The sequence below is a fragment of the Leptidea sinapis genome, chromosome 35 (assembly GCF_905404315.1).
Source record: "Leptidea sinapis chromosome 35, ilLepSina1.1, whole genome shotgun sequence".
Classification (NCBI taxonomy): Eukaryota; Metazoa; Arthropoda; class Insecta; order Lepidoptera; family Pieridae; genus Leptidea; species Leptidea sinapis.
Window position 1 is genome coordinate 10,706,246 of NC_066299.1, and position 72,089 is coordinate 10,778,334.

Sequence of the window (72,089 nt, forward strand, 5' to 3'; positions counted from 1 at the left end):
CGGCTATGCTAAATTTTAGGCAGTAATTTGTGTAAAAGTATGCCAACATTAATATTTATGTGTGTTTAACAGAATCTAAAATCAGTTATCTGCAACAGATTCCGGTGAAAGTTTGCAGGCTGTTCCGGTGATAACGTATTTTGATGAAACTCGATTGTAAGAATAACTTGGATCTACATCTAACAATGTCTCTTCATAGAGGAACACTTTGTCGGTTAAAAGAAAAAATATGAGATTTTTTGATGATAATGTCCTAATTTGTTGTGTATCGTGCGAAGGTGGAACAGGAATAATCCTACCGCCAAATTTCATGACTTGATAAAATAATAACGCTAGGCCGCTATTTCATACCGGTTATCAATGAGAGTCTGGCCCGTTCATGCTGTCATCATAGAACGGCAGCATAACTCTCCCACATCAAAAAGTCCTTAGCAGCCTCTTGCATGACACCCTAGGGTCTGGGACTCTCCTATTCTTTCTGCGACCCGGTGAAGCAAAGGGCAAATATGAAAGATAAGAGGAAAGTGATATTATATAAGCATATAGTAGTTAGTTCTGGCGTCTAAGTTCTCTTACTACACCAGAGTACAAACTTCACAAACATAATTAATGATTAGATATTGATAGTAACCGAAGGTTAAATATTTCAATAACACGACAAAATAACATTCCACTCAATAACGATTTCTGTTACGTGCTCTTTTGAAATCATTATAGTAGCAACCTTTTTGAATATAATAAAGTCATGAACTTTTAAATCTAACACCTATATGACGAAAGAGAGTGTTGACGAATTGCATGTTCTTTGTATGAACCGTTTAGTATGTAATTATAATAAGATCATATTCAAAGGTTACTTTTGTGGAGACAAAATTTTGCAATTCATCTTGCAATAAAAGTTTACCGTCTTATTTTGTTTACTGCCTCTGAACGCAAACGAAGCAAACTTCTGTGAAACTTCTTCAAGAGGTACGTTAAGTCTCTGCAGTTTCTTTCAGTCTCTGAATTTTTTTACTCTAAATATAAAAATCAAATTGTCCTGCTGGTTTTGTAAACAATCATGTGTACTTAGATATAATATAATATAAAACAGTTTATTTGAAATTGACTTATTGAAATTTAATTGTACAATTATGTTTATTTGTATCAGTTTCGCATCTGAATAACGAATCGAATTTTCATAAAATAATTTTTAAAGTATTAAAACGCTTGTATTTGTAACTGGGTTTTATACGTAAATATTACATTTTCTGAGGGACACTAAAAAGGTCGCGAAACGTCGGATTAAATAAAATTATAATAAAAATGTAACTTTTACGCAGTAGCCTAATAATGTAAAAACACTGTTACAATTACACGCGTTTTAATCCTATACATAGAAAATATATGATTGAAATGTGTAGAAATGTGCTAGAAAATACTGTGGGTATCTTATTGTTAAGACTCCTCTATCCATCAGTCCATCCATCCAATTTTTATCAACAATTTTCTACATGGCCACGAGCCGACATTGAAAATGAAGCGGCTGTGGTTTGTGCATTGCACATTGCAGCCGTAATTTGCGAATCTCCTTATACAATTTAATAAACGAGAGTTATCACTTACAATCAGTTGAACTCCAATCATACAATATATTAAAGATGAAGTTAATCATGTCATAAAAAAAGTGTGTGCAAATCTTAACGCGCGATTGAAGTAATACTTAATAATAATTAACTTTAGATATAATTAACAGACTCTTTAATATATTACATTAAATAAAGCCGTGTTTCCAACTAAGCACTCACGTATTACTGAAGAGCTAATAGCTATGTTAGATTTCTTGCTATTCTTTTCTCGGAAAATTTTTAAAACCATTTAATTATAACGGCTTAAAAAATTATTTCAACTGACTTTTGTACTGAGCTTTACTTCTGTCACAAAAAAAAATTGAGTTACCCCCAAGTCGCGCCTAAAGAAGTTTTACTTCAAAAACATCGTGCTATTGTAAAATATTTTGCAACAAGAATTAACTTTAAAATAATGCATAAAAAGTGCAAGGTGCAATAACTCCGGCACTTAGCGCAATTTGGCGATGTTCTCCAAAATGTTTTTTAAATGGAGGTAATTTCTTAACAAATAAGTGTTATAATGTGAATCACGAAAATGGACTTAATATTATATCAGTTACGTAAAAATTCTTTACACGCGGATTCCTTAAACTTTGTGCGAGTTTCCATTGGGCCCTGTTTATATAAAATTAAAATTACCTGGTTTTATTACAATGTCGTTTTAATATTTCAATTTGAAATCTATAATTGTTCATAATAGCAACAAAACAAATCAAACCAGTGACTTATGTAAGAATGCTTTTTTTGAAAACTTTGAAAATGATATAAATATCAGATGTATTTTACCAGCTCACGTGCACAGGATGCCGGCTAGATTATGGGTACTTCAACGGTGCGTTTTTGCCTGCCGTGACGAAGTAATATATAGGCATTATCGTGTTACGGTCTGAAGGGCGCCGTAGCAAGTGAAATTACTGGGCAAATGAGAATATTTGGATTTTTTTGCACACGATGTTTAACCTTAAAAACCTCCAATGCCGGAGAGTGGCCTCATCCAAAGATCACCATGACGATCGGTCCTGCGCTGCCCACATCCAACGTATTCCGGCGATTTTGACAAGATCGTCGGTCCATCTTGTGGGGGGCCTACCAACACTGCGTCTTCCTGGACGTGGTCACCATTCGAGGACTTTACTGCCCCACCGGCCATCTGTCCGTCGAGCTATGTGCCCTGCGCAGTGCTACTTTAGTTTCGTAATCATCTCTCAAGGTTAAAAAAATAATATACTTACATAAGATACGAGGTGTGTTCAAAAAGTAACGAGAATTTTTAAATTTCGCGGGTTTGGAAAGTCTGTCTGTATAAAAAAACCGCTAACGTTAGACGTGTTTTTCGAGCTCGGCGATTTTCGTTTGTGAAAAAAAATGGATCAAAGAATTTGTATTCAATTTTGCGTAAAAAATTAAATAAAGTGTAGTGAAGTATATAAAATGTTAACATAGGCATATGGTGAGTCTGCTATGAGTAAAGCAAGGATTTACGAGTGGTATAATCGTTTCCAAGATGGCCGCGAAAACGTTGAAGGTGACGAACGACCTGGACGCCCGAGCACATCAACAACCGATGAAAGCGTGAAAAAAGTGAAAGAAATGGTTATGAACGATCGCCGAATCACAATCAGAGAAGTCGCTGATGATGTTGGCATATCAGTTGGCTCATGCCATGAATTTTTTTTTGATGTTTTGGGTATGAAATGTGTGGCAGCAAAATTCGTTCCAAAATTGTTAAATTTCGAACAAAAACAGCGGCGAATGGAAGTTGCTCAGGAGTCGCTAAATGAAGTTAATAACGATGCAAAACTACTAAAACGTGTTATAACAGGTGACGAAACATGGGTTTACGGATATTAATTTATTATTGCATTAAAAGGCCGTCGTTTTACAAGCATAGATGACATTAAAAGCGAATCGCTGAAAGAGCTAAAAGCTATTACAAATATCGAGATTCAAAAGTGTTTCGAGGATTGGAAAAAGCGTTGGCACAAGTGTATTATATCCGAGAGGGATTACTTTGAAGGGGACAAAAGAGATATTGATGAATAAATAAAGAAATATTTTTTTCATAAAACAAAAATTCTCGTTATTTTTTGAACACACCTCGTATTTGAAAGAAATTCCATAGCCTGGACACATGGAAATCTTCCTTCAACAAAGATAGCGAGGCATCTGTTTGAACAGCCTGGGGCCATACGACCGGGCCTGTAATCAGACAACATTTTGTTGTACATAATTGGCGGGCTAATGAGTGCGCCGTAGGCAAGACCCAGTTTACGTAATGTCGCTTACTTAATTCTCATGCCATAGTGTTACGCATGACAACGCTTTTGCTGTCAAAATTTAAATGCACAGCACCTAATAATAGCCTTTTTGCACAAAGGTATTCAGGTACTTTAAACCTACTATAAATAATATTTAACAATACTTACATCAATATCTTATCAAATAAGAAATTAAAAATAAAATAAATTTTTCTCTTTATTCCACTAGCATTGCAATTCTTTCATGCAAGCTATACTCTTGGTAGATAATTTAAACTTGGCTTTTATGGATCTGCGATCAAAATGCATGCTGTAGCTGAGATTTTCCAACATGTCCATCCAAAAATTCCCTCTCTCCATCACCAAATTACCTTATTGTAGAGTAAATCATATAGTCAGATAGAAAACCGTGAACGATAAATCTTTCACCTTTAGATTTTGGTAGCTCGATTATGATGCGATGGCATAGTATTAATGGCTATGTGAATTATATTATAATCCTGTATATGTGTAATATATATGTGAATTATATTATAATCCTGTATTCGTATGAAAGCGGAAATTTTAATAAAAATAACGCTTTATATTATATATATGCAATAACTGTGCGCCGCAGTTTTCACAAGCGTCATGGATTATGTGGAAATAAAGGTATATTTTTTATATAAAAGGGACATACGGGCTGGAGGTTCACATGATGGGTAGTGGTCAAGCAACCGCCCATGAATATCCGCAACACCAGATGCGTTGCTGGCCTTTAAGTATGCGCTATATTTGAATGTCCATAAGACATATTTTGGGAACTCTTCTCAGTCGTTTCCCTCACTGCTGAGGATCGTGACTCCTTCTGATCTTGTCCACTAGCTGTCACCATTGGTTGCGTGCCGTTTCCTGATGTATATTAAGTATATAGTACATTCATTGGCTCCTCCAGCTCTTTAGAAATTTGGTCAGACCACCGTATGAGATACCGGCCTCTTGGTCTCTTTCCTTTCAACTTCCCTGTCACTATAAGACGCTCCAAATTATTGCCATTTTATTTTTGGGAACAGCAGCCATTTTTCAACAAAGCCTGTGTGAGACAATTATATATTTTTTGAGAAACGCGTGCTTATAGAATGCCAGACACCAACTTGATGCGGTTGTAATTTACCATACTCCTCTCAGTACCCGAGATAAATGCTATAGAAGTTGCAGAGAGAACTCACACCTCTACGCAAAGCCACAGAATCATGCCGATCGGAGATGACTTGATCGTCGATGAATATGGTAAATATAATATATTATTGTAATAATATGGCATTTGATATACTAATTATCATTGGTTAGGATCAGACCAAGGTAACATAACCAGCGCACGTATATTAGACAGTTATACTTCCAACTAATTTCACAAAAATGTACATGCAAGGCTAGTTGTACATCTTTATAATAATAATAATAATAACTCACTGCAAATAACTTAAATTACTAAATGTACAATATTTATTATATAATACTAATTATTTACACCTCTTTTTTGTTAATTGTAACAATAATAACATTGAAAACGGTTTTGCAGTGATATCAAAAGGGGTTAAATATTGACACACTTTTTACACAAATTATCTTGCCCCAAATTAGGCAGATATAGCCTGTGTTATTTGTTTGTTTTGTTTATTTAATACAATATACTTACTTAAACATATATAAATACATATAAACATACACATAAACATTCATAAATACATATCAATATCCATGACTCGGAAACAAACATCCATATTCATAATATAAATGCTTGCACCTACCGGGATTCGAAACCGGGACCTCTAGCTTAGTAGGTAGGATCGCTAACCACTCGGCTATACAGGTCAAAACTGTATCTTTGGGGTCAGTGATTCCTCGCCAAATGACAATGAGAAACGAAAGAAATCATAATAAATAAAAGTTAAACAAGTGTGTGTGTGTGTGTTAAATTCTTAGTGAGCAGGCTACACAGTAGATTATGCCTTTACTATTTCCAATCAAATTTATGAAAATACTATCGCTCAAGATTCATACAACGGTGTAAGTTTTCTCACAAAGATAATTACCAAAGCAAACTGTTTAAAGATTTACACAATAAAGTAGCGTGGCCATTTACAGAACTAACACCGGTAAAGGTGTTAAATAAACTATCATCTATCAATACTTTACACAGTCAATATTGGTTGTTCGTTGTTTAGGCAGCGGCCGTTGTATTTTGGTAAGCACGTGAACGAACGCATCAGTTATGTATAGATTAACATTTATATAGTGAAAATTTCTTTAAGCACATTGAGCAGTTCTGGGATTTAGACACGTACCACATTATAATATATATATATTATAATATGTCGGAATGCACCTATCTATAGGATTTGTTCCACATAATATAACTCCATAATTTTAAATTTTTAGATCTCTTCAACGACAATTTAGCGGAACTCAAACGAAAATTACTTGTAATTGCTTAATATTGTCATAAGATTTTCTTGTATATATTCATAAATTCTTAATTTCAATCATATTATGTAATTAGTTTAATTTAATTTATAGGTATTTTGTTTTAATTTTTAAGTCTTGTTTTTGCCTATTGTAAATATCTATATCTATTATGAAATGGTGTGAATGCCTTTAAGCAATAGATATACTAGACTATATAGAATCTTAATATTGTTAAAGCAAATGTCATGTATACCTATTGTTGGTGTTCCAATAAATAAATATATATCTGTTTATATACCTCTGTATAATTCAATCTCGGGTGATATTCTACAATATAAAAACTACTAGCTAACTTATAAATATAATATACTTATAATGTATATATATATATAACCATTGGGTTACCCGCATACTGCCTTACTGAAGGCAACACATGGTTACAAATTATTAATTTTATCTACTAAGCAATATTTGTTACATAATGCTGTTCGATAGATTTACTTCGAACACTTATCTTAGAAATTGAAATAAGGTTTTGTCACAAAAAAATAAAATATAGTTTCATATAAATAAAATTACCTTTTCAAGACCTTGACTCAATTGTATCATAAAAACAAGACACAGTGACCTTCGATGTCGGTTGCACCTCCAACTATTTATATGCTAAGTACTTCTAATGTCAATCTGTAATCCAATCCTACTTACATAACATCTTGTACCAACGCATGACTTCGAATGATTTATGTCACAATATCACTATGATACCATTTGTTTCAATTAAATATCACTTTTCTTGATATTTTATTTATGAATAAATCAAAAAAATTAATATTTCTTACTTTTGAACCGACTTCAAAAAAGGAGGAGGATCTCAATTCGTCGGTATTTTTTTTATGTTTGTTACCTCAGAACTTTCGACTGGGTGAACCGATTTTGCTAATTCTTTTTTTATTTGAAAGCTGGTGCTTCCCGTGTGGTCCCATTGTAATTGGTGTAGATCTGACAATGGCATCCATGAGAAAACCATAAAAGTCTTAAATTTGCTATACGTATGTGGATGATAAATTTACGAATGACTCGCGGCAACCGATTTAGATGATTGTGCATATTATATCTATTGTTCTGGAATAGTGTTTTTGAAGTCGGTTGTTTTTTTGTTAAAATTTTTCAAAAATTATTTTGAAGCTCGGGCAGTTAGATGTATCTGCCCGAGCTTCAAAATAATTTTTAACCATCCATTCATATTTTTTATAAAGTTACTTAATGAGAATTGCAAAAATCTGATCTGGATCATTAAGGATTTTTGAATCCCCGTGGATTCCGGATATTTTTTTTTCGTTGAATTTTTCTTAAAAGACGAGACAAGTTGGACGCTCAGCTGATGGGTCTTGATAAGCCCTGCCCATTACAATGCAGTGCTGCTTAGGATTCTTCAAACACCTAAAAATTCTGAGGAGCACCACAATTGCGCTCGTCACCTTGAGACAAAAGTCTCGTCTGCTTAGTAATTTTACTAGCTATAGCACCCTTCAGACAAAAACACAATAATGCTTACACATTACTGCTTCATGGCAGAAAAAGGCACCGTTGTGGTACCTATAATCTAGCCGGCATCCTGTGAAAATAAGGCCTCTCTTCACACCCTTGGGCCTGGGACTTCCCTATTCTTTATTGCCGCGGCGAAGCACAGGGCACAATTGAATTGTTGCGCGAGTACTTCGAGGCCCAGGGCGAGTGGTCTGTTCACCACCACCAAATACCACCACCAAATACCACCACCAAATACCACCACCAAATACCACCACCAAATACCACCACCAAATACCACCACCAAATACCACCACCAAATACCACCACCAAATACCACCACCAAATACCACCACCAAATACCACCACCAAATACCACCACAAGGTCCAAGTTAATAATTATATATTTAAATCTAGTTTAGTTAGCTTTCATTACTAGTATTGGTAACAAGGTAGGGGCATACTAGAAAAACTAATTTCGTTTGAATTCAATTAAAACATATTAATAAGATTTATTTTGGAGTATAAATAAAGAAGACTTTTACTTTTCCATATTTTTGTTGTATATCACAAATAGAGAAATTATTACAAAGTTGAATAAATATTACCTTTTCATAACTTCATTCGGTTCCGCTATCATTAATTAATTATTGGTTTTAATTAATCGTACAATATAATTCTTGCGTGGAAAGGCGGTAATGAATGAGGTTTACATTTGAACATTGCTTTCAATTTCGTAATGCCTCTGTATGTTATCAAGCTTAACTTAAATATTCATTGAACTGTGAATCACAATTTGGGCCAATTTTAATAAAAGGATATTCAATTACACTTTAACTCCAATTAATAATTCCGTAGATGAAATAAATATATGCAGTCAATTGGAAAAATTACATAGCTTTGATTTAGATTGGTTAGTGTGCTACAGTGTTCCACACTTGAAAATGGTCGATTGAGTCTAAAAATGTATTAGGCATGTAGGCTTGTAACTACATACGTCATAGTTATAGGTGAGATGTGCTTGAGTCGCACGCGCTATGTGAGGAGGAGAGCGGGGCCGCGGCGGGAGGACACCGACTCCAAAAATAACAGTAATCGTTACTAGAATTAGATTAATTCATTAGATTCTATAAACATACGCAATTTCTTTTATACTTTTAAGCGCATAATATTATATCTATTGTTTTGGAATAGTGTTTTCAAAGTCGGTGATTTTTTTTAATTTATATACTTTATCATAGCGGATTATGGCAAATTTAAATGTTATATGCAATTTCTATACTATTAAAAACCTAGATAGTATCTACCTCGTAGATATAACACCAATAAATATAAAAATTCATTGAATATAAATAACAATTCGAACGAAACTTTAAAATCGATGTCGTACAGAAATGTTACGTTAAGTCGAACGCATCAGATATTTTGAACAACTATTACAAGACCAGGATTTATGTTATTACTAAGCTGAGTTCTTGAAGAGATATCGTATGAACCTTGCGACGTTTCGTATTGTTGAGTAAGGATTTATGTGCCCGCTTACATACTTGTACATTAGCGACAATTATTTATGTCGTGTCCAAGTTGTTAGGAAAAATCTTTTATCTATGCTTTGTAGTTTTACATATTCGTAATAGCTAAGAATATTAAATGTTGAGGCTTCTAATATTCTTTGGCTCATGTTTAAATGCCAGCAGACATAGCTATGTGTATGTACATAAATGTTTTAAATAGTTGCTAATATAATGCGCCTTACAATGTTTCACCCTCTCTCTCCCTATTTTTGTCAAAGTCAAAGTCAAATAAACTTTATTCAATTAGGCTTAATTATGCGCTTTTGAATCGTTACTACAAATATTTCTTCTAAATTACTGAATTTACCACATTATGTTTGTAAATAGTTGAGCTCGTGAGAAGAACATATAAGAAACTCAGTGGTCACTCTTTTCAATCAAATAGAGTATTTTACAATGGCTGTAAAATACATAACAAATTAGTTTGTAAGGTGCTGAACCAATATATGAGTCGTGTTTGAATAATATAAACTATTTCATAAAATTTACTTGTATAAATATAAATTATCGTATTTTGGATGCGTGGGGCTTGAAATCATTGCTTGCGTAAGGATGCTTCGTGAACATGATTAGTAATTGCATCCAACAAATACAATTATTTATTAACTTTAACAGGTCAAGCTGGCACCAAAAGCAGCACCCGTTCATGAGTTGACGCATGGACCAGATTAGAGGTATAAGAGGTCATTCGAGTACACTCATACACGGGAGCACCCACAGCAGATTTGATCTGTTTGATCCATCGCATAGCTGACCTTCCGCGCGGTCTAATGCTTTTCCACTTTACCCTGGCCGGCAAGGAGTTCGATGGACTAGCTGCCTCGCCTCGTTACATGTGGTAGGCTCATTTGCACAGGATGCCGGCTAGATTATGGCAACGGCGCCTATATCTGCCGTGAATCAGTAATGTGTAAGTGTTACCGTGTTCGGTCTGCAGGGCGCTGTAGCTAGTGAAATTACTGGGCAAATGATACTCAACATCTTATGTCTCAAGGTGACGAGCGCGGCTGTAGTGCCACTCAGAATTTTTAGGAATTTTCAAGAATCCTGAAAAGCACTGCATTGTAATTCACTTTGGCAGATAAAAGCCCTTCGATATTTAGTTTCTGGGGTATCAAAAATTTTGTGCCAAATTCGGTCCATGATACAAGAAACATCCGTCTTGTTGGAAGTATAAACGAAACGGTTACTGTCAACTATCAGAATAAACTGTTATCTTCTTATTGTCTTGTATCATTGTTAATGCTTCTAATCTAATCGTAGGGTTTTGCCCTCTCTGTTCTGACTGCTAGCTATAAGGAAAGGTGCTGTACATGATTTTCTTCTGTATCCTCTATAAGAATAAGTTGATATTAATCTGATAAAGTTTCTTATCTGCCCTCATCTAATACTTCTCCGGCACCATATTTCCATAGTGTATTTTTTATACAAAATCCATACAAGAATATGGGTAAGATTAGGATAGAGTATGGTGTATCTATGTGGCTGTTTTGATGTTTCTGTTACTCCATATTTTGCTCATTTTGTAGTCAAGAAGAATAAGAATGAGAATAAATTTATTTAAAATAGATAATTTTACACATAAATAGTCATTAGATTACAATAGCATTTATTTGGCTAATTTTGAATAGTTTGGTTCGACGGTCTTTGTGTACAATGTCCTTTTGAAAACTATATTTGTACAATTTTTGTTATTTATCGAAATATATAATAAATATGAACAAGTTAAACACATTTAAGGTATTTTGTTTGGATAATATATATATAGAGTCTCTTGCTGTTAGATATCCGATAAAAACAGGCCAGGAAGTTTAGTGTGCGTGACAAACTACGTCTTACACTCGCTATTTGTATGACACTTTTGTATGGCTCAAAATAGAGGTTAGTTCTAAACTCAATTATTTTCGAAGTTTTCACAGCTGTCATAGTCTAACTAGACGTAGAAATGATATAAGGTATTAAGCCTTTTCATCGTTATAAATATCAATGCGATAAAAGCATGTCGTATAGTTTACTATAGCACGATTTGCCAAATTAAAAGTTGTATTCATTAAGAATCGATTAAAATTATTATTGTCAATAAACCATTTAATAAAGTATAATAATTTTGGTACAATGCTGTCAACTAAACTAAAAGGCGTGACTTTATTATCGTCTCGTCTCTTATTTTCATAAAAAAAATCTATTTCCCAAAATTATTTTAACGATATTTCGGCTTATTTTGTAATATTTTGAATTATATATTCATGCATGACATATTATGACAACTAAAGGAGAAAATAATAAAGTATTTCTATTAGTGTTGTTAATAGCTTTACGGGCCTTCACGGGCTTTTGAGCAATAAAATATTAAAACATCCATAACAGTGTACCCCTAGTTTCACTTATTTTGTAAAAAGCTTTTTTCATTTCTTATTTTGCATCATCAATAGAATACAGTAATGTATATTAGCAACAGTAGCTTAATGAATTGTTAATGAACTTCTTGTAAATGTTTAACAATAAATATCTCGTACGTATAAATACCGAATGCTTAAAAAACACCAATCACCATTAACTACCCATTGTGTAACCTCAAGTAAGTTTGATGCCTTAGGCTTAGGGCTGGCACTACTAAGTTTTAAGCTTAAATATTTATATGTAACGGCCTTAGAAATAAACTTGGCTTAAGGATAACCTCTGATATAAACCTGAATATAAACCAAGAATAACAAGAGTATAACGGTAGGAAACCTAAGTAATATTTTATGTAACAGTGACATTTATGACTTAATATTGTAGCGCGTGAGCCCTTCCTCACACTCAGGATCGTTCTAGAATAAAAGATTCTTTTTCTTTTAAATATATATTTTCTTTTACTATATTAAGTTATTCATAACAAACATTATTTCATTTTCTATTAAATATAAGGTCGAAAGCCGCCGATCTTTTCTTACTTCATGATCTTTTCCCTACTATTCGATTCTATTCTTCTTCAGGACACTTCAATCTTTTTAAATCATATTTTTAATCTTTACGGTTAACTGCATATCATTGAGTTCTTACGTGCAGATAAGAACTCCTTGTTAAATTTTTTATAATTGTTAAACATAAACTTCCAGAACCATCAGATAACATTTTAATCGAATCAAGCATCAGATCTTCTACAAGACAACGATATTGTTATCAATAAAATTTAATTTTATTCTATTCTATTCTTTCTATATATTTAATACAATTTACTTACATAAAACACATATTTACATCCATGCCTTAAAACATAAATGTTTGCACCTACCGGGATTGGAACCCGGGACCTCGAGCTCAGTAGGCAGGGCTCTAACCACTGGTCTATATGGGTCTTCAATACTCACTTGTACCGATGTAACAGGCACTGGCACGTACAAAATCGTTTTTGAACAATCAATTGTACCGTATATTTATTAATAATAAAAATAATTAGTAATAAAAAAAATGTAATTGGACCGTGTTCGAAATGATTTGTACAATGAATATTTTATTTATTTCCATTTGTTTTGCTTTTGTTTTCAACATTGATTAGTACTGATCAGTACTAATAAGTTAAATAACTAATGGTAATTTGTTATGTTTTTAAAGTTATCATGCCCTGAATTCTAGGATTTACACACAAATAAAGTTTCAAATATCAAAATTTTATGGACATCTCAAGTCAATTTCCTAATATGCAAATATTGGGGTTGAGAAGGATATCAACAACCCCAGAGGTCATGGGTTCGAGTCCCGCATCGTTCATAAAATTTTGTGTATAACTAAATTTATTAAAGATGGGAACAAATTATACAACTATTATAATTGTGTCAGCAGTTTAGTGCACTGCAAATATATCACTACAAAGTAAACATTAATAATATTCCGCTGAAACCTACTTACCAATTAAAAGTCTAGATAGACTGTGATAGCTGTGAAAACGTCGAAAAAACAGCGGTGCACAGTTAACCTCTACTTTGAGCAATGTACGCACACTAACACAAAGTGACATACAAATCGCAAGTGTAAGATGTAGCTTGTCACGCAAACTAAAGTATTAAGCCTGGCATGTTTTCATCGGTTGTCCATCAGCAGGAGACTCTTATTATATTTTATCTTATTATATTTTAAACTATTAATTATCTAAGATAAAAAGTTTTATTTAACAGTGGGAGGCTCGGCTAGATTATGCGTACCACAACGGCGCCTATTTCTGCCGTGAAGCAGTAATGTGTAAACATTACTGTGTTTTGGTCTGAACGGCGCCGTAGCTAGTAAAATTCCTGGGCAAATGAGACTTAATATCTTATGTCTCAAGATGACGAGCGCAATTATAGGGAGAATGTTTGGTAATTTCGAGAATCCTGAGCAGCACTGCATTATAATGGGCTGGGCGTATCAATTACCATCAGCAGAACGTCCTGCTTGTCTCGTCCCTTATTTTCATAAAAAAAAATCTCGCATTTATTATAAGGAATAATATAAAAAATATATGAATAATATTTTATTAGGCAACCCTATGAAGGTACATATCGTGTTGTTTCCGACATTTAATTGTTTTCATTCTCTTCGCACAGTGGGCTAACACGAAGATCTATAATTACATGCCCACGTTATTACTTCATCAGATCGTCGAAGCTAAACTTGGGTGAAACTCATTATGTCAGGAATCTTGTCATTATTCGAGTCAAAGGTTAGAATTTAATTCTAGCATTTCAAAATATTTGTCAGTTTGACAGCTAACATGTGTCTTATAAGTTTTATAGTTATTAATCATTAATGTTTTGTTTTCAAGAATGTTTCAAAAACGTTGTTTAGGCTAGCCGTTTCCTTCCCATTCATTTTCTTTATTTAATTTTATAAAATTATATTAATACATATAGTTCTTAATGTCTATCGTGTATTTGTTTACTGTCAATAAACAATTTTTTTAGTTTTCTTCATATTATACAAATCAAATCTATCACCAAAATTTATGAACGATGCGGGACTCGAACCCACGCCTTAAGGGTTCCGTCCGAGTGATGTTACCAACTGAGCCAACCGTTCGAGTGACGCATGGATCGTAAATCTTGGTAAATGTCGTTCAAGAAATGGCCTAAATTTGGAAAGCAAAGCCAAATAGGCTTCGAAAAAGCTGGATGTCATAAATAGAGCACTGTCATCTCTGGTCTGGCGCATCCCAGTATCAGCTCAATCCATTTGATTGCCTGCAACGCAGAGCAGCTCTTATTGTCTGGGACACAGTGCTCTAAGAGCGACAGGATCGCTTGGCGTTGCGTAGAGACGTCGCTTCATTGTGTGGCTTCTCATTTATCGCGAGGAGTGCTTCAAAGAGTTGTTTCACCTGATTTGGCCACCAAATTCCACCTTCGCACGACACGCCACAAATTAGGATATCATTTCCACCATCTGGATATGTGGCGGTCCTCCACAGTGCAGTTTTCAAGTAGCTTTCTTCCACGTACTACAAAGCTGTAGAATGAGCTTTCTTATGCGGTCTTTCCGGGACGATATGACATGGGTACCATCAAAAAAAACGCGTACACCTTCCTTAACGGCCAAAGGCAATCCTGTTATTCTTCTGATCACTTAACACCAGGTGACCCGTACGATCGTTTGTCCCCCTTCTCCATAAAAATAATGTTAATCTTGGGAGGCACTGCATTGTAATGGGCAGTGAATGTCGTTACTTATTCTCATAAAAAAAAGTTTTTTATTCAGTCCATTGCACAATAACACCATCAGAACATTCCTAAATGTAGTCCTAACTTAGGAATTGGTAGCTAAAATAAAGCAGTATGCATAATGGATAGAAAACAAGTGCAAAAAAGTATGTCTTTGTTGTCTACTATGGCATAACTTCAATTGACTCATGTTTTTTTTTCTGAACGGTCGGTGTTGCAAACTTGTGTGTTACGTTACCTTCGTTGTAATCAGATACTGCAGCGTATCTTTCAAATCATTCGAATGACAAGTTGAAACAAAAGCCGAGCGGTGATCTCATATTGGGCAATATACAATTTCATGTATTCAGACGCTTAGATGAAACATTAATTAAATTTTGTTGAGAAACTTCTTTAGGCGCACAGAACACAGCATGTTTTGAATATTGAATGTCACTGAGCTGTCACACGCGGTTTGTAGCGCTTGTTCGGTAAAGTCGGCTCGATTTGACTAAAGGAGTGCTTTTAATCTGAGTAATATATGCATAATTAAAATAATATTGTATTATTAGTTTTATTACTTTGATAATAATAAAACATAGTCTTATTTGGTATTACTAAACGTATAAGCTGTTGCTAGATGTATTTTAGGAGTCTTTAGTGATGTAAGGTAGATGCATATCGCCGTGTCAGCCGTGAACTCATGTCTCTTTCTTGGAGTATCTAGGGTTTTCTACATCTATTTTTTGATACGTTAAGCAACAATTTAAATTGCCTGCTTAGGAATGTTAATGGGCACTGAGTATTTGAAAGCTTACTTAGAGAAGAAGTACAAAACGCTTAATGAAATTACATTGTTAATTGTATTACAAATTAGTAATGAATATAATTAAATAATTCAATCGATTTTTATTTTTAACGAATATCAAATGGCAAAACTTAGTATTAAACGACTTAATTTTAAATTGCTATTTAGAACAATTAGACTTTATTAATTGTTTATCTTAAGAATTTATTAGGAACAAATAACCTTACAAATCATTACTTACAAAAATTGCTTGATATAATATGATGCACAATTTTGATATCCAGAGAATTAGACGTAATATCCAAATACGAATGACCTTAGGAATGGAGCTAATGCAAGACCTGGGGCCGGTGCTTTATAATTTTATAACACAATAAATTGTATATCTAATAAATACGTATAAATATCTATCCAAGTTGTTTGGCTTACTTAACGTTCTTTCCAAACTGCGATCATGATAATCAGAAACAAATAGACTAAAAGATACGATAAATAAAAGATAATATCTGTCACCCGTTGTATTGTAATTAGGGGTTCTTATCGTTAATCAAATTTAGCCCTGGCTTTATTAGCTCATTAATATTATGTAGAGCAACTGTTAGAAAGCAAGGTCGCTAAATACTAGAGTTGCATGTGAATTGTGGAGTCGGAGCCGGTGTAAGGCACAGAATCTAGTAGCTTTGTATTATGATCGTATTGATTGTAATCTTGATGCCGTATCATTCCCAAGGTAAATAGCTTGGAACGTGCAATACAATTAAGTAGAACATCTTCCATTCTATCGTTGATTTACACAGGCTTAGGGATGTTAACATCGTATCTCCGAAAACAGCTTCAATCAATATTTTTTTTTCTATCTTCATAAACAAGAAATCTATGAGATACGCGTAAATTTATATTACTGATTTGAACTTGGACACCTTACTTACGAACAGAAAATAATTACATTTGAAACTAATTTCACAATTGATTTAGTCAATTGAAAATATTTGTATCATTATGACGAAGAAGTGCTAGACAAGAGTGCTCAGCTGGTACTCACATCACCAATACGCGTCCTCCGCCTATACATTGCTTATAATATGTTCTACTGATAGATATTCCATTCTGAAGTTTGATTCTGTGGAATACAGTAATGTGTGGAATACAGTGATGCTATGGCACACAATATATCTTTCTCATATAATGTGAATAAAGTTGTGGTAAATTTTGGAAGAGTATAAGTTACTTGACCGCAATGAATAAAGTGATTTTGACGCATCAAAATAAGATAATTTCACTTTGAATATCTTTTAACTTAAGTGCAAGAAATATCCGTTTGAATTTAGTATCCTCGAATACGCGACGACTTCGGAAAATTGATTTAAAAATCGCTGCATGCTACACCTTGTGGTGAATTCCTGCGGCAGCTTTGTGCAAGTCAGATAGATGCACAAAGTGATCCGGCGTCAAAGCTTGAGAACTGGAGCGGTAAACGGTACAAGACCCCGACACTCCCTTGTCTAAGCTGGAATCAAATAACATCCAAGATGTAAGCTGTTTTACCTAAGGCTTTCATTCAATAGTGTATGATATTAACTAAAAAGGCATAAAAGGGATTTATTTTCTTAAAATTGATTCCTTTAGATTTATTTTTGATGTCATTTCAAATATACTAGATACTACTACCGCTTCGGAAACAAATGGCGCTCAGGAGAGAAGAAGTGGTGCAAGAAACTCTCCCAGCATTTTTTGTGCTCTTTTTAATCAAATATTCAATATTGTCATTGCTATTGCTATAAAATAATCATAATCTAGTCCCAGTCTGTCGGATCACTTAGATGTTGAGCTGTGTAGTAGTAGGATTAACGACAGAGCCATTTAAAAGAAAAACATTTGAATTTATTTATAGATAATGCCTGAACATGGCTGGGACTTTATTATAAAAGTGTATTCATTTACCCTTAAAGCTATAATGTATCTGTTGAAGCCAACTAGAATTAGTTACAGTCAATCCCTTATTTCTAGTGTTATAATCATGAATATCACTACTAAGAGCAAAAATGTGATGATTTTTGTGAACGTATATTACATTTTCATAAATGTACTGACAATGAACAGTCATAATATTTAACTTAAATAGCTAACCTGACAAATACTGTTGACATAAAAAAAATGATGTAAGTATTCGAGAATGTAGTCTTAAGGCATGATATATGTAGGTATCTAATCAAAGTTAATGAGTTAAAATTAAGCTTAAACGTATTTCTGAATGATTTTATATTATATAGTAAATATATGAAAAGGATTAATATCGCATTTGTGCAAACAGTTTTTACAATACCGCTTTATAATTGCCAAATATTTAAAGTAGTAAATTATCTATTATTATAGTAGGTAATTTCTAAGAGACATATGCCATCGCTGATTTTTCTATAGACCTTTATAAGATACACAATTCCACAATACATTATTTTGTTGTATCTCAAAGTGTTAAGACAGCGTTTTCGTTGAAAGTTCCCAAATGCCTTATTTTTTTCCCACATCTCCAGCAAACATGGTAAATATTTACAAAAGTGTATACAAAAACTTAAAAAGAATATACACCTTCCTCGAGAATCATGCTATCATAAATTGGTAAAAACAGTATAAAAATGTGTGCAGTATTTTTTGTGTTTATTGCGAACAGACAGACAGACAGTCGCGGAAGAGGACTTTGTCTTATAAAAAATATTATATCGTTATAGTTTATATATATCGTTTAAGTTTTTTTTATTATGTCAAGATATATTAATGATGCAAATAAAAAAGTGCATTTTTATGTACGCACGTAATAATTTATACTTATTTGGCATAGTAAACAAATATTATTATGAATTAATCGTCCAGATGTATCGCGAAAACGCAAGTCTAGGACTTTTCGAGACAATTTGTGCATCAAATTCAATTTAAAATATTACTCTGCAAAATAGGATTTTAAATTACTTATTTAATGTCAAACTGCAGATTCGTAAGTTAAAATTACTATTTTAATAAAATTCTCTGTAGGAATGTAGGAAGGAGACATTTTATGAACTAACAGCACGGTGTTACGAATAACAACATTCTGTGCGCTCGCATCGTAAAAGTTCACCTTTACACCATAAGAACGAGACATAAGGAAGCGTGGACTAAGTTAGTTGCCAAGTAAAAGTTCACTTTTACACCCGAAGAACGAGACATAAGGAAGCGTGGACTGAGTTAGTAGTCAAGTAAAAGTTCACTTTTACACCATAAGAACGAGACATAAGGAAGCGTGGACTGAGTTAGTAGTCAAGTAAAAGTTCACTTTTACACCATAAGAACGAGACATAAGGAAGCGTGGACTGAGTTAGTAGTCAAGTAAAAGTTCACTTTTACACCATAAGAACGAGACATAAGGAAGCGTGGACTAAGTTAGTTGCCAAGTAAAAGTTCACTTTTACACCCGAAGAACGAGACATAAGGAAGCGTGGACTGAGTTAGTAGTCAAGTAAAAGTTCACTTTTACACCATAAGAACGAGACACAAGGAAGCGTGGACTAAGTTAGTTGCCAAGTAAAAGTTCACTTTTACACCATAAGAACGAGACACAAGGAAGCGTGGACTAAGTTAGTTGCCAAGTAAAAGTTCACTTTTACACCATAAGAACGAGACACAAGGAAGTGTGGACTAAGTTAGTAGTCAAGTATAAAGTCTTTACTTGTGTTACCTCTTTGTCTAAACTATTTATTATCGATGACTAAAATAATATGTATTTAAAACTTAAATATATTAAATAAACATTTTTTATTTTGTATGTTAGCACTCAAATAATTTAAACCTGAATTCTTAATGAAATAAATCCTGTAACTCAAGAAAGTTCTGCTCCATTTCGCAACTTTAAGCAAAACCAAATATTGCTTGCAGATTCAAATAACACTAAGTTAACAAACGCTGCAATATACTGCAATTAAAACTTCCAACAATTTGTTTACGAACGTACCATATGCCAAAAATTTGCCAAGTTTGACAGACTTTTGACTTGCAAACATTTGCCCAACTTTATATGTGCACTGTACAGTAACAATAACCAACTTTATATGATAGCTGTACGTTATTATGAGAGTAGCAAGTTTGACGCCTGGGGATATTATACGTATTTCATCCAATATTAAGTTTGACTAATATCTTAAATTTCGGTTCGTTGGATCATAGATCAGGCACGTGATTTGAATGATACCCTTATTCTTCATATGACATTGTGACATAGACCAAAATAGTATGTAGATGGAGTACCGAAACTAAACATTGTTTTAAACATTTTAATAAAGTATTAAATATATTGGAATAGATAAGGGTATAATTTTCATGCATTAATCTTCTGGGATTATACATGAAAATTTATATGATGTGAAATGATATGCTATGAAACGAAAATCATAGCTTAAAAAATGCTTTGTTTCGTACTTTTTTGCTGGTATTATTCTGGAATTTAGGGGACATTCGTAAGTTTATTGAGTCTTATTTTTATGATATATGCATAACGAACTAATTTCAAACATTTTTAGGATTCCGTAGCCAAATAGCAAAAAAATGGAACCTATATAGTTTAGTTATGTCTGTCTGTCTGTCCGTCTGTATGTCACAGCAACTTTTTTCCGAAACTATAAGCTGCTGTTGAAATTTGGTAAGTAAAGGTATTCTATGAACCGTATTAAGATCTTTAAACAAAAATAAAAAAAAAAACAATAAATTTTGGGGGTCCCCCGTACATAGAACAGAAACTTAAATTTTTTTTTTCATCACCCCCATACGTGTGGGGTATCTATGGATAGGTCTTCAAACATTATATTGAGGTTTTTAATATCATTTTTTCTAAAGTGAATAGTTTGCACGAGATACACTTCCAAAGTGGTAAAATGTGCCCCCCCCCCAAAAGCCTTTACTTTAATAATTTACTTGCTGCTACGGAACCATTTATAGGCGAGGCCGACTTGCTCTTGGCCACTTTTTTTACTAATAAATACTCGCTGTTCAAAGCTCGGTAGAGCTAGGTTACTAGGTGGCCATGGTTTGTCATTTATATTTGACATAATGTAATAATATGTGGCTTATTCATAAAAGATAGACTATACAATATGGTGTAGATAATTTATTTTCGGGTTTCGACGAACTATTTAGAGCTCGCAGAAATAACAACACAGTAGATAGATAGATAGATTATTTGTTATTATTTTTGCCTGTAAACTTGCTTATGAAACTGGCTGGCGTGTACATAAACAATTTTCACATACATCGGTTAGTCAAGTTCAAGATATAACATTACAATGATTTTAATGTTTGCATAGCATAACAGGTACTGAGATAGACCAGCTGTTAAAAGCCAGATGAACACTATATTACCGCATTCTTGAAATACGAGTCTTGCTTATCTTCTGCTTGATCAATAAAACAGTAAGTACACAACAGTAGTACATAAATTCCATGAAATAAGGAGAAAAGATCTTAGATTATTGGCAGACGCGTCTTTTGCGCGCAGTCTATGTTATTATTTAAGTCTGAGCATAGTTATTTGGTATTCTCACAGTTCACGACTTGCATAAGAAATAAATTTTGATCGGAAACGAATCAATGTAAAATTATTTTAGCTCAGTAATCATATTTATCAATCTTTAAGTTATGTTGGTCTTTATAGGTACCAATTTACCAATTACAAGGATACTGTTTTACCTATATTTGATATCGCAAAACATCGATAACAATTATATGTATATATATTTTATATGTATTTATGTATGTTTAAGTACAGCTAAGTTTGGGGTAAGATCATTTGTCTCAGAGTGTGTCAATATTATTATTATTACAATTAATTAAAATAAAGGAGTCTGATTAAATTATAATTAAATATTAAAACTATATAGACTTCATTCTCTGTACGGTTCTAAATGATTTCTTTTGTTTACAACCAAATATTGTAATAAATTTTCTTGCGCTTCCTCTCAATTTCGATTAGAGTACCTTTAAAAAATACCTACCTAATATACTGTAATAAATCTTTCGAAATTCCTTACGTCAAGTAGCAGAGCTTGGATGAGTAGTGAAAAAGTGGTGGTCTCGTTTAAAATTGAAAATAATACCTCAGATGAATAGACAAAGCCGGACGAGTTACTTGTATAGAAATATAAGATAACATCTGCTCATTATGTCAATGCAAGAGCTTACCCAATACGAAGGTGTCACTAGTGTCAAGACAGACGTGACAAATAATGGCCGCGACGGATCGAACCAACCTGATTTCCCTCTCACTTTCAATACTAAGAAGGACGTACATCTGATTCACGAGTTAACATAAATTATTCATGATCTTAGAATTGGAGCAGAGTTTTATTTAAATAATCGAAGGTACTAGTATCAAACAGGTATGTTAATAAAATGGTGCTGAAAATTGTCGTACAACACTTTAATATTGATATTTAAAGTCGAAAGTCAAATAAACTTTATTCAATTAGGGTTATACTAAGCGCTTTTGAATAGTCACTAAAAATATTTCTTTTTAATGACTGAATTTACCATATGTTCGGAAATAGTTGAGCTCGTGAGAAGAACATACAAGAAACTAAAGGGCCACTCTTTTCAAACAAATAGAGTATTTTACAATGGGTGTAATATGCATAACTAATTAGATTGTAAGGTGCTGCATTCACTATATTTATCCTGTTTAAATAATATAAATTATTTCATACGAAGTAATAAAGAATAAACTGTATAAATACAAATTATCATATATTAGATGCATCAACCTATAGAGTTTATGTAAGGATGCTTCGTGAACATGATGGTAATGATTAGTGTCATAATATTATATTGTATGCTCTGGTAATTTTACTGACTTCGAAAAATGCAAATAAGAATATAAATGGACGCTGCTAAATTGAATTCAAATAAAATTTGCCTATTGGCCGGTAAGCAATTGTACATACTAATATTATAATGTAAGAATTCGTATTTTAAGACAGAATATATACATATATAATTTAAAGTAAGGGTATTAAAATACCCTGTATAAAATAATTCAGTTCAGATTGTAATTGTGGTGAGAGATAGCTAAAAGAATATCTTTTTACCCATAGCGATGGATGAATACTTATGTCTGTTAAAATATCACAACCAAAGTTGTACATCAATGGAAGTTAAAAAGATGAATGGTTGCCGGACACGGAATGTGATGAGATGAGGTTAGTGGTTATGTCTCAGCTTATTCCAAAATTTTAAAGAATTCCCTTGAAAGACTCGACGTGAGATATCTGGTGGAACAAATTACAGTTGTATAATATCGGATTTACAACAAAACTTGAAAATGGAAAATTCGACAAAAACTTTTAAGTACTTTTCTTTGCCTATGTATTTTCTAGAATTTTCTGTCCTATCCTTTCGAGGCTATCCTCTTTGGAAGTAATTTACCATAAAGATAAATATATTATAATATGTGGAAACTCCACTAATACTTAAAATGTTTTTCTGGCATAAAAAAGTGTACAAGAGCTTTATGCAATTTCAGTCCTCTAGGATTGTGTAGACCATTATTCAAAAAGCACCGTCTGTTAACGCTTACTGGTCTATATATATTAGAAATGAGTATGTTCATTAAAATACATGGTGAACTTTTTAAACCAGCAAAGGACTATTCCATATTAGGATTAAGAGATCCAACTCGCCTTTTGATGTCATACTGTAGCGCTTCATCAAAATATCGCAAATGTTATGTGTATTAGGGTCTATAACCACCATCCAAAGAATACTAGAGAGATGCCTAAAACAATAATGCATAAAAAATTAAAATAATGGCTAAAAGATACATCCTTCTATATATGTGCTATAGCTAAACAGCCATAGCTAGTATAGTTTATTAAAATAATTCTTAAGCCAAAAATAGTCTTTAAATGTTATTATTTGAGAAGTACCTACAAACTTATGTTTATTTTATATTATACTAGCTGACGTGGGAAACGTTGTTTTGCTATATAAATTTTATATATATTATATATGCCATATGTAAACCTTCCATGAGCTTCAACGAATCTATTACAAAAGATTTCATTGAGATCCGTCGAATAGTTTAGGAGTTTTTAGGGAACATACAAACATACATTCTATTTATAGCTATGTGTATTAATGACGTATAAATATAATAATTCCAATATAGACAAACAAATATTTGTATGGCGATATATTGTCAAATTGTTCTGTACATGTACCTCTATATCTATAAGAATAACAATAACAACATTATTTTACGAAGTTATGATAATCACGACGCTCAATGTACGCCGATCTTATTAGGATTGTAAGTACAATACTGAATCGTGTTAGGGCACGTTGCAGCAAATTGTGTAACTAAACATAATTTGAAGTTTGTAATTGAATCGTAACTGATGTAATTGCTTAGTGATTGTAGGTGAATGTGAATTGTGCTATTGTGCTAGGTGTACGTGAACTGGTTATATTATTTCTTCATGTAATATAAATTAAGAAAATACTGATTCTTACCACATTAATGAATGAAAATATTGGCTATGTGACATTCCAATTGGTTCTCAAGCATCTTTCTGCATTTCCACTCACTCTTTTTGAAGTTATGCTTATTTAGGCGCATTATGAAAAAATTATGAGATTGAAATTTAACTAAACTGAAACACAAAAGTAACAGAGTGACGTTGGTTCCTAAAATTTTCTAACGTTTGCGACATTCGTTATTTTTGGGTTTCTTCGTCCATTATTAGGACAGGCAAAGGGTTCAAGCCCATACTGCCGTATTCGTTATTTAATAATTAATTGTCAAAGCCATCTTTGCAAGATTTTTACAATATTGTTCTTTCTACAAATGTAGAATAGTAGGAGCGATAAATAATTTTAATAATTTTTTCTCACAGGCGCGGGGCGTCTCGGAACGCGACTCGAACCTCGGACCTGCTCACGGGGCTGGATGGAGAGAAGATTACTAACGACGTTCAAAACAGCGCATAAACAAATTGTTGGCCTGAAACTCTGAAGTAATCTGCAGCCTCATCTGTTCTTCTATCTCCAAGAAAAAGACAATTATAGCTACATGAATATGACAAAAAGTGCTACCATAACTAGTTTGCAACGAACGAATAAGGTGATTAGAAGTGATGAGATGAACAATATGATCCCCTGATGGTTAGAATGGTGTTCACTGCGAAGAAGTGTTGCTCAAAATGCTTGAAAACCCAAAATTATGTCGTCACTTTGAGACTAAAAATGTTAAGTGACTAGTAACTGCACGATATGCAAATCCTAAACAAGTAGTTTCCGGGATGTTTTGATCTTATATGCTTTATTTGAATTATCTAAAAAAATCTGGATTTTTAATAATATTATTTTGTTGAGTCCTTAATAATAATTAAAATGTGGAAAAAGATATTGTCTTTTTGAATTTTCATCATGATTTTCAAATTACATGCAAACGCAATAATACAATGTTGACGAAGAATGACCCTTCTATTTTAAAATTAATACTTAGATAAAGGATTGTACTCCACTGCGCTCCAACTAGATACCGCAGGCGTAGTCGCAAAGTGCGGCAAGTAATACTACGCCCAAGTAGGCATACTGGAGCTAGTCTCGAACAATGTGTGAAGTTGACGTGGCACATGGTCTATTAAATTTTGGTATTAATTGAAACTAAAATGACGAGTTGAGTTGTAAAACTTTGTAAAAAAAATACTAAGGAAATTAGAAAGACATTGGGATCACATATCATTAGTAAGCATTTTGTTTTTTATTAATTTCAATTTAACACGATGCATATGTTATAAATTTTTAAAGATGCTATTGAATGTCAAGATTCCACGCACTTCTTAGGTAGTGTGGTATCTAGTTGGAGCGCAGCGGAGACCAATCCTTAATCTAAGATTCCATCTTTATCTTCCTAATTTTATTTCATCAATTTCTCACTCCATCACTACATCAAAATTTCTTGTTGAGTCTCTACATATTCTGTTTATTTTACAACAATTATTTATTGAAACAAAACAAATCATATTTACTATATTTACAATACTATGATTACATTTACTTAAAACTATCATTACGAGGAAGCGTACCAAGAATACTGGCAGCATTTCCACGTTGGATATCTAGGCTGATCCGTTGACCGAAATAGTTGCTAGCGCTTGGGTTTCCAGTAGCCCTATTGAGGCGCGAAGATAGTCCTTTGTATATTCTCCACCTCTCGACACCAAACGGCACAAGGATGTAAGACTCACTGAGACCGGCATATTTGCGACGCTTACTGTCTTCGGCAGTCGAAGCAGCAGCCCCAGCAACAACTGACGTAACTTGGACATCAGAAGGAGCCAAAAGCCCGACTCATTTTGTGTCAAAGTTATACCTGTGAATAATGCATGAATATGCAAAATATTTATTTTTATTTATTTCATTTAAAACTTAAAGGGGTCAAATTATATCAGTTGAGTGATCGCAAGTTTTACACGCTACACGAAAATTTAAATCGAATGGATAAAACGCTTTCAACTTACAAAGTACGCGGTGTTATATCGAGCGAAAATGCGTAAGAATTTAGTAGCGTGAAATCAAAGTGACTCAATGGACCGATAAGCGAAAGAGCACCGTTATTGGTATAAATAGTAGTGGACAAAATAATACGGCTATAGGGAAATATGTTTGTTTTAGTTTTACTGTGGGATAGAAACTTTTTGAACTAATTGTTGAGTTCTCGCGAATGTCTTTACTTATGACAGTAAGTAGAGAATTGTATAATTAATCATTCTGTACGTTAGTTACTATTAATATTTATATTTGAGGTGTCGCTACGATCGAGTTCTAGAATAAAGCATAAAATTTTAGCTGATTAAAAAAGTACTGTTAAAAAAACATTTTAATAAGCTCGTATTTCGACATTGCAAAGAGTTTTTCTATTTTATTATAAATATTGATTTTCTTTTATATCATTTTACTCATATATTACTCATGCTATTTTATTTATATCAAATACTAGTGAATGCACGCGACAACGTCCACGTAGATAAAGGGTTTTTAGAAGTAATAAATAAGTAAGTTTGGAATTGAAGTTTATCACGGGTCCTATTCCAGTTCCGGTTCCCGTTTTTGCTCCCGTTCCCAACATATTTTATGAATTTTATTTCGAAGAAGATTGCTCTGGCAAACTAAACCTACTTTACGTATAGTTGTCATCAACGTAAATTTCAGTTTTTCAGAAATGCCGCGGGAATCATGGATTTTCCGGGATAAAATGTCAAAATCGGTTCAGTAGCTCCGGCGTAAAAGCGTCAAAAAATAAACTTACATTCCTATTTATAATATTAGGGATTAACACCTATAATATTTAATAAAACAATAATATTATCTTAGCTGTTATACTTTAAAATATCAATATAATAAGTAGTGTGAATTTTAATGTGTTATCCTAACTTATTAATAACAGTAATTTGAATCCAGTATTTGTTACCTGGTTCAATAACTTTACAATTACAAAAATGATAATTTATATCGATAACGACAGTTCCAAACTCTTCGTAAGATAGTCTTCTACTATTCGTGAATGTGCATCACTGATGTTATTATCTTACCAAAATCTGCGAGCCCTAAACAATAAAAAAGTCTGTTTAAGAATTTGAAAAATAAACTATTAAAACATTATTTAAAATAAGACAGTCAGTTTTTGTAAGATCTCCAGTGATAAAAAGTTTACATTACACGGTTACGTATATGTTACACTAATATAACCCACATACACTTAATTACTAAAAGCAGTCGACCAAAATGCCGATGTGGGGACGATTTACCTGTGTACCACACCTACTAGGAGATTGTCAGTCATACCTGTCAGAAAAATCATTATTGGTGAACTTCCCAACAACCTAAAAGATTGCTTGGATCAAGATAGTTGGTATAAAACTGTAAAATTTCTTAAGTTAACTAAAACTTACAACAATGTATAAAAGTTAGTTGTAGTAGTTGATAATCTTTGTTATCAGAAAGCGACTTAAAATAAACTAATAAAAAAAAAGTGATCATCACTTTTATCAACATAAAATTATCAATATAAGCTTAAAACATCTTTCATATTTTTTACGTCGTAATTACAACCTCAGAAATCTGCTTCATTCAACACCTGTCGGTTACGAAGGACAAGAAAACAATGCAGGCTATTAAAATAGTTCTCCGACAGTTTTTGTTTAACTAGTACGCTAAATTATTTTCTATTTTTATACTATACGATTTTATTGTGACTTTGAACACGACTTTTTTTAATCGTGTCTGTATCGTTTTCTGTGTGTCAGTAAGGGCGATTCACAGTGCTTATTATTCTTCTGTGACAATATATTATATTTTTAACCGACTTCAAAAAGGAGGAGGTCCTCAATTCGATTGGTATTTTTTTTATGTATGTACACAGGTTACGCTGAGATTTATGATCCGATTTCCTTGATTATTCTTAAGTTTGGTGCAGAATGTATGCCAAATGGTCCCATAAAAATTTACATAGTCTGACCCAGTAGTTTTGATTTTATGAATATTTTTGTTTTCGTGGATGATGTTATTATAGTTTGTGCTCTACAATTTTACGAGTTTTCATTTAGTTTAATCATATATTATCATTACTAGCCCGTTTTGCCAAAAATTGGGTTTTCACTCATAAACAACAAACGATTTTCACGATATTTCAGTGTCCCACAAGAACGTGAAATATGGAATCTATATTGTTTCAGGCACGCGGAACCCTTCGTATGCCTACCCATAGCTACTCAAAAAATACTATTTAGTATATGCCAATGAAGTCGGTGCCAAGCTAAATGTAAAAGCAGGTTCCTACATTCCACACGCGTGACTGAGCCGGATACCTTCGCGTCTAGAACCAAACAACCCAAGCGGACAAGCACCGTCTTAACCCCTCACTATATATAAATAATAGTATTTTATTAATATTAAAGGTATAAGATTTGCATAAGAGGTGTATTAAATTAAATCTCTATTAAGTTATAATATACTTTTGAGTTTATTATACTATAATATGTGGTGCTTTAATTTTTGCCAATACAATTAATGAAATTTAATTGTAACTTAAGCATTTTATTCTGATGATATCCTATATAAATACTACAATGGATGAATTTTTTGGTGAAAATCCTTTGTAAATTAATGAAAATAATATAAAACTGATCCCATAGGTATCATTTCAAAACTAACCGACAAAGATTTAGTAAAGATAAAATATTATGCACATACGACACGATATACGAAATAATCGTGTGTCGTAAATGGCATTCTTCAACGAGACTGATGCATGACGAAGATCATGGCGGCATTAAAAGCGATCACAAACTAGTATAACAGCCCCAGGTGATGACAAAAATAACTGGTAAATATAGAATGCAATTATTAACGACTGTTCTTTAATTTCCAACCAGCAAATGAAGTGCTATTAACATCAATAATTTATTTAATACGCAAGTAAGTATAGGTTAGCTTAGACGCAGTTGATGTCGAGATTTAACGATGCTTTAAGTCATCTCGTTGTGAAATAATTTAAATATTAAACGATAGTGAACAATTATGGAAATTGAAGATGAAAAATGCGCAAATTGCGCATTATTATGTAAAAAAGCCATTTTTGTGAAAATGGTTGAGAAAAATGCAATGAATAAGAATTGTATATTTTGTGATACTGTAAATTTAAATTGATAAATGATTTTAAAATAAAAGTGTATTGTAATATATTTTTTATGACAATAATTGACGAGACGAGGACCTTCAGCTGATGGTAATCAACTCGTGTTAGCAAATCGAACAAAACTTCGCCATTTTTGGTTTGCTGTTATATTTATGTAAATTTGTAACTTTTTAAATAAATAAAAAATTCTGAGCGGCACTATAACTGCGCTCGTCACCCTGAGACATAGATGTTAAGTCTCATTTGCTAAGTAATGTCACTAGCGTTTCACTACCTTCAGACGGAAACACAATAATATTTACACATTACTGCTTCACGGCAGAAATAGGCACCGTTGTGGTTTAATCATCTAGCTGTCATCCTGTGCAAAGGAGCCTCCCACTGGTAAAGAATATAATTTAATTATTGTCCTTTTATGACCAGTTCGTTGGCCAAGCGGAAGTTTATACAAATCGGGTGATGGGTTGAGGGTTCAGTCCTACTCAGATGAGAATTTGAGAATGATTACTATATTATTCAAAAAACTCCAGATCATTGTTCACAATTAAAGTAAGGGCTGCCAAATGCGGGTTATATGTTTCGTAAATTTGGCACCTGATTGTAATATCAAAATCACTTTATTCACATCTAAGTCAAGGAAATGACACATATGAATGGCAAGTGTTTTTTTATTTTTACCAACAACAACGACTTCAGAAAAAAATTCAACTTTAATGGGTAGCAGTGGCAACAACCTCATTGTCACTCTTTTTTTAATCTTTCTCAATCTTATAGCTTCATAGTTTTACAAATTATTATATAAAGAATAAATGTAAAGTGATGTAACAATAATACTCAAACGTCAAATACTCCACGGCTTAAACGAGTAAGTCAAAAGAATGAATGTATACTAATAAATATTATACAAGAGTAATTGAGTACGGTAGATTCATCAATCCATACACATTTACTGCCGTTTTCAATAACGTATCTATCTATCGTTTAATGACAAGATCCAATCTATCCATGGTTATGTCCAATATAGTTATAATATTAGTTTTAGTCCATTGCTATCTGTCGATGGGTTACTGAAATGTGAGTAAGCGTAAAAAGATAGATTTGTCTACCTCTAGTAAGTTAAAATTGGGATACAGACGTTATTAAAAACGGCTGTAAATAAAAAAAATTGTACAAACAATTCTACTACTGCTAATTACAACTGATTTCCAGTGACATGTTTCTCCATCACTGCACAGAAATAACAGTGACAACAAACACAAAACAAGTAATCTATTTTGCATACAAATATTATCCAAGCTAAGTCAAGTGTACCAGCTAACTAAACTAGACACCTTCAGGGCTGGAGAAAGACATTTTCCCTTAAACTGCTTATACAAGCTGCAATTTATTGTAACTAGCGAACGTAGACTAATCAAGCCATTACAGGAAGTTAACGTCGTATACCGCAACGAAATATTTTATTCAATCGAATAAACTGCGACATTTCCGTAGAGCGGTTGTGGTAGCACAATCCGATATTTAGGTTACAGCCAAACCGAGTCTATTGTGCAAAGTGAAATGCTTTGCCTCAGTTGTTTGGTACAAGTTATAAGCGATAAAATGCAGACCTCAATAGACGAGAAGCTGATGAAAATAAAAATAAAAGAGGTATGTGTGTGGGAATTACCATTTTTTTGACAGCAACTGTATCTCATATCACAAAACTCAGTGGAGTGGTGATACAGATTGCGATAATTTGCTATTCCGGGACGTTATATAACACTAATCAAATACTGCTGAAGAGACAATATATAAAATGAGGAGCTAAGGTGTAACATGGTATCTCCATTCATCCTGTCAGACACAAAGTATTAGGATTTCAAGCTATATTTCGTAATTTTGCATTTTATGGTAAAATAATGAAAAAGGAAATTTTTACTCTCTTTATTTTTATCGCATTCACTTAACATTATTTTAGAGCACATCCAATTATTATAATCGTCTTATTATTGTATGTAGAACATAATGATAGGCATATTTGCAAATGATAAAATATAGTTTGTCACAAAAATCAGCATTGGATCTTGCTTAGCTTTACTGCAAATAATGCTCTGAAATAATAATTATCTTAATGTAGGACATTTACTTTTTTTTCGAAAATTTTCAATTTATTGAAGAAAGCATATGATTTGACATAATATTAATATTACAAACAAATACTTGATGAGGATGGTTCTTTAATTGAACAATATGTAATGTTTCATATTTTATATAATATCATATTTTTAAAATAAATAATTACACATTATTTTATCGCGCCAGCCTAACAATTAGGCCGAAAGACCTGCAATGTTTTATTCAGACACTCAACTCGTTAGTGCGATGTATTGTGGTCGCTAAACAAACCAACACAACGGTCACATTCGCATGCTTACATTCTTAATTTTTCCATAAGACATTACCAATTTTTTGGGTGCCATACGACCAATTGTCAAATAACTCTATCAATGATCATGACTGTGGCTCTTACGAGCTTCCTCGCGCAGTCTTAAGCAAAGATCTATCGAGCATACTTAGACTTTGCTCAGATTTTACTTACGTAAGACTCAGCTGAGTGTAAATTTAGCATAATATTTGATTTCGTTTTTATAGTCATTTAACAGCTGGAATTATGCTGAGCTTAAGATAGACCCATTGGAAAATTCAAGTTCGCTTTTTATCATAGTCAGGTAGTAGAGTCAAAGTCTAAGTAGGCTCTATAGATGTCAGGCTTAGAGTTCTAATTTATTAGGCCGCCAGTGTTCGTGTTATTCATTTACGGCCGTTCCTAATTGTCAGTAATTAGCTGTGAATAATCTAATGGCTTTATATTATAGCTATACGTCGTCCCATTGACAGACAGCGTGTACGGTTAAGGTGAGTTACCGCCGATAAGTTTATTGGGACAGAGAAGTCAACGATAGTTATGATTTTTATCTCAAGTAAGAGATAGACTGAATATTGGGAACGGACGTTAGTGCTTCAAGTTAGTACGGGCAGCAATCACTTACTAACAGGTGACATACTCGATTCCGTTCCATTTCCATAAAAGAGATAATTATGACTTTGAAAGTACTTTAATTTTAATTTGAAATTAACAAATATATCTAAGTGTACTCTTTGGTTATGGGACCCCGTATACAGCAGTTGATATTAACTTCTGAATAACTTCTTAGTATCATTCTATTTCACAACTTGAAACATTGATAAAGTTTTTACATTGCCAAGAATTACCTTAATTATCATAATTACAAGATTGCAAATAACAATCGCAATTTTACAAATGACAGTGTCATTTTCATCAATTTTCCCCTTGACAATCGCAAAATAATGTAATTTTGTCAACGTTACTAAGTTGTAATGTGAGAAAAAAATAGTTCGCAGATTATAAAATCATTAACTGACCACGCTCACAGTTGGCTGGTTCTACAAATCTGCAACTAATTCTAGACTTGTATTTCATTTAATTATCTTATTCCGGTAAGGCAAATAAAATAATAATAAGATGTTTTAAGTATAACTTAGTTGAAGGTCATGCTTTTGTTTTGTAAGGTTGAACAGTTCAACATTATCTAATACTTTTCCACTACTCTTTTTCACAGTGGGAGGTTCCTTTGCACAGGATGCCGGCTAGATTTTGAGTACCACATCGGAGCCTATTTCTCCCGTGAAGCAGTTTTTGATAATATTTTAATACACGTTTAAATTAAATATGATTTTTTAATCTAAAAAATCATATTTAATTTAAACATAAGAAAACATGCTTTAAAAATATTTTTTTTAATATTCAAATTTTGTGAGCATTCTTGTGTGAAAATTCCGCTAAGATTCGTCTTCAATCAATTCAATCCATCTAATCTAGTTTTTTCCCTAATTTATTGAGCTTTAAAGAATCTGTATCGTATATTAACGATAATATAAAAGTAGAGCTAATATTAGTAGTATTTGTGTTAGCACACCAAATAGAAATTGAGCTAGGACCCTCTAAATTAATTACTCAAAACGCCTTATAGAGTTCTTACTTCAAAAATAGTTGTACTCAACTATTTCGTATTATAAACCACGGTTTGATATTTTTAAGTGTAATTGATTCGACCTACATTTATAAAAAACTTTTGAGTTTGAGCTTGAACAATAATTCTTGCAGAAGTATAGATGTGATAAATTACTCTCTCTAAGAGCGGTTCCTGGACTGTCACTTCTAAAGTCTGTCTAAAGTTGAAGAGACCTGACTATCGCTGTCACATATAGAGTTTCCTCACTCCCTATCCCGTTTTCGCTAATCAAGCTTAGACAGTATAGTGTATACAGTAATAATTTGTTATGTTTTTAAAGGGATAACTCGCTTCTGGCCTTAATACACAAATAAAATTTGAAAACAAAATTTTATGTACGATGTTGATCTCGAACCCACGACCTCTCGCTTTCCATGCTTTGCTAACTGAGCCAGCCGTTCGAGTGACGTATCCTCATGAAATCTTGTATGCTTTGTTCAACTCTCAGGCTGTGGCTTCATCTACAGGATCTACTTTACAGTTGATAACCTGCTCAACCCCAATATTTGCATATTAGGAAATCTCTTAAGATGTCGCTCTTGCAAATCTAAACACATACGATATTAAAATGATTATTTTATTCGTAGATATGAGACCTTACACAACACTAACTTGTATCTGATAACAAAAGCATTCTAAATACAATATATCTCATTATACATCAATGTATTACGCCGACCTTGCCCAACGGTAGTCGTTTACAATACGCTAATCATACTATTGCAATATGGCTGATGAAACTGTGACACACAGCTTGTTAAAATGACTAACTTTATATAACTTTTTAAGATATTTTTTATTATAACTCCTATTTACTCAATATTATGATTGATCTGTTATATAGATAGTGATTTTTTTATTATAAAGCTTAAATAATGAATAAATTATATTGACAGGTTGAGTAAAACCTGATTTGTTTCTGGGATATCGTCCCATGGTATGATGGAATCTGAAACGATGGGACTGATTTTGATTAAATTTTTAGAAAATATTCAAATTTATGGTCTTGTAGAAGCTAAGAGTTAATTTGAATTCTTTTTATTATTTTATTTCGTACGCAGTTTGAAAAACTCAAATTGATATGTGGGGTGCACTTGACCACAGATGAGATAAAATAGATTAGTGACAGCTAATTGGATGTCAAGCAGTGTTTGGCTACTGCCAAAAATTTCATTCAGTCTCTATTTAACATATTTCACAATTACGCTATAAGTCATGTGTTAAAAATAAGCATTAAATATTTATGTTAGGAGTTGACACAATATTGAGACGAGAGAGAGAGTTAAAGTTGGTATAAATAGTTAACAAACGATAAGTTGTAATCGTCCGTGTGTCTCATGAGTAATAGAAAGATATAAGTATTCCATTTGTTCAGTATTTCAATGTAACCGCGAACCTTGTCAGGTGTACAATAGATCAAATCTGAATTCAAGTCAAAATGCTACTTAACATTTGATTTCATCCAATTTGTAATGGATCTTAATTTAAGTGGAATAAGATTTAATTTTGATCGGAGGTTGAATAATTGAAATAAAGAGTGATTATAGAAAGGAAATTAACGAAAGGGCACGGCTTATTATGTTTTTCTTTTAATTTTAAGAGTTGTTTTTATAAATTACCTATAACATAGATTTGCCTGAATATTTTTTTTTCTTGTACCTTAGTCGAAAGTACGTTTCTCCAGCATCAATTTTAAACTTGAAAGCCCATGATGTCTCTCCCTTCGCCCTTGCCGCAAATGTCAGGCAGGCATTAATATTTTAATGATTTTCTTCCTTACTCTCGTCCGATCGGTTATAGAGAAAAATAGTACACACCACACAGCTTCTAGTGAAATATACTAACTCATTAACATTTCTTTAATATTTTGGTATGAAATATGTTTTTAGGTTATGTTGTTATATGTTTAAGATTTTAATCTTCAACTTAATAACATATATCATCCTCTCCATTCATTTGTTTGTTTGTGGTATGGTTTGTACGAGCTATGGTAAATTAGCAGCCTCTTTAAAGTGTCCCCGTCGGTTGGCAATTTTTAATTTTCTTTTATAAAATATTATAATAACTTAATAAACAGAGTTTTGTAGCGAATTGTAGTAACATTCATAATTTTTCAAATATATAAACTATGGACTCGCATCCATTGTCACGTAATAAATAATAAAAAAAAAACAATTGATAATTGGTGATCACTCCTGAATTATACGTCCCTTGTATATGTTTTCTTACATAAATTTGTTGTAATCATCATTATCATTCGTGAAATTTATTGTAATGATATATCCTCATTCAAAATAATAAAAATAAGGAAAAAGTACCTATGTAGCATTTATTTCTTATGGGTATTTTCTTTTTGATCTTTTCATATTATCGGAAGACATAGTTTAGGTAGCCCTGAAAATGGACCGACGATTTCTTCAAGATCGCCGGAGTATGTTGGGTGATGGCAGCGCAGGACCGATTGTCATGGTGATCTTTGGGGGAAACTTTTATCCAGCAGTGGACGTCTTCCGGCTGAAATGGAAATACTGTTGATAGGTTGAAATAATGAATTATTTTAAAGTAAATTTTAAGGTAAGAATTGGTCTGTGATGTCAAGTACTGTAAACATACATCTGTTTTTCATTTTAATCTTATCCACATGCTCTCCATCAAAAACACTGATTCAATACCAATGTTCATCTGTCCACGTAAATCCGGGGCGGGTCACTCGTTCTAATACGGTTCTAATACAAAATTTTGTATTAATATTTTGTTACATAAAAGTAATAAACTGATGTCTGTTATGAAAACAGAAATTCCCTGCAACGATTAGAGCTTTAACGTTGAAATACCAATCTAAAATTTATATTGAATAATTTTACTTGGGATTTTCCAATAACTTGTAATCTTAAATTGTCGACAGAACTTTACAGACGTTTCTCAATTAATGGTCTGAGTCACTGATTTATAAATTTTATTAATTTTATTTGCCAATTAATGTGCCCTTCGGTATGAATAGGTACAAACTCTTATGATTTAGTGAATAATATATAATATTTTAATTTTGGAAGTCTAGTTCATTCAACATCAATCCGTATCTGGTGCCCTTGACAAGGACCGAAAGTCCCAATGTAATGGCACTCCAAATAACAAATAGGGATATTCATAAAACGTTGAAGTATGAAATATTGATATATTATAATAATTTAACTTAAACTAACGGATATTATATATTATTTATACACAGCAAGTATTTATATTGACATGAACTTTGTATAATGTAATATATTTTCATCATCAACGCATAGCATATGCGCTAAACACACACACACGTGCGTGTGTTTGTGTTTAGCCATGATGTATTAGTATAGCATTATATTGTATTAGTATTAGCCGTAATGTATGTGTATATATATTTAGAGAAACAAATTTTATACTATAATAAAATATATATATTTTTTATAGTAAATATATATATTATATAGAGTTATGATTATGAAAATGAATGATAGAAAACGAAAATGAATTTATTAATATTTATTATAAAAGCTTAACCACACATTCAAACGAAACTAAGTTAAAGAAAAAAAATATTAGCTTAATCTTAAGTACATAAGCAAAAAGAAAATAAAACAATACTAAATAATCTGTATGGCACTAGTCTTCCAAAATTCGAGTCTATTCAGTTACAGTTATGACCGTACTTTAATGAGCACAACATAAACATTAATTTTCAGTCAGCTGAACTCACATTAAGTCGTATAAATAGAAAAAAATTGTGCACTTAAATACATATCATACAAAATTAAATATATTCCTGAATGGCTGCCACCACCTGTAAATATATAAGGTGCAAATTCGTCATGGTACTATTATCATATTCTCACCTCTGGACCCACGCTCTCCAGTACTAGCTTCATCCTTTTGACATCTTACAACGAAGAGCGGCTCGAACCTCCGGCGATCAATACATCTATAATCGATTTAGTACTTTAGGGTTGCTAACAGACGTGGAGTCTTTGCATCTTCTACCGCTTATATCATGGAGAGTGCTGAGAAGAGTTGTTCAAAATAAGACAAGTAGCCAAATGTCACCACAGGATAACCCATCAAATGCAAAATTCTATCCGGATCACGTCGATATCCGCTTTTTTACAACCACGCAATCCGCTAAAACCTTTCCACTATGCAAAGCCACTTTGGAGAATCATCAACCGGACATTATATTCCGGAACCGATACGTCTAAGAGATTTTTACGTCTAGAGATCTCTATGCATCCGGTTTCCCTGATATCCTTTTGTGTGCTTAATTTTATTTTCATTATGTAAACTATTTTCTGATTTGTCTCATCGAACATTGACATTTACTAAACTATTTTCGAACCTAAGTGAATAAATTATTTTAGACAGACTATTGTGAATAGTTCACGTCAATCTCTGAAAAATTGGTATTATACCAGTGAATGGTAAGACTAGGTAACAATGTAATGCTCCATAAACGAGTTGGTTAGTAAATATTCTGTACCTGTTCCATTAAAGGAACAAAATAAAAGCACCACAAAGCAGAATTAAAGCAATATTTTGCAAAAGCTTTATTTAGAGGAAGCTGTAACAGTAAAGTCCACAGCATAGTCCAATTTTCCTTTAGTTAAAACTCTGAACAGTATTTTCAACATGTTAGTTCCGTACGTGGCGTTTTGTTGTTATGTACGTACATACGGCAATTCTAGCATGACCCACCTCGGTTGTCTTAAGCCAGTAGTTTTGGTTGTATGAAGTATAGTTTGTACGGTAGTATGAAGGTCTTTAATACTGGTTTCTGTATACGTGCGAGCATGCTTCATTTGTTCCTTGCCTCTGGCAGTAGCACCATTGTTTTTGAGAACGGCCAATTATGTCTTTACAATATAATTCTCTTTTTACTTCACGGTATTTTAATGGGGCAAACATTAACGGAAAGTTGTTACGATCTGAATGTGTTTGTATTTCTCAAATGGAATGGGATTATTATCTTATGGAAATCTAGTCGAATTAAGACATTTTGACTCGTAAAGTCAAACCAAACTTTGTAGATTCATATTCTGGTACGTAATGCCTTAAACGCATTTAAAGTAAAGCAACATTTTCCAGACATACTTACGGAAAATATAAATCCAACGATAATCTAATTATAAAATAGAAAAGATGAAATATAGAGAAAACTAACAAATGTATACCAATAAATATACATGAGAATTTTTCTTTTTTTAATTATTAAAAAAAAATCACACAAATGAATATGAACATGAACTTTGAATAAATATATTTAACTTTTAAATATAACATTAATGTACAGTAAGTCTCAACAATGGCTAAATTAATATAATATTAAATTTTGTGTAAGAATGTAATCTGTAATCTTTTAGAATCGCGTTTTTTCATGAAAGGTTATTATATACTTACACTTCTAAAATTTTAGTACAAATATGTATTTTTGTAATTTATATGTGTATGTTAATTTTGGTTCCAAAATTTTTTGTGCAATTACAAATACCAAATGAAATAACAGAGCCACGTATGTTCAACTTACACTGGTCAATTTGAAGGTATTGACATTTAAATAGAGACTTAAATACTTCTGTCACTTACTGATTGCATACTTGCGCTTAAACATAAAAGTTTATTTTACGAGCAACAAAATAACATTAAAACGAACTTCACGTCCACGGAAATTTCAGCATATTGTTTAAGCAATAAGGATGGGTTCAGCTTGTACAATTTTATGTTGGAGGCTCGTAATGTTTTAGCTACCATACTCACCCCTGGGGGACAATTTACGCCGTCCGCTCAAATGATCGTTAACTATAGCACAAAGATTATAAGTTATCTGCGTAATCGGTGCCCGATACTGAACATTATTATAGGTTGTTGTACGTTCATGCATTTTTTACTTACCAGAACATGATAAGCTATTGAACTGGGAGCTTTTTCAGTGCACAGTCGTTCATCAGAAATATAAACACTATGGATAGATAACTAACGAGTACACTGTAAGTTGTATAGAGTATTCATTGTATAATACCAAGATATAGTTATGGGAGTAATCGTTCGACCGAGCAGGTGGAGGATATAATGCACTCATGGACATCCGCAATATCGGAGATCAATAGATACGTTGCCGGCCTTTCATCATCAGCCGGAAGACATCCACCGCTAGACCAAAGGTCTCCACGACGCTCGGTTTTTCGCTGCCCTCATCCAACGTATTCCGGCGAACTTGACCAGATCGTCAGTCAATCTTGTAGCGGTCCTACCAACACTGTGTCGTCCAGTACGTGGTTGCCATTGGAGGACTTTACTCGAACTATATGCCCTGTCACTTTAGATTTACATGTTGAATATGATAAAGATAAATCTATCAATCTATCAATGACTGCACGTTTCATACAATCGAGTGAATTGGATTTTTCTTAGAGAGTTTCGCTAGGCTGATTGGCATATTTACTGTTGCTATGGTAACAATAGCTGTGGCGACCGCCCTAATATATATAGTTGAATCACAGCTAAGAGTGGCCGGATGTAACTAGTATAATATACCAACTAGAATGAAGTCATAATTTGTTTTTATGTCATTAAATAAATTACCAACATGGCCTGAGCTACCCCGCTGTTAAAATTGCATTAGACTTTACATTGATTACTTGTTGCTTAAGGCTATTATGTTCTATAATTGTGTATCTAACTATCTAAAAGAGAAAATTATAAATAATATGAACCATTTAGTTATAAAATCATGGAATAGCTTCAAAGCACGCTCATAAAAATGTGTAATGATGACTTATTCCATCACAATATTAGTGCAATATACATATTAATCAACGTATTTCGGCGATATTGACCAGATCGTCGGTCCATCTTGTGATTGGATTAAATTAATTAGATTAATTAAATTAACTAATTTTCGATTGCATCATACATCCATTCATCATATCCATTCCATCCATCATCATCCATCCAACCAGGGTAGCACAGGACCAATCGTCGTGAAAATCTTTGGGGAGGCCTTTGTCCAGCAGTGGACGTCTTCCGGCGGATGCTGATGACGATACATATTACACATACATAAATGATTTGTTTGCAATTAATAAAATGGGATGCTACATTAATTAAGAGTGTATTATGGTTACATATCTACTGTAAAATTTTCATAATATAATACCGATTGTTAATCTCGATCTTATTCGATATTTCTTTTGATAATTCTTATTTTATTTATTTATTTATTATATACAGACTCTTTATCACATAATATTACATTACATTTGGTCCCTACACTAGGCGTAGCCTGTCCTGTAGGCAACCAATTTACATCCTAAGGTTAAAAATATGAACCGAAAGGTCAAAAAGTGCACTCTATATATATGTGTGTGTGTGTGTGTGTGTGTGAGTGTGAGTATCTGTTTAATCATGTTACAAAGTATTAACATTATATGAATGCTAAGCTATCACTTTAAGAATAGCTTCCATGTCTGCATTAGTGAGTGTGTGTAACCATCTCTGTATTTTAAATTTGACCTGAAGGACCGAGCAATTTTTAATAGAACATTTTAAATTGACCTTGTTGTATATATATGCAAATGTTGTATTTATTATTGGTGTTGGAATCTTGTACGAACGGTCTAGGTCTTGTCTTCTAGAATCTTGTAGGTTTTTATAATTACACGCAAGATAAATATACCTCGGACAAAAAGAAGTTCTAAGTCTTTATATAGTTTATGTGTTGGATATCTAATAGGTTTTTTAAAAATCACTTTAAGGACAGCTCTCTGTGCTCTTTCTAAGAGTATCATGTGTGAAGTAGCCGCCCCTCCCCATACGGTGATACAATAAGATAATACAGATTGACCGATTGCAAAATAAATGGTTTTTAGCAGATTTAAAGATGCCGAAGCGCGTAAGTTCTTAAAAATATAGATCAGCTTGCGGCCTCTTTTCGCTGTTGTATTAAGATGTTGCTTAAAGTTTAAGTTTTCGTCCATGACGACTCCTAGTCATTTTATATGAGTAGTTCTACTAATACTATTGCAAGAGCAAGGGCCAGATAGAGCAACAGGACATGTGTGGACTTTAATATCAAAAATGTGGGAAGGGGGTGAAGTTTTCGTTTTATGGAAACAGATGTAATGTGTTTTAGTGAGATTTAAGGTGAGAAGATTATTTTGTAGCCAAGTTGCAATATTCCTCATTCCTTGTTCCGCTGTATGTAGTGCAGTATCCCAGTTTTTCCCGTAAAATAAAAGAGCTGTATCATCGGCATAACAGATGACGTCAGAGCTGGATAATTTAGTTTTGATGTCATTTATATACAAAAGGAATAACGTGGGGCCTAATATACTTCCTTGGGGGACGCCAAAATCTATTGTACTTGGATTGCTTTTCTTATGATCAACTATAACACACTGAGTTCGGCACATTAAATAGCTTTTGAACCAGTTCAGGCAATTACCTCGAATACCTAGGAGCTCAAGTTTTCGTAAAAGTATAGGAATACAGACTGTATCAAAAGCCTTCGCGAGGTCAAAAAATACACCGATACATGCTTGCTGCTTATCTAGTTTGGAAGAAATAATTTTTGTTACTAAGTCTACAGCGTGTTCCGTTGATTTTTTAGTGCGAAACCCGAACTGTCTGTCAGAAATTATTTTATGTGCGTCAAGAAAACTTGTCAATCGCTTGTGTACTAGTTTTTCCAAAATTTTGAGAATGGATTGAAGTTTTTTTGGATGGCATTTTTATTAGGATTAAAAAGAAATCGGATCTTATCAAAGAAGATGTAAATACTAAGTAATAAGAGGCGGTCCAAGTAACAATTGTAATTTAGTTTAGTATGAAACGTGCAGTTATTTGACATAAGTTTGAAATAGTAGTAACTACAGTATTGCGATTGGCCATGAAGTATAATCCAGCTAAGTTTGAAAGCAAACAGTTGCTTATAATTAACTTTTTTACAAGATTATATCCGTCATCTGTCAATCTGTCAATGACTGCTCGTTTTATACAATCGAGTGAATCATTTTTTTCTTAGAGATTTCGCTAGCTTGATTCTTATATCCATCTCTTGAATAACAAAAAATATAAGTTATGCGTAAGTAAAGATGCTCCTATCTTGCCGATAGTTTCAACCTAATGCCCATTGGCGATAGTTAGTTTACACACTTAGTCTATTGATTAGTCATTACGAGTTTCAGTTTTATCTTCTACTTTATTGTGGATTCAACAGACCGATGTCGTCTCAAAAAGTATGGTTACAAGAATTTGAGAGCGATGAGGAGAAGAGGAGATTTGAGGATCAATCCCCGTTTTTCGGCCACACTCTTGACTCCTTTAGCACCTGCTTTACCGTTCTTTAAATATACCTCCACGCATCCTCTGCATTAAGACTGCTATCCAAAGAAATCGGCAAAATAGCGCATAGTTGAAACCATTTCTCCACCCTTTATATAAAACTTATATTTTACAAAATATATATATATATATATATATATACAGAATATGAGAAGAAAAATCAATCATTTTTTATAGACAGTGCGAAAAAAAATCATTAAAATACCCCTAACTTTTACAGTTGGAGCCGTGCTAATCAATCAATTTAGATGGAATTCTACGAAAATTTATTAATTGTACGCCAATACTATTTAACATGACATAGTGTTATTAGTCCTGTAAAGAAAACTGTATTCTGTTTGTAATAACTTAAAAATACTTCTAATTCCGAATTAAAACTATGGCGATCTTGTACGGGATAGGTAAACTAGCACCGCTTGATTCTTCATGCTCGTTGGCTTGGTCCTCTAGGGTTAAGGGCTGTCTTTCATAACTATGGTAAATAGTTTCTTGTGTAATTGACAGTGGCCGCTTATGTGGGAGGCTCCTTTGTACAGGAAGCCGGCTAGATTACGGGTACCACAAATAATGGCAATAAATAGCTGAGTTTGATATTGAAATCTTTGTTAGTGCTGTAGATTCCGTGGACAGGTTGACGCTTTGCAATTGTATTCATACGTTTTAATAAGTAATATTAATTCGTGATGTTTCCGGGACGATACGACATGGGTACCTTCAAGAAAACGCATACACCTTCCTTAAAGGCCGGCAACGCTCTTGTGATTCCTCTGGTGTTGCAGGAGAGTGTGGGCGGCGGTGATCACTTAACACCAGGTGACCCGTACGCTCATTTGTCCTCCTATTCCATAAAAAAAAAATATATAATCAATGTTTCGTTCGTAAAGCTTAATTATTAATTGAGTCTTGTTGGTTTGGCTGTATTTTTATTTCAGTTACTTTAAATCAAGTAATGAGTCAAAAGGGAGCGAAACTTCACGTCTTCTGAGACAGAATTATTAACTACTCTTGTATTTGTTACTGACATCTAGACAACTTAACCCAAAGAGAAGAGTTTAAGCAAATCAAATATTCAAATCAAATATTTATTTATTATTACAACAAAATACGAAATACAATCAGTGTTGGGGTCTCCTTTTAAGCAAAGAGTTGCCTGTAGTAGGAGGCCCCGCTCTTCCATAGCAAAAACATAATAATGAGGTGTAATAATAGATAAGTTGACCTTAACATATACATAGTTAATTAACTAAGGGAAAAAAAAAATCTACTAACAATAATATACTAAAAATCTATTTATTTGTAATCTAAACTTAATGTGCTGTGTGTGTGTGTGGGTGTGTGTATGTATGTATGTATGTGATTGTATGTATTGGTGAGTGTGTGTGTGTGTGGGTGTGTGTGTTACTTTGAAAGAAAACTTAAAGATTTAGTACGTAACTATAAGTAGGTTTTCTGTGTCTTCATAATTAAATGACCTTATCCACTCAATTATTATTTTCTTGCATTCATAGTATGATTTTTCATATATATTGTTTAGTTTATTTATTTTATTATACAGTAAGGCCGCACGTTTTTCATACTGTATACTTGCAAACGATGTTTTGGTGTGAGGTACATGAGCAACAGTGTGTTTAATACTCTTATTTAGTAATGTACTATTATAAGGAATAGTTTTATGTATTTTAGTACCGTATGTACTATATACAACTTTCTAACTGTTAATAAGTTACTGTCAGAATAGATGCTGTGCGTGGGATGACGCCGTTTTTTAAAATACATAATTTTAATTAAAGCACGTTGCGCCCTTTCAAGTTCTAAAAATTTGGATTTTGCTGCGCCTCCCCAGATAGGTATACAATATATGAGGATAGACTGGACTAACGCTACATATATTTTATTCAGAAGATGCTTAGGCGTGTTTGCAGAATTTGAAGAATTTTCAGGAACAACGTGTCTTAAACTTCTGAAAATCCAGGTAAGTTTCCGAATTCTCTTAGTAAGTTGCTCAAGATGTGGGTACCAAGATAATCGCTGATCAATCACGATTCCTAAATATTTGGTGCTGGCAACTTTCCTTATAGTGGGGCATTCACAAGTTTTACCATATATTATGTTATCACACTTATGAACTCTTATATCAAAGTTCTTTGGCTGAGAGGGATTAGATATGCTGAAACAGATATAATTAGTCTTAACTGTATTCAGTGTTAATAAATTCATTTGTAACCAATTAGCTACATGTATTATTCCTGATTCAGCTTTTTCTCGAACCTCATTCCAAGAACTTCCGCTAAAGACAATAGCAGTATCATCAGCGTAAGATAGTATACGAGCACCTTCTATATTCATGTTGCAGAGGTCATTTATATAAATTAAAAAAAGGGTAGGACCTAGAACACTGCCTTGAGGAACCCCAAAGGATATTATCGCATCATCGCTTACATTCTCACCAACCCTTACTCTTTGTGTTCTGTGAGTGAGATAACTTCTAAATAATTTAAGCTGTGTTACTCTTATTCCGATCTTCTCTAGTTTGTCTATAAGGTTTGGTATTGAAACGGTATCAAAGGCTTTTTAAGGTCTAAGAATACAGAAATACATTTGTTACCTTTGTCTAATTGATCTGTCACTAAAGTTGATAAAGAAGCTACTGCATCCTCTGTCGATTTACCTCGTCTAAACCCAAACTGGAATGGAGATAATATATTAAATTTATTTAAAAATTGTACCAACCTATTATTCAGTAGCTTTTCTATTATCTTTGAGATACACGGTAAAACAGATATAGGTCTATAGTTATTAATATCATCCTTATCCCCCCCTTTATGAATCGGTGTAATTATAGATCGCTTGAGGAGGTCAGGAAAAACACCTTTTTCAAAACATAAGTTAGCTAGATGAGTGATAACATGTACAACTTCATGACGTATGTGTTTTAAATAGCTCGTAGGTATGTTATCCCAACCCGCTGCACTAGACGACTTAAGACCAATTATAATTCTGTTTATCTCCTCTACGTCTGCCTCCAGTAAGATCATAGAATGTGGTATTGATTGATTATTGTCATTCTTTAAGGATTGCACAGAAGGTGGAATTTGTTGAGCCAGTTGTGTACCAATGTTAACAAAATAATCGTTTATGAAATTCACCGACTCTGATGCAGTATTATTTATGTTGAATAATTCTGAGTTTGAATTATTAGTTTTATTAGAATATGTAATTAATTTAATATTTTTCCACAATAGTTTATTATTGCTTATGGAGTTAGCTAAAAGATCCCTTTCGTATTTCCTTTTAAGTTTTTTTATTAAATTATTACAATAATTTCGGTATCTAGTATAAGTTATTTTAAGTATTACGCTGTGCGGTTCCTGACGACATTTTTTTTGTAATTTATTTCTATTTTTTATGCAGCGTAATATACCCGAAGTTATCCATGGTTTTAAAGTACGTTTATTGTTTGGGATTCTTGTATTGGTGGTGTTAGTTAAAATTGATTCTGTTAACATATTAATCATTTTATCAGTCAGTAGGTTTGGATCATGACAGAATAGTAATTGAGGTAAATTTTGATCTATTAGATATTTAAGGGCCTTATCATAATCTATGATTGTTTTGATTTTATGAGCATTATATTTTAATTTAAGTTTAGATAAACGTAAGAAGGTCGTAAAGTGGTCAGTAATAGAAGTATGGAGAATCGCTATATCTGCCGAAACATTCTTTTTATTAATTTTTAACATAAAATGATCTAAGTATGTTTTATCTCTGGTGGGTATTGTGTGTCCTGGGAGAAGCCCATGCGTTGCCAGCATATTAAGGTAGTTCAATCTATTCCTATGCTGTTGGGAAGATTCTGTGTCTTTATAAATAATATTAATATTTATATCGCCAGCTAGTACAATGTTTTTATGAGTTGTTAATGTACCAAGATGGGTACTTAGTGATTCTATAAAGGTATCAGTGTTAGTGTACGATGGGGAGCGATATATACATAAGATTGTATTATTCAATATGTCTACTTGCATACATGATGCTTGAGATAGCATGACTTCCTTGACTTTATGTCTGAGTTCTTCTTTAACATATATCGCTACTCCATCGTTTTGGTTATTCTGCCATGTGGTATGATATGCACAGTAATTAGATATTTGCGGTATTGGTTTATTACTTTTAAGCCTGCATTCTGTCAAAATGATAACGTCAGTTTGAAATTTAAAATCTGCCAAATTTAGTAGAAAGTCGTCAAAGTTGCAATATATACTACGGATATTCTGTGATATAATAGTCAAATCATTTTTATTAACGTTTAAAATTTTATTTAAATTTGAACTATCACATTCAAAAGTACGCGCGATTTTAATTTTGTCTATTTCCTGTAAAGCTTCAATTATATCAGCCATTTGTAATAAGAAGAAAATAATAAATTTTGTAAATAAAATAAAATGGGTTGTATGTTAATGAATGATGAGGATGTACTAGTATACCAAAGTGATATTTGTACAATCTAAGTGTGCAATATTTATAAGTTTGAGTGCAAGATGTGTGTATGCAATAAATATGATTATAAATAAGAGTGAAAGGTGTATTTATTGTTGTGTTGGGTGTAAGTTTTTTGCGAGTGAACGTGTGTAACAGTTTTATATATGTATAACAAGAATGACTACATTTATGAACTAAACTACTATGACTAACCAGATATCTTATGACTACAAGAACAGATAGTCATTTTCTTAAAAGGAGTTGGTGAACTTGCTCTTCACTTCTGATCCGAATTATTGTGGAGTTCTCGTCCTTCCTCACAAAGACCTTGCCATATGCCGTCCAGCAGAACTTGTACGCCATTGATTTTACCAGATCGCGAGTACGAAAATGTAGCCGTGAGCCCTTCATCGTTAAATGTTCTCCTAAGAAAACCGGTGTGTCTTCTTGGAATTTTAGGCCAAGATGCTTACAACATAACTTATTTTTCTGCCTCACATTAAAAGACTTACCCAGCCTTAGAAAATTGGTTTTTATCAATGTGGAGCCGGTTTCCACAATAATTGGGCTCATTTATCATTGTTTTTTCCTCGTACTCTGAATATATCTTTGATGTCGGTTTTACTTATTTTACAATCTATAGTTTGTGAGAGACATAGGGCCATTTCAATAAGATCCTCTTTCGTTTCGTTTTGCTTTTTAGGCACGTTTTTTATCTCAAAGTTAGCTTTGCGGCTTCCCATCTGTAGGTCTTCAATTTTATCCTCTAAAACAGCTATATACTTTTTGTCTTCTCTGGATTGGTTCTCCAACTGTGCTATCTTCTTTTTAAACTCTTCGTTTTGCAGTCTTCCATCGATTTTCCGATACTAAGGTTGGACTCTTGTATATCCTTCAGAGCCGCTGAGCGGCCCTCTGGATTGGTTTACTCTAATCGATATTTTTTAACTGCCCTTATTCGAATAACTACGACTGATCTAACTAAATCATCGATTAAACTAACTCGTACTTTTTTTATAAGAGACAAGACGAGCAGGACGTTCAGCTGATGCTAACTGATACGGCATGCCTATTACAATGCAGTGCGCTTACAATTCTTGAAAAACCCAAAAATTCTAAGCGGCACTACAATGCGCTCGTCACCTTGAGACGTAGGATTTTAAGTCTCATTTTCCAAGTAATTTCACTAGCTACGATGCCCTTCAGACCGAAACACAGTAATGTTTATACATTACTGCTTCACGGCAGAAATAGGCGCCGTTGTGGTACCCATATTCTTGCCGTCATCCTGAGCAAAGGAGCCTCCAACTGGTAAAATTCGCATGGTTTACGAATAATCTTACGGCCCTTAACGATTAAACCTTGTATACAACTGGCACAGAAATCGGGTTATACCCACGAAAAAATATTTAAATGAGTTGAGAGCCTCTTTATTTACTTGAATCTTTTGATAATATAGTGAACTCAACATACTCTATTTCAGATATAAAACAATAAAGAAATGTACTCTCATATTGACCGTGCTCACGCCATATCACGAGGCAAGGTCAGCGGGTCCGAAATGACTGATGCTGACGTGTATCGCCTTTGACTCCAAGTCGCTCATACGTCTATAGATGTTAGCTCGTTAGCATTTATAGTGTGGGCTGCAATTATATTCTATAAATATCTAAAAATATTCAGGCACTCAACTTTATACGAGTACCTTATAGATTTGGAGGTGTGACCAAACTTAGGGTGTGATACTCAAGGAAACTTTTCACAATATTTTTGCTCGATAAATATCACTTGGAGATACTTTATAATCACACAGATTTTTCATTTCCATGATAATTACAACAAAATTTGTAATTTAATTAGTTTATCGGGTGCAGCACTTTACAAACTAAATTACAATTACATTCATTGTACAACATAATTATTATTCTATTATATTATTCTAAATAAACTTTTCGGTTGATTTTATCAGAATGATAGAAATGTAATCTTATTCATGTTAATGTCGTTTTAGAGGCGCATGTCTCAAACAGAGTTTATATTGTGAATTACAAATGCAACAATTAATTAATTACTGTTTCCATTCATATTGACAACTGTCACGAAAAATTTTTAGTATTTGTGACAAAAATTAATAACAACTGATAGAATTAGCATACCTCCTTCTCTTTGCATAACGACCACTGGGTGAAAATTAGAATAATTATGCTATACTTATAAATTTAATAAATAGTAAAGCACGACTATAAATACGGCCCATCAGCAGTCGAATACATGATGGCAAGCATAATGATTCATTAAGTACCACCTCGGGCTTACCTTTTTGTAATGGACCGATGATGCGAACTACATCACAGACCTCATTGTAGCATCGACCTAACACGTCATTTACGTTACAAATACTACATTTAAAAAAACCGACTTCAAAACCTTAAAAGTATAATATAACTAACAATTTAATTTAATACACCTTTACCTGTAATATTAATAAAATACTATTATTTATATGCTACCTATTGATAGGTTTAAAGTCGGTGCCAATCCCTAAATAAAATAAAATTTAATATTATAAACAGCTTACTTACTGTAATTATTAAGGCTGGCCGCACGTGTCTGTCCGCTTGGGTTGTTTTGTTCTAGACGAAGCTATCCCGCTCGAAGTCACGCGTGGCGAGTCTAGGTACCTAATATTACATTTGGCTTATTTGCGAATTGAGAACCTCCTCGTTTTTGAAGTCGGTTAATTAAGCCCTGCGGGGCCATGGACCTAACGAATTCGTCTATTCGCAAACCTACTTTTGATTGGTAATTGTAGCGTATGCCTGGCCTGACGTCACTATGACCTTACAAAGATGGTGGTCAGTCCCATTACAAACGCGTGGAAATTAGATTCTGACGTAATGATGACCGGCTGTATCGAGTGCAGGTCGTGGAGAGTAGGTAGGTAAGAGTCTATTGTTGCTAGAGTTGCTATTGCTATAAAATGATCATAATAATATTACTGGTTCTTGCTTTTTATTTCAAGTTGTTCATTGCCATCCTTATAATCATCATACGCCTCTCTTTAATCATTAAACACTGAAAGATAATCTTGCAGTCCAACTGGTAAAGTTTCCACTCAACCAACGGGCTTGGATACTTTTCCAAATGTTGTAATTTTATTGAGTATTAATAATTTTCTACACAATAAACTCACAATATTTGGATAGTTTTGGATTTTCGAAAAATAACAGTCTAATTCAATAAACGGGCAAAGTATAAATCAGTGACGTTGACTTCGCTTCAAGCCCGTCCAATATATCATCATCCCTCAATACTGCAGCGTGCAACATCCCATCGACACAGCGCATCGATCAAATAATGTCAACATCGACTTCAATCTAACATTGACCATGATTGGTCATGACTGGCCATGACTTAAGCGATTACTCGTGCTAAATACCAAAATGTTGTATAACAACGCTCAGCCTGTCATATTTTTTGTCCAACTAATTTGTAAAAAGTGCGCCGCGATCAACGAGGCGTTGTACGAATCGAAATGTTTTGACAGCGTCGCAAAAACTTTGGCATTATTAAAAGTGTACGCTTGTAAAAAGTGCTATAAACTAATTTTGTTTTTTATTTTGACGATGGTATAAAGCGGCGTTGATTAAATGTAATGCCTTAAGTATGATATTAGATTGTTAATTGTTCCGACTGGATAATAAGTATGTCTTAAAGTAGTATTATTTTTAAATTTTGTTTTTATGATAATAAGGGACGAGACGAGCAGGACGTTCAGTTGATGGTTATTGATACGCCCATTACAATGCAGTGCCGCTTAAGATTATTGCAAAACCCAAAATATCTGACTGGCACCACAACTGCGCTCGTCACCTTGAGACATAAGATTAGCCTATCATTAGCCCAGTAATTTCACTAGCTACGGCGCCCTTCAGACCGAAACACAACTATGGTTATACATTACTGCTTCACGGCAGAAATAGACGCCGTTGTGGGACGCATAATCTAGCCGGCATCCTGTGCAAAGGAGCCTGCCACTGGTGGTGGTCCCAATGGTGGTGGTCAATTAAAATGACCATAAAGATTTTGATACGTAAGTTTGAATTAATTTATACATTGTTATTTTTTTTTTATTGTCATTCATCGATCACTGCCTCATGATATTTTACTAACTTTAGCTATGGTGAGTCTACTAACAAATTACGTAAAATAAAAAATAAAGTAGTTATAGAACTTCTGTAGAATATTAACTGCATTTTTGTTAGTCAAATTAAAATAGAACAAAATGCTATGCTTTTCCATACATAAACGATTAATAGTTTTATTTCCAGTCCATATGAAACTGTATACATAGGTAGTGAATATACAAGCTAAGATGTTCTAAAACGCGAAATACATTTACCCCCTTATTCATAATGGTCCGCTAACTTTAAACAGCCGCTGAGGAGTGTTTTTTCTCATTCTGACTTAGGTCAATAGAAGAAGACAGAGTGAGAATTAGCGATGCTTTAAGTCAGAAGACTATTATGAGTAAGGGGGTTAGTTGACGCAACAAGTAGTGAAGTAACGAAACTTGTATTCCTAAGTAATTGAAAGTTGAAAATAGTTCATAATATGATTCAATTGTTCTACTGCTTTATAAAAATAGATGATAAGTAGTTTTTATGTTATTTTATTTAATAATTAAATCCGTTTGACATCTCATATTCGGAGATCTGTGGGAAGGATTTTTAATTTATGGTAACAAATAAGTATTACTTTCCTAACCTTGTTTTGTAAGTCTATAAGTAAAGTTATGAATGTTTTACCTAGTTTGTATGTTATGAAATATAATTTAAAATTTCCGTTGTGAGCTGTGCAATAATTAAGCTTCGATGTTTCGAAACAGATTTAGATAAAAGTCTTATTGTGTTCATAAATTTTCTAACATTTTTAATATATTGAAAATTATTCAAAGATTTTATTACGCACAGGTGAAAATAAACCTCATAGCCATCAAATAAGCAATAAAATTGTCTTCACACATTTCATTATCAAACACTTCCATTAAATAGCTGTCGGAAGCTTTTATATATAAATTGAAAGCTCAAATATGTTTGTGAAAAATCATCATTCAGCTTTCACCGCCTGATAGGTGGTAACGTGATAATTTGAAAACGTATTTGTGTAATGACGATAAAAAGCTTCAAAAGTGCCTTCGAGGCGGCCAATATGATTTCGAAGAATATTTCATTGATTCAGTTATAAAGTTAGCTAAATATTATCAAAATATCATCATCATAATCAGCCGGAAGACGTCCACTGCTGGACAAAGGCCTCCCCCAAAGATTTCCACGACGATTAATCCTGCGCTGCCTTCATCCAACGTATTCCGGCGATCTTGATCAGATCGTCGGTCCATCTTGTGGGGGGCCTACCAAGACTGCGTCTTCCGGTACGTGGTCACCATTCGAAGACTTTACGGCCCCAACGGCCATCTGTCCGTCGAACTATATGCCCTGCCCACTGCCACTTCAGTTTCACAATCATTTAGGCTATGTCGGTAACTTTGGTTCTCCTACGGATCTCCTCATTTCTGATTCGATTTCGCAGGGAAACTCCGAGCTCCTGTCCATTGCCCTCTGAGCGACCATGAGCTTTCTCTTAAGTCCCATAGTTAGCGGCCACATCTGCGCACCGTAAGTCATCATGGGCATCATTATTACATCATCAATTATCAAAAATATATAAACGTTCAAATCATGATTGCATATATTTTTATGTCTGAGTATTGATATTCCAGAACACACCGCATGGAATGAAAAACTAATCAATATAATATTGGCACCAGAAGGGGTTTCTGTACTTGTGTTCGTATATGACTTAATATTAAAAATTTAAGCAAAATAGTAACTCTATTATTAAATATTAACCTTGATATGACTGGATTGCCTTTCATCAAGTAAATCCCATACTCTTATTATTATTATTAGCAAAAAAGCGGACATAAGGGCACTTTCACTTCGTCCTCAGATCTTATAACGATCTCGCCACTATGCCAGTGTATCCTATGTCTCTTATCTACCAGACAGTCTTACCAGACAGACTTACTCCATTTGTTTTTCTTATAATGGAGGTCATGTCCAGTCCATCTCCATTTTAGTTGGTGGAAACATGATTGGATGTATGTTACTATTGTTTTATCTGTTTAGCTTTAGCCAAAGTATGTACCTTTTCATGGCTCAATGACATTTTGCAAACTTGTACCTGGGATTTGAAGCCCCAGGTTTCACAGCAATGTAGTGAATATAGTTATGGAAAGTCTTTTTTTATCTTCTTGTCGAGTTCTTTGCCTTTCATAATTTCTTTTAAATTTCAAAAACGTATTTACAATATTTGTAAATTTTGTTGATATCTCAAATAAAAATATGAATTCTATAGAAAATAAAAAAAATCCTCCAGTTTTATAAGAAGAACCTTTAAAATAAAACATGTTGTAAAGAAAATTAATGTTGAGCTTAAGGCATAAGCACAAACGACTAACTGACATCAAATTAAAGTATATTTCTTAAAAAGCTCAACAAACAGAATAAAATAAAAAGAAACTGCAGCTACACTAAACGTTCGAGCATTGGGAATTTCGAAGATTTAATTTGAAACCCTTAACGTAGCATTCTGCAGAAAAAACTAGCACCCTTTAATCCTCCAGAAGAAACTTTCCAAGCATTCTTTTTTTGAGCTCTTCTTATTAAAATTTACGATATTGTAATGTTATTGTTATAGCTTTAAAATAATCATAAGCTAATCCCAGGCCGTCCGATCACTTAGATGTTCAGCTTTATTACCAACAAAAGCAGAGTTGATGACAGGGTCGACCCAGTTATACCGGTGGGAGGCTCCTATGCCCATGATGCCGGCAAGATTATGGGTCCCACAACGGCGCCTTTTTATGCCGTGAAGCAGTAATGTGTAAGCATTTTTGTGTTTTGGTCTGAAGGGCGCCGGGAGACGAGCGCAATTGTAGTGTCGATTAGATATTTCGGGATATTCAAGAATCCTGAGCGGCTCTACATTGTAAAGGGCAGGGCGTATCAATTAACATCAGCTGAACGCCCTACTCGTCTCATCCCTTATTTTCATAAAAAAAAGTTATCTCAAGCAGTGCTAGTCCACGTGATATTTTGACTAACCATCGCTCTCCTCGCCATACCTTTGTACCAGTGGATTCTTTGTACGTAATGCCGACGCGGCGGTGTATTTTTCTATAGTCAAGCAGTAATGCGCAATTATTACTGTGTTTTGGTTTGAAATTCACCGTAGCTTATGAAATAACTGCCTTAATGGTCTAATTAGACATATATTCGCATATTAGTCTTGTCAACAAGTGCCTTTTTGGTCAACGTTTTTCAGGAGTCTCCGATAATTATGATTGAGGTGTCAACCGATTCAGAATGGCATCTAGATGGTTTTAAAAAAAATTAAGTATCGCTTGCAAAAATGACAAAAAATATTAACAATTAACTAAAAAAATGGGGTTTAGTTTTCTTCGAAAACCATCTAGGTGCCATTCCGAATCGAATGACACCTCAATCATAATTTTTGGAGACTGCTAAAAAAATTGCCAAAAAGGCACTTGCTTACTAGACCATATGTCAAAGTGAATTTAGTGTTCAAAGTGTTATCACTTGCCATAAAGTGAACGTTTTGCTCATATCAAGGTTTTTTCTCACAAAAAAAAGGTAACAACTAGCCCCAGGAACTATAAAAATAAACTTTCATAGACAATGAATAAATCGGAACCAATATAAAAACTCTTTGATCAATAACAGTTTTTATAACTAAAGTAGCCTTCAAACTCCAATAATTGCTTCGTGTCATGAATATCAGCACCTCTTTGATATCATTACTATCTAAGCTAAGTGGAATCCTATTTCATTTAGCGAGATGAGTTTGCAAAACATTAGAACTAGATTGATTTTAACGGTCTTCAAATGTAATGAAGTTGAGTTAGTTTTTTGCAATTGGGTAGCTAAAATATCATTATAGGCTTTTCATATCTACAAAAAAAGTACGAGGCAGAAAGATCTAGAAGATGGGGAATATACAGGTTTGTGACGTATGGTGCGAAGGCAGAATTTAGCGACAGGACTTACATAAAACATATCTATTAATTAGTAGTTGACCCGACAGACGCTGTTCTGTCAATAGAAATATTACATTACGATACAATTACGTGCGCACGTAGGTCATTCTTCACTCGCTTCCCTCGTGCGGGAACCACCTACATTGCGCACTTGTATCGTATACTATTTTTCCAATTAAGTTGCGCAAAGTACGACCACTATAATTATTTTCTAACATTTTTGCAAGCTCAGCTACTTTCCCCGCATGCTCTTGTCAACGTGTGGGAAAGTAGTACTTTGCGAACGCAAATTCATGCGCAAAATCGAACTTTGCGCACGATAATAGGAAAAAAATATTATGTATTCGGGAATAATGTAGTCTTACGAAGAACTACTAGAGCAGATTGGCTTACGAACCACTGTCAGCTCCCAAAGGCATACTTGAAATACAATCAGCAAAATGTAATTATAGACAGAACAGTTATCTTATAAGAGCATGCAAATTTTATAATGAAGTTAATAGTGAATACGACCTTGACTTATTCAAGACAACACCATTTCAATTTAGACGTCAGGTAAATAAAAATTTTTAACTTATATAAAGTAAACGTAGGTTATATAATATTATATTAAATGTAGGTAAACGACTATACACAATAAATAGTTATTATTTGTGAAAACTTGTAAATAGCTTTCTGTTTTAAAATAGATTAATTTTTAATATGTACCTAGCTGCAAGTTTTCTAAAGTTGTAAAATAAATAAATAAATAAAATTACACCCTCTACAACGATGTTTGTAGCACGCAATCTGTCAATTCTATGTCAAATATCATAAGATTACATTAAAAAAGTTTATATTGTCCAAAGTGCTGAGGTTATATTAAAAATAATCTTATATGGTAGTGAAGTATTCTTCAATTTTCTCCCAAACTTTCTTAATTTTTTCTTGCTTAAGAACCTTCTCCTGAAAATAACAAACACAACAAAAAAAGAATCAGCGAAATCGGTCCAGACGTTCACGCGTATGGCGTGACCAAGGGAAATAGGGATTCATTTATAAATATATTAGCCTATTCTAAAAGGGGTAGAAAAAAGGGTAGGATATGTCTTATATTAAAGTGTTGTCAAGTGATGGACCGAATCACATTTGACCCCGACAATACGAGCAGCTCTGCGTTGCAAACGGTCAAATCGTTCGAGTTGATCCTGGTATGCAACAGACCAAAGATAAGAATAAATCCAGCTTATTTAGGTTTTTTTTAGTGAAAATACGGGACGAGACGAGCAGGACGTTCAGTTGTTGGTAACTGAAACGCCCTGCCCATAACAATGCAGTGCCACTCCGGAATCTTGAAAAGTCCAATCATTCTGAGCCTCACTACAATTGCGCTCGTTATCTTGAGACGTAAGATGTTAAGTCTCATTTGCCTAGTAATTTCACTAGCTACGTACCCTTTAGATTGAAATACATTAATGCTTACACATTACTGCTTCACGGCAGAAATAGGCGCCGTTGTGGTACTCATAATCTAGCTGGCATCCTTCGCAAAGGAGCCTCCCACTGGTAAAACTTAATTAAAGTAGGTAACCACAATTGACTTTGCTGAAATTTGATCCTCATTATAATTAACCAGTCCCTTCATTTGGCAACAACGATATAATAGTATCTTTAATAATTGCATACAAAAAAATCCATTAACTCGCTCGTTATCTTTTAATTTGTCCTCAGCAGAACGAGAGCAGATAAGCGTAAACCAAAACGAAAATTATATCCTAATTAAAAGGAACCGAGGCAGAATTAAGAACCGGTTGTAAAGTATTACAATTTATAGATTCACTTTATTTAAATAGCCGGTTTTAAAATATCTCACGATCAATGTGATTAAATTTTGGAGGCGATGCAAATATCTCATGTAAATGTATGGCTTCATTAAATGCTAAGTAGCTGTAAGCGATGTTAATAGTGTGGAATATTGGAGATATTCCGCATTCTATAGATGTTTTTAACTTGATTACACTTTTATATACTATTAATACTTTGTTTATTATTATGTCAGAGACAGATGTTTATATGGTCTTTTTTATACGTAACTTAAACGTCCTTCGTTTGTTTTTTTTTTTCGAGAGGAGGAAAATACATTTACGTATTGAAGACCCCGAAGCAGGGCCCATATGTTGGGCTGGGGTGTAAACACCTCCTCTGTGCTGATAGCCCTAAAGGCTTTTACAGCGAAGCCGGGCGGGGGCCTTAGAGGCCGAAAATCTATCTCACAGGCACGGGGCGTCTCAGAAGGAGGCTCGAACCTTTGACCGCCTGCTGGCAAGGCTGAATGGAGAGAAGATCGCTAATGATCTAATATTTCTTATAATCCAACGTCTTTCGTGCGAAGCATTATAAGCAGTAATTCCATTTGGGATACTTTTAATTGTAACCAGAAGGAAAGTAAAAAGTCAACCGTCCATGGACATCAGCAATACCACAGGTCAAGAAATTTGTTGCCGGCATTTCATATACAAGTATTCTCTTAAAGGTCCTTAGGTCGTATCGGTTTAAGCAGCAGCCGGTAGATGATTCTACAAAGTGGCTGTGCGCGGCATAAAGCATTTTGTAAATCAAAAATAAAGTTGTGGGAGGTTCAGAGAAACCCTATATTTCTAAGTAATACAAAAGAATTAAGCCAATTGGTGATAGTTTAATCATCGATAGTTCAAGCCGCACTTTATTGTATGCGATTAAACAGAAGAAGTAGGTAGCACCCACCCAGAGTACATCCGTGCTTACGTACTTCTATCAAAATGTATACTAATTGCTCGCATTTGTACCTGTACCTGTCACGTTTTGCGAGCATGTATTCTGTTATTTACAATGACATTCTATATATACATAATATAGACATATCATTTGTAGTCTGACGGGGGAACGGCAAAAGTGCACGTGTGTGCAAGAAAAACACACTTTTCTCCTTACTCGTATGTCAACTGTCGTTACAGCGTGTCAATCACCAAGCCTGTGTGTGCTATAAAAAGTGCTCACATATTTCGTTAATAACGCAAAAAAGGATGGTGTGACTTTTGATCTGTAAGTTTATTTTACTTTTGTAAGATTGGTTTGCAAAAAGGGTATATAGATTACTAAAAGGATTATTGTTTTCATTAAATATGGTATAATCATTGACAAGTGTTCATTCACATTCCTTTCTCAACCGCTTGTCAGAAATAGACAGATTTTTTTTTATTTATTTCACACACATAGCAACTATCATTACAGGTATTACCTAATGCGACAGTTACAAACAAACAAGAATAACAAACACAGCAAACAACAATAAAATCAAACTAAAACTAATCATACAATCAAACTACATTACATTACAAATAATATATCACACCAGAAATAGAAAAAACTTAAACATACTACTATTTACCATAACATACTACATATAACAATACCCTTGTGAGTTCACTCCACGTACACTCAAAAATGTCCACTTTGTTGTGGAGTTCATTTATATGGCGAAGGGCTCTAGTTAAGGGCGACTTTGCCAACACATTTGTTCTCGCCATCGGAATGGATAGTAGTGGCGGATGGAGGCGCCTCCACACGTACCGGTCCGGCACACGAAGACTCAAGCAGCACAGAACTCCCGGGTTGTGCTCCTTCCCGCGCAACAACTTCACCACATACGCTGCTAGAAAAAAATCCCTACGGACGCTCAACTCAGTATACCCAACCATACCCAGTACAAACAGTGTCGGATACATAAGTGGGTAAAATGGGTATACTCCATATAACTTGAAGTATAGGTGCCTAACGAATTTGTTTTGGACACGCTCTAACATCAACCTGTACTTGTCCTCATAAGGGCCCCATATCGCCGAGTTGTACTCCAGACGACTCCTTACCAGTGCATTATAAAGTACCTTGACGGTTGTGATATTAGTGAACTCTTTAGTGTCTCAAAACAAACCCTAAATTTCTATAGGCCTTTTTGCAGGTTTTAATTATATGCTCTCTAAACATCAAGTCCGATGTAAACAAGACACCCAGATCCTGTATCTGCTTCACGCGCTGCGCTGTATCCGTGCCTATCTTGTAGTTATACAATATAGGTTTACTGGCTCGGGTAAAACTTAAGACACCACACTTAGCAGGATTGAAGTTCAATTTATTCTCCCTGCTCCAGTCTATCAATTTTGAGATGTCGTCTTGTAGGTGGTCGCAATCCGATTTTTCTCTTATTTGGAGCATTAACTTTACGTCATCTGCAAAAAGGAGAAATTTGCTGTGCCTTAGGACCTCCGGCAGATCGTTTATCGTTATGATAAATTCATGAAGATGAAAGGACGCGGCCAGCACACAGCCATAAATTAGAACTACAGAGTCGCTCTTTTTTAAAAGGCCAGAGCACAATGATTAGCCATATTGTATTTTGTGTACAAAAACTCATTGCCGGTGAACGTGAACGGATTTTAAGTACGCGAACACTTACAATCTAGTGCAATTTCCAGGGTATATATAACAGACGTATCGTTTGATACTTGTTTTACTGTAAAAGCTTCTTTTTCAGCTTTCCTGCACACAAGATAATAAAAGAGAAATGGCTCCAGTTCGTAGCAAAAGAGAGATGTGAAGAATTTTACAAAGCAAATAATTAGAGTGTCATTTGCTCCAATCATTTCCTAGAGGCTTTAAGCATTTAAAAATTCATGCTCAAAAAGTATGATAAAACTTTGTTTAATATTAAAAGTATTGAACTCTCTTTCGAATGCCGATATATTTAGTTAAATTGAAGCACAAACAAAAGTCAAATTTAGCAACATTTATAATTTTGACAAATTAAAGCTGTTGTACAAAGATGTGTTGAAGACCGCTTACACTACATATTATGCCAAAACGATACCCTGGAAAAGATAACTTGTAACAAATTAAATTAATTTCAGGGATTTAACATTTTAATATAAACCAGTTTACCGAATTATTTTATGTAAATAAAAATATTATATTTGAGTATTTCTTTCTTTATTTTTCATTATAGGTTGCCTTAATAATAAGGGATTGGATCTAAATCCAAATGCATTTAGAGTATATAACTTTCGTCTTTATAATATGAGTGTAATTTTTCATTAAAAACGTAAAAACACCTCCGACTGGACAGATCTTGATCAGAAAATAGGGACAGATTGACAAACCCAAAACTTATATAAGCCCCATTTTCGTCAGCTTTAAAAAAATACCTAACTGCTACTCCACTGAAGTCACTGTCCAAATTGGCTTCTTAATTCAAAATACGCAGCCTAAACTGAAAAAGTGTTTACATTACTGCATATTTATTTTGCCTGACATAGCAGTCGAAACTTATTATGGTGTCATTTTTGGCATGTGACATATTTCTCTTTTCTTTTTGTATGACGTGAAGTTTCTATATGTATCGAACGTCATTGTATAATTGTTAAAATAATAGAGCGTTAAACAAAAAATTAAAACAAGTATACTAATAGAAACAGGTAACCAAGAAAATCACACAGCTAGATCAATCTCTCGCCAAGTACCTCTAATTTATACGCCACTTTTTGGATTTTTACACATTTAGATACAAATACAAATATTTTTTACTTCAAAATAGGATTTGACATCACTTATTGAAAGTAAAAAACTACCACCTTTTCCAAAGAGAATGCCTCAGACTAAGAAGTATGAGAAGAATTGGCGCAACAAACATAGCGGGCTTCTTTTTTTTTCACTCCATTCCCAATCTGTGGAATCATTAAGAAAGTCATTTATGTTATAGTAACCTTTACCACACAAACGTTTTTTAACAATTCTTTTGAATATCGTAATACTTTTGTATATACATCGCCCCACAAAAGACATAATAACAAAAGTTTATGTCTGTTCCTGGTGTTAACATTATGGTTATGACAGTTTCTAGCAAATTCACTTGTGTGTCAAGAATACATTGAGAAGCAACAGACAAGCAAAACAGCCAAAAACAAAAAAGGCCATATTATACGTATAAGGCGTACTTTTAAGATTATCCATTTGCGGCAGTATGAGTTCCTACTTCAATGAAGTGAACCCTGCACTTCTTTGATGAAGTCAAACAAACAAAATAAATAGAACGCAGATCAAGTTATCCGGCCATACGCCCCCGCTGTCAGTCTTCGACGCTGTAATTAGACGTACTAAATTCCTTTTATTCGTTCAGCTATGTTATTATGAATTCGACACGCATTAAACTGCGTTGTTTGTCAGTTTTTAGTTTAAATATTTGGTTTTAACGTTCACGCTATCTAAGCATTTTTAGTTTATTGTTCATTTATTGTTGGAATGCATTCCTATTCTCTATAGTGTCTTGACCTTTGGCGATATGAAAGTTCTTTGGTAGAGATTTGAATATTTATGCAGTTTCTTGTCAGAATGGTTACCTATTACTGAGACTTATCCAACCCTCTGTTACGAGGTTGTATCACTAAAACCGCAATAATTAGACAGAAATGTATATGTCGGAGTGTATATTACTACTTTCGCAAAACAAGCAATAATAAAGAAACAATAAGGTGAATTCAATAAAACACAACCATGAATATTTATAATTTGATTTCCTGTTGGAATCAAAATATAACCACGATGATTTTTTTTATATAAGAGAGGGCAAATATGCATGATGGAAAGTGGTGAGGCTCTCACCCCTAGACTGTTTTTATGTTATTAAAATTTTTCTGACTAATGTTAAAAATAGGCATGGGCATAACATAATGAAATACATTTAGTTAAATAAGATATTTTTGATTCAACGAGTCTTAACAAATGTATCTTTCACTTAAGCAGTTAAAGATACACTTAGTAGTATTATTGCTTACTGACTTTATTTCAAAATAAACGATAATCAAATTGTCTTTCTGAATATTTTTTATAAAGTATAAATATAAAATACACTAATACTGTGAAACAACATAAAATTCTACAAAAATTACCCTTTAAACCTGCAAACAACAAAAAAGCAGATGTAGGATAGTCTTACATGTTTAAATATGTATAAGATATTTAAACAGATTTCATATTATAATGTAAGCTTTGTTCTAAAACAGTACTTTTAATTTTATTTACGAGTAAGTTTAATCACGTCTTATAAATAGGTTCTCCTAATTCTGCTTTTCTCCGATTTTTATCGGTGCCAATATTGAGTAAAATGTATCGTAAAATTTTATTAGACCGATTTCAAAAGCACGTACGGAATCCCCAAGTTTATGGCGGACCTACAATCACAGATTCACCTAAACTCATCCACGGACAAATTTAGTATTCATGTATATTAATATAAGCGCTATATTTGAGTACGTTGATTTGCCCAGCACACTTGAGCTTGGATTTTAGATGTACGTGCCATTTTAGAGTAGTAACAAGATTAGATATGAAACAAAAAATGTCCGCAGCTTTAAACACTTGCACGAATAATATTTAATAGCTTCTATAATATTTATGTAATAAAATTGAAATTGCAATAAAAATCTAAAGCCTATTGTAAAAATTTACGCGAATATAGGAATCAATGTCCTGCCATGAAAGTCGCATAAAATTTAATATCCTTATTAGCTCAGCGTTTAGATTTCAAAACAAGTAAACACGGATTTATAGCTGCCATAAAAATGGGCAATTTTTGCTTACATTAAACAAAATCATTTTGCAATAGCTTTCAGTCGCGTTTGTAAAACTTTACAACGAACTTTATAGCCATAATAAGCATTGTGTCGAAACTTACTGGAGCATTTTATACTTGTAGATGTTGTAAAACATCAATGTTATGGATGACGAAATGTTACGCTTTAGTTGAGGTCAAGCAAATGATTTCAGTCGATTTTATTTAAATACTTTATTGGAGACAAAAACAGAAACTTAAGATAAATACACATTCAAATTATAATTAACTACAATAATTACAATTGTTCTCTTGGAACGTCTCACTGAGAACATAGATGTTAAAGACGTTCACGTACAATTAACAATAAAAGTTAATCACAGCAAAGGTAAGTAAAGGTAAAAGTTAGCTTTGTTATTGTAAAACTAGAATAAAAAAAACAGAAATAATAAGATTTAAGTTTGATTAGAACTGAATATATTTTATAGGTTTAATTTTATAGGTAAAAAGGGAGCACGAAAACATATCATTGTTATTCAACGTGATATTATGTAGTGTACATACATATTCTGTGAAGTGGCGCACGTTTACAAATATTTTAGTTATTGTAACATACAAGAGTCCTTATTGTTATCCATTTATATATAAGAGGGGACAAACGGGCAAGAGGCTCATGTGATGGGAGAGGGAGATGTGAAGTAGCCGCCTGTGTACATCCTCAACACCATGGTACAAGAGTTGCATTGCCGGCCTTTAAGGTGGAAGTATGCTCTAGTCTTGAAAGTCTCCAAGTTATATCAAGAAGACTGGCCATCGTCTAGTCTAGATCTCAATCCGCTGGATTATGATTTATGGTCAGTTTTAGAGAGTACGGCTTGCTCTTCTCGCAATGATAATTTGGTGTCCCTAAAAAGACTTGTGACATGCCTAATATTAGTTTATTTTGCTGGAACTCGTATAATGTTTGAATAATAGTACATAGCTTCTTGTATGGCTTATCTGGCTTCCTAAAGCTACGATCCGTTGGAGGCTTATACCGCGTGACTGGCTGAGTAAATCTGATGATACGTGCTATCAATTATCAGTATCGTCGAGTTCAATATTTTTTCAATGGTGTACAAATAAAGAAACTTAGATAGGCGAATAGCGACCTCTCATATCTACTGAATATTACAAACGGAAATTTAAACTGCCCGGAGCTATGAAAACGTATAGGCCTACTAGTGCTAGGCGCATATGTTACCTGAAGACCTGAAGTGATATAAAGACCAACATTGTCAGACATCCCACCGGTATCAACTTATTACGGAAAGAAGTCAATTCTTTTAAAAGCATTCAGGTGCTACGACGATATTATTAGGGACTGCAGTATAAATATAGATTATGTATTTCAGTATATCTATTTGCGAAATCTCTTTCAAAGCTACTATATCAATCAACTTACATTTCATCGGTAAGTCTTTTTTAACTAAACTACAGTTTATTTTTTTCAAATAAATTATATGGCGATGATCCTTGTTTATGAGATTCTCAATTTATTCTAGTATATTTCTGTCATCTTAAACACCATTACTGCACAAGCCTAGCAATATCTGGAGCGTTGGAATTCTCTCAATATGCAATGCAATAAGCTTTGACTGCTATTTATACATTGCTGCATTTTCTCGAGGTGCTTAAAACTTCTTGGTCGATAAGCTGCAATGTAAAATATTTTTTCAGATAAGGTAACTTATGTTGAATTTAGAATTCGATTCTGACAGTAACAGTTGAAACACGTCTAAGGAGAAAAGTGTGCTTACGTTGTCTTTCAACACACTTTTACAGTTCCACAATCAGTCTGTGAATGATATTATGTCCTTATATGCTATAGAACGTCATTACACACTACCAATACTACAACACAAATATTGAAATTTCCTAAAATAAATATTTTATATGAATGTTCAGTGAGAATCATTTCTGAGAATCAATTAAATTAATTCTATCAAAGTTTATAGATTGATCTTAAGTTTTAGTTTGATTCTAAAACAAGAGTCCTAACATAAATGGTATTTCAATTTCGAATCAATCAAAACAAAATTAAAGTAAACAAACCGGCCTGAAAGATAAGTTATTTTAATTGGAAAGTTTGTTCCAAGCAAAAGAAATCCAATAATACTAAAGAAGCCGTCTTCTTCTGCAAGTTTCCTTGGGATCAGCTGTTTAATCCCTTCATTCCTCGGACAATTAAACTCTTGATTTAGTACAAATCGAAAGAAATAAGGTCCTTAGATAAGACCGTGCTGTATTTTTGATGTTTTTACGATATTGGATAGCCGAGATTCTTTATTGTTTCTCTTATATTGTAACAGTAATCATTTTAGAGCTTTTTGTTTGCTCGTCAAATCAGTTTCTTTATAAAACATAATACAAAGCTTTTTAAATGTTTCTATAATATTGCTTTGATTGACATCTTTCCAAACAATGAGCTGGTGTAGTGCTCCTCGAAATTGTTAATATTTAAGAAGCCCTGGAGTGCAGTCTAGGAGCAGGGCTTGAATCGTTTTTGGAAGTTTTTGTATGTTTGTTTCCGAATCAAATTTTTTACGTATTAACTATTAATATTTTATTCATCTATGTCTAAAATATATCGATCTGCTAAGTTAGATATAATTTATTATTATTATGAATAATATAAATAATAAATAGTTATCACATTATTAATTTATATATGTTTAATTATTTGTGATTATATTCACAAAGCCTTATGATTATGTAATAAGAACGTGGTGTTCCCGGCATAAGCGTGCGACACAACCGTCTCGCTCGATAGTTCTTCCCTAACTGCCCGCTCGGCGCTCACCCGGCCCACGATCTCAACCGCCTTCCCACCGCATTATATCGAGTACCGACGAGAACCGAAACATCTTCCTAATCCTTCGTGGTATGCAGTTCTTGACTACGATATATAAATCTTTTTAAATGGCAACAAAAGTTAAGCTTTGAAAACTGTATTATTGTACCGATAGATTGATTTAAACTGATTATTTTTTTAAATTGTCTCCATTCGATTTCCCAATAAATATACTCGTATAGTAATTTAAAGATACCATATAAACTAATGAACAAAAATAAGACGAATAACATTAAAAAGTATAAAATTCCTTCTTTAATATTGATAGGTCATTACTGTAAGCTGGCAACTTACCGAGAGGCCTTTGTAACGCAACACCGACGCGTCAACCGCTAATTGATGTTGTCAGTCAAATAAAATGGAATCTCATGCGTGTGAGTACGGGCCTTTATGTGATTTACACACTGTGATGACGATTTAATTGATACAAAAGAAGTGATTTAACATAAATAAATTGATTACTGAAATTTAACTATAAATAACAATGTTATAGAACCTTGGGCACTATTGATATAGGGAATAAGCACTGAATTCGCGTTACTGTAATGCCAATGATTAAAGCACATAATATATTTGTCATGAAGCGGACAACATTGCTTACTGAAATCTCTTTGCCCTCACGCATTTTAAAGCAATTTTAAAATTCGATCAAAATCATTCGTTTAAGTACCAATAAGCGTATTGAATCAATGAAAATTGTTGTAATTATTAGTTTGTATATAGATAATCATTATTTTTCACGTAAACCACCGCAATAAAATAATTACTTTATTTACTAAAATATGGTTTAAAAAATTCAATAAAAATATTATTTAAATATTTTTAAAAAACCTAAACTAATTTTTATAAATCAAAAAACGACTTTTGACTGACCCATAAATAAAATAAAAATTACGAAGTAGATAATACTAAACTAAATGAAATAGAAGTATATAATATACAAAGAATATATACTATATGAGTACTTATAATTTGTAATATATTTGCACAGTCAGTATATCTAAATAAAAATTATATTGGATACATGCGACCATCCCTCGGGTGTAGACTATTCGATTACGTACTTTTTATGTCCCCTGACAATAACACTTACAATAGACACAATTTAACCTTTGACATTGAAACATTTGCTAGACACTTTTATGTTATTTATGGACAACTATTTTTATAATCCTAGACCCCGACAGAAGTTATCCTGACAGAAAAAAAATAAATTAATGATGATGGGGGTAAAACATTAATGTTGTTTATATAATATAATAAAACTATTTTATTTTATTTATTTCGAAAACCAACAGCTTTAAAAACGTTTTTATGAAAATTAGGGAAAAGACAAGCAGGACGTTCAGCTAATGGTAATTGATACGCCCTGCCCATTACAATGCAGTGCCGCTCAGGATTCTTAAAAACCCGAAAAACTGAGTGGCATTACTATTTCATACAGTTATGTTTACACATTACTGCTTCACGGCAGAAATAGGCACCGTTGCGGTACCCATAATCTAGCCGGCTTGATGTACAGAGTACAGGAATTACAGAGAGCCAATTATAGGTTTCCACAATTAGTGCTAGAGTAGAAAAATGGAACTGACAACATGAGCATAAACAACTCGAAAATAAAAATTTACATGATTAATAAAGTTAAAGTTAAGTTACTTAAGATAATATGTGAAGAGACTAAAAAAACAAAAAATTCTCCATCAAAAACAACTTAAAAATTGGTTAATATATCATTGAAATAGAAACATAGAAAATTTTATGAAATTCTTTTAGCCCTATAGGACAACTGATAAAAAATAATGTAATAAATAATCAACACAATAATATAATAATCACTTTATAATCACATGTTGGTCAAGGAAATGACACTTATGTATATCGAGTTTTCTTTTCTTTTTATATCTACTGCAACATCGGAAAAGGATGAGCTTTAATGAGAAGAAGTGGCAAGAAAGTCATTGCTACTCTTTTAAATCAACATTTACAGCTTCATCGTTTTACAAATCATTTCAATACAATTATGTAAAGTGATGCAACAAAACTACTCAAACGTCAATTACTCAATGCCTGACATGAGGAGGCCAAGAAAGTAAATTGTAATTAATACGTTTAAACGATTGATTTAGAATGCTAGTAAATCCGACAGACTTTAGCTCAAGCAAAGATATGATATATTTCAGTTAATCACAAACATTAATTCAATATATTATAACAAGATGAGAAACAAAGGTATTTGATTATAGAAAGGGTAATTTTGGAAACCAGGGAACAACACGAATACATAAAAAACATAGCTAGCAATTCAGAAAATCCAAATGCTCAAAAAGTGGGCTCGATAATTGAAGTAAAAATAACAAAAATTGATTGATTGCACATCAAAACGGCCCACTTGGCATTTTATCAAGATTTTGTTTTGCAAGTTCCAAACTCAGAGAAGCTTTATGTCTAAACACGACATTTAAATGGTTACTTCTTTTGCTAGCAATAAACATCCATAATAACGTGAACAGCTGTTTATTGCAAATAAGCTATAATAATAATGATGCCACATTAACAAAATCGCTAAGTCAACGGGTGCTAAGATGTGGAATCAGGGTGATAACATGAAAATTGTGGTTCCTCGCCATGTTACTCTAAGTTCACTTCTTGCACAAAGAAATCATCATCATCAGCCGGAAGACGTCCACTGCTGGACAAAGATCTCCACGATTGGTCCTGCGCTGCCCTCATTTAACGTATTCCGGCGATATTGACTAGATCGTCGGTCCACCTTGTACGTGCTACGACTTCCGGTACGTGGTCGCCATTCCAGGACTTTTCTGTCCCAACGGCCGTCTGTCCGTCGAGGTATGTACCCTGCCCACTGCCACTTCAGTTTCACAATCATTTGGGCTGGATGTTTCACATCATGTCGGTGACTTTGGTTCTCCTACGGATTTACTCATTTCTGATTCGATCTCAGGGAAAATCTAAGCACAGCCCTCTCTATTGCTCACCGAGCGACGATGAGCTTACCTATCAGGCTATAGTTAGCAACCACGTCTTTGTACCGTAAATCATCACTGGCAACACACACTGGTTGAGAACCTTCGTCTTGCGACACTGTGGTATTTGGGACGAGAAAATTTTACGGAGCTTCCCGAACGCTGTCCATCCGAATTTGATTCAACGAGTGTCTAAATGGATTGTATGTCCTAGGTAGACGTACTCGTTAACAATTTCGAGAGTAGTGTTCCCAATTATTACGGAAAATATTGATCACTAATGCCGCAAAGCCAACTAATTTACTTTGAACAATTACAGGGGCAGTTCCTACTACATGGCCTTGACTTAAATTTAAGAACGGTTCAATTTATATATGACTATGTCATTAAGAAATGATCCATAAGTACTTCTGAAAAGAAACGTGTATTAGAAATAGGCTAAGATGTTATATAATTTAAAAGATGGGCTGGGAGTTTCTTATCAGTTCTTCTCCCCATTTCAAAGCCCTATTACGAACTGATGTAGCTTTACCACGTGTTGTTGCATTAAGTTATGTTATTGTCGCGTAGCAACGCGTTGACGTACATGATGAGAGATCCCGGGGAACGCAAGCCGTAGTAAGCGTGGCCTACGGCAGTTCCAGTTCAGACTCGAAAGTGAAAAGAAAAAGAAGAAAGAGAAGAAGAAGTAGTGAAAAGTATGAAAGATGGAAAGTGATTCAGTGAGGAGAAGATGGAAGAGAACGAGTGTTCGGTGCGGTGTAATATGCAGAAGGCACCGCCATCTGAAGAGGAACAGCGACAGACCGGCGGAGTTCGTAGAAGTGAACGCAAATAAAGGCTCGTTCCTTTAAGCTGTGTATTACTTTCCAATCCCTAATCCACTCCCGTGACATTATTGTCAGTCCCTATGGCAAGTAAATATATTATTATATACATGACGACCCATATAGCCGAATGGTCAGTGACCCTGACCACTAAGCTAGAGGTCCCGGGTTCGAATCCCGGTAGGTGCAAAAATTTATATGATGAATATAGATGTTTGTTTCCGAGTCATGGATGTTTATATGTATTTATGTATGTTTAAGTAAGTATATTGTATTAAATATATCGTTGTCTTGTACCCATAGTACAGGCAATGCCTAGTTTGGGGCAAGATAATTTTTATAAAAGTGTGTCAATATTATTAAATATAATATTCTATTCTTACATAACTCCAGCCTCAATTGATGACTGACTTTAGAAGAAAACAATGAAATTTTATTATAACAGTGTGATATTACGTTTCCATTAGAAACGCGACGTTTAAAACGCTCGTTTACATTATCTGTACTCAAACCACAAGTGGGCCAAACTTCAGATTAAAACTTGTGATGAATCGCTATTTTCGCCGCTTAAACTTTTAGCTAAACGGAATTTACTTTGTGAAAATGTAAATAGGAGTTTCTGAAATCACACGAGTCGTCTGTTGACAAGGACTTGTCAGCTTTTAGTGGATTATTTGACGGATTTGCTTAACATTATGTATTTGCTTAAGCAAAGATTAGGATGTGTTTACTTTGAAGCTTAATTCGCACGCAATTTCGCAAATGTTTCCATTTGCTTAATGTACGAGTTTCAATGAGTTTTTCGTATCTTAATTTATTATGCTTTAAAGTTTTATATTTTTTATAATCGTTCATGTCTTCCAGATGAGTTTGCAAATATTATGAACATTTATAACGTTTGGCATTTTTTTTATGAAATAAGGGATGAGACAAGCGGGACGTTCAGCTGATGGTAATCAATACGCCATGCACATTACAGTGCAATGCCGCTCAGGATTCTTGAAAAACTCAAAAATTCTAAGTGGAACTACAATTTCGCTCGTCACCTTGAGACCCCCCGATTTGCCCCGTATTTTCACTAGTTACGGAGCCCTTTAGACCGAAACGAAGAAAGGCGCATCCTGTGCAAAGTAGCCTCCCACTGGTAAAACGCCAACTGGCATGGCATCGATTTGATTTCTATCCTGTTTTACTCACATAAGCACCGCCATGTAAGATCCTTTAATATCCGCGATCTGGATGTGGAAGATATATCCAGGCCGACCTTTAACAACACTTCCTCATCATTATATCTACAAGATGAAGTCTTGAAAACTTTAATAGATCAATAAGTAAATGCTCCTCATATATATTTGTGGACGCGCTTTTTTGAAAGAAATAGATATTATTATATACTAGCTGACCCGGCAAACGTTGTTTTGCCATATAAAGTATAATTCACGCGATAGTTTTATAAATAATAAATAGCCTATGTGTTATTCTGGTGTGTAAGCTATATTATTGTAAAGTTTCATCAAAAACCAATCAGTAGTTTTTGCGTTAAAGAAGTTCAAACATACATCCAGACATACAAACTTTCACATTTATAATATTAATAGGATAGGATAATACAACATTGTACCTTCGCATTGATGTGACAACTGGGCCGTCAGTGCGTCATTTATTTTGTACGAATGCAGTGGAAAACTTCTATGAAAATCGATTGGTAATGTTTTTTTTTCTTTTTGTATTCTGGGTCTTGGCAATCTGTCTTTCAACAATGATCCATTAAGCTGTCTGAAAATTATTGTATTTTGGCGTTGTGTTTAGGAGAGCCTTTTCCGATGAGAAGTCTCTCAATTCTTGTCAACAAATCTTGCTGAATACAGTGGCGCTTCAGCCTAGTGAATTTAAGGCTGCCAGGACCCTGAAGTTGAAGTTTGAAGTTTTATTAATTGTATTTTTGTTGGATTTTGAACATTTTTTTTATTGACACAATATTACACAAATTATCTTGCCCCATACTAGGCCTGTACTAAAGGTACAAGACAACGGTTTATTTATAACAATATTAAGTATATTGTACTTAAACATACATAAATACATATAAACATCTATGACTCGGAAACAAACATTCATATTCATCATATATATG

General features: G+C 33.5%; 2 long non-coding RNA genes across 2 annotated transcripts; one reads left to right on the forward strand and one right to left on the reverse strand.

Moving 5' to 3' along the window:
* The first annotated feature begins 22,745 nt into the window (after positions 1–22,745).
* On the forward strand, positions 22,746–25,297 carry LOC126975291 (uncharacterized). Its single transcript, XR_007731681.1, has 2 exons — positions 22,746–22,820; positions 24,789–25,297. It is a non-coding gene; the product is annotated as an uncharacterized LOC126975291 (long non-coding RNA).
* Positions 25,298–36,020: 10,723 nt separating this feature from the next.
* Positions 36,021–40,040, reverse strand: LOC126975290 (uncharacterized). Its single transcript, XR_007731680.1, has 3 exons — positions 39,583–40,040; positions 37,536–37,621; positions 36,021–36,180 (listed from the first exon to the last, which is right to left on the reverse strand). It is a non-coding gene; the product is annotated as an uncharacterized LOC126975290 (long non-coding RNA).
* Between the last annotated feature and the right edge of the window lie 32,049 nt (positions 40,041–72,089).